At 37.2% G+C, this 72,089-nt stretch overlaps 2 protein-coding genes, 1 long non-coding RNA gene and 2 pseudogenes across 3 annotated transcripts; 1 reads left to right on the top strand and 4 right to left on the bottom strand.

Annotated features, from left to right (window-relative positions):
* Nucleotides 1-2,400: 2,400 nt before the first annotated feature.
* Nucleotides 2,401-4,542, bottom strand: LOC126631517 (uncharacterized; annotated as a pseudogene).
* A 199-nt stretch (nucleotides 4,543-4,741) lies between these two features.
* LOC126631516 (replication protein A 70 kDa DNA-binding subunit E-like) lies at nucleotides 4,742-13,811 on the bottom strand (annotated as a pseudogene).
* A 15,006-nt stretch (nucleotides 13,812-28,817) lies between these two features.
* Nucleotides 28,818-30,666, bottom strand: LOC126631010 (uncharacterized). The gene is made up of 2 exons (XR_007626204.1): nucleotides 30,620-30,666; nucleotides 28,818-29,454 (listed from the first exon to the last, which is right to left on the bottom strand). It is a non-coding gene; the product is annotated as an uncharacterized LOC126631010 (long non-coding RNA).
* Nucleotides 30,667-50,617: 19,951 nt separating this feature from the next.
* Nucleotides 50,618-52,088, top strand: LOC126631515 (uncharacterized). The gene is made up of 3 exons (XM_050301634.1): nucleotides 50,618-50,809; nucleotides 51,437-51,565; nucleotides 51,734-52,088. Exons 1-3 carry the CDS (start codon nucleotides 50,618-50,620, stop codon nucleotides 51,983-51,985), a joined length of 573 nt encoding a protein of 190 aa, XP_050157591.1. The 3' UTR covers nucleotides 51,986-52,088.
* A 12,211-nt stretch (nucleotides 52,089-64,299) lies between these two features.
* Nucleotides 64,300-65,074, bottom strand: LOC126631514 (LYR motif-containing protein At3g19508-like). Its single transcript, XM_050301633.1, has 3 exons — nucleotides 65,069-65,074; nucleotides 64,676-64,816; nucleotides 64,300-64,379 (listed from the first exon to the last, which is right to left on the bottom strand). The coding sequence occupies exons 1-3, from the start codon at nucleotides 65,072-65,074 to the stop codon at nucleotides 64,326-64,328; spliced, it is 201 nt and encodes a 66-aa protein (XP_050157590.1). The 3' UTR covers nucleotides 64,300-64,325.
* Between the last annotated feature and the right edge of the window lie 7,015 nt (nucleotides 65,075-72,089).

Here is a 72,089-nt window from a genome sequence, read left to right as displayed (position 1 = left end):
TTAAGGGTCTGAGTCCAGAGGGCCTGCTTAACTTATATATCTTATTAATATCTTTACATTTTTCCAAACACACAGAGAAGAAAGAAAAAAAGGCGGCTGTTAAAGACTCTTCGAAGACTCACCTAAAGAATGTAAAGGCTGTTGCAAACTCTCTGGCTCAAATCCAACTAGAGGAGAAGAGTACTAGCCCAGCTTTTTTCAAGGAGAACAAAATTCCCAAACGCATAGTCGAGCCACACATAGTTTCTGAATTGCCGTCTAGTTGTCCAATTTGCACTAAGTTTGGCCACGCTCCTAAACAATGTCCATGGAGGGGACGTCTCCCCTTCGGCATAACTCAAGTTGGCAAGGGCTATGAAATATACGGGCGGCGTGTTAATATCCTTTTGTGATGAGATTGGTCATCACAGGATCTCAGAATGCCCGGGGTGGAACCAAAAAAAGGAGGAAATTGATTCATGGGAAGAGTTCTTCTTCCCTGAAGATAAGGACAGTTAGGGTCCTCCCAGTCCCACCCTTTTGACCAATGATATATCATCCTTCTGATTTCTGAGCAATGATATATCATCTTGGGTGCATACATACATGCAACAGCCATTAAATTATCATTCGTTTCAGCGCGCTATATTACATGTTCTTATGAATTCATATCTGACTTTGGAATACTTAAGCTAGATAGCTCAATCGTCCCCATTCGTGGCTGGCAAATATACATAGTGATATTGTCTTCTGTGTTCAATATGGATTTGCTTTACTTGTACTCCTGCTTTTGGGATATCTTTTTATGCTGTACCTATTAATTTAGGTCGACCCCTTTGCTTTGATTTGCATGTGTTGGTGTTTTTAATTGACAATCGTTACAAGTGATTCTGAATGAAACTAATCATCAACAAAAAACGGTGTTTGTAAATCATCGGTCTCTTTATGCTCTCCTTTATTTCATTTTTGACAACTGCATCATCAAGTGTTGCCATAACATTCGGGCTATTGGCAGAGCTATCTGTTTGTCGATCCAGAACTTCAGTATCAGTCTTCAGTTCCAACTTACCCCTCCTAAGACCAGAACCAATCCAAATCAACAAAAAATTTGCAGCAAAAAATGTCAATCCATCTCCATCTACATTAGCAAATTATAATTTATACATTGCAGATTTTGTGTCTGGGGCATCATCCTTCACATTGGTGAGCTCTGACTCATTGTGTGACCACAACCCTGCACTAGTTATCTAAATCAAAACAACATTTAGTATTTAAGAGATGTCTGTTAGGCCACAATAAGAAACAAACTCAATCTCCTGTTGGATTTCATGGTTTCAAGCTTAGTGAATCTGTAAGTATTCTTGTGTTGTTAGATTTGGTTTGCCTCCATATTTATGAATCTCTAAGCCACTTTGTTATTGAGCTTTGATTAAGTTCAGTTGCCTCCTTTGACATTTGAACCTCTTTTGATTATTGATTCATTTACCATTGCCTTTGTTTCATCGTTCGAAGTGTATATAGTCAAACATCGAATAGCATCTGAACTTGTGGTTGATTCAGTTCATTTGAATCATAGTGTTTGTGCCTTCTTTGTGAAGGAGTCAGGACCTCTGATCGGTTGGTAGTAACACCCATGTGACCACCATGAGAATAAGGCCTCATTAGATTTACTGATGAGGAGTTACAGATGTTGTTTGTATCGTTATTGATTCATTGAATTTATGTGTTCATTGTTTTGCAGCTCTTGAATCCAACATCTTTGATTGCGCATTTAATCATTTCATATCAGATATTGTTGCTTACTGAGCTTTGTAGCTCACCCTTTTTTTCCTTCCCCTTCGGATCAGCTTGGCGTAGAAGTTGACATGTTTTGGATGTTTTTGAAGAGCTGTAGAAGATTTTGGTTCTTTTAGGAAGAATTAAATGTTTCTGTAGCTATTTTGATAGCTTTGTGTACTTTAGAAGTTTTTTTGTACTTTTAGGGTGTGTTTGTTTACCTTCACTAGGTTTCATTGGACGAGACTTGATTAGCAATTAGGCACTAGCTTTATTGTGATTACCCTTCACTCGCCTCGACTAAGCGAGACCCCCCGAATACCAGCGGACTAGTAAGACCGTCATCTGTATCGTCGTCCCGCTCTGCTCCATAACCTTGCCGTACCATTCCACGACCAACGCCGCATCCTCATAAGTCTCTCAGGGCTTCCTCTTCCACTTCCTCTTCTTCATTTTCTTCGATTTTGTTTTGAAGATTCGTGAAATTATTAGTGGGTTTTGAACAATTTCTGGTTTTGATCAATTTCTACGTTTAATCGATTATGGGTTTTGATTTACTTGTGGGATTTCTGCATTTTGATTTATTTATGGGATTTCTGGGTTTTAATTTGATCCACAAATTAGTCATATTGTTTTAGGAGAATACTAGTAATATGCCCGCGCGATGCTGCGAGACTTGAATGCACCAGCCTTAACTACATGAATAAGACACATTTAATCTAAAAAACATTCAATATAATCATGACCGAACAAACATGATAGATCTAGGAAATTATAAAAAGCATTGTAACTCCAGGAAATGATAAAAATCCATCAAGTCAAGAGACAATATAATAGTTGTGGAAAGGTGAGTATGCAAACAAGAATCTAAGATATACTTGACTTGCAATTCCATTAAACAAAACAATCTCATAGATTGGACTAACACCAAACAAAACAATCTCACACACAAAAATAGATCAAATTTTGATTGAAACATCAAACAAAACAATCTCATAGATTGGACTAACTAAATAAAAAATATATCAATATGATTTTCAACCTAACCATAAAAAAGAGCTTTATAATAGCCCAATCAACGTTATTTGAACTCAACAAAAAAATAAACTGATTGCATGTTATAAATTCCATAGGTAATTTGATTTTGCAGTCTTAGACACCCAACACCTCTCTCCATCAGATAGCCCTAAACGAAGTGCCTCATAGCATCGAATCGGCCTGCAACACCCCCCGGCGAAATATAAATAAATAAAAAAACTGAACCACGGGAAATGAACAAACGAAAACCATAAATGACGACCAAAAGAGCCATCTTTTCAAACACAAAAATGATAAACAAAAAAAACTGAAACAGCATAAGCTGATGCATACCAAAAACTTGTCTCTTGTGGTATGAAGCCATATATGAAACCAGCTGGGAATTTGTAGGCACATGAACATAATCCGTTGACTCCAAATCATTGTCAGAGTAACTTGTATGCAGTGAGTTCAATCTGTCGGCAGCCTCAAAGTTCACCGAACTGTCTGAACTTCTGTTATGCGGTGAATCATTAGAACTGCATGTCATTAACGCATGCCATCTACTGGCAACTGTCGCTATACCTTGAGCTCTACTGGAAATTTTAGTAGCTGCGTGCAAGGAAAGAATAATGCCGACAACCTGAACAATTGTGGAGACCTGAAAATTTGGAGAAGAGGAAGGAAATTTAATGCATTAAATTTTAGTCTGCAATCAATGATGATTAGAGAGTTTTCAGAGAGGTCCAGTGTTAAAAGGGGAATCCATTATGGTTTTGAATCTAAGCCTGTAAGAGTGAGAAGTTAATCAACGGAGAAGTAGATACACAAAAAGCATTGAACTTACTGCAAAATCGCCAATATACATTATCCAATTAACCTAACCGTATTAAAAACCTAGCAAATCTGCATTAAATTAAGCATATTTTGCAGTAAAGCATCCATCTTTTCACAGTAAAGCAATAAAAAGATCATGAGCAAGTAAATCTGGACCGCTACGATCAAAATTCCAGCAATCAATAACCATAATTATAAAGGAAAACTAATGAAAAGAGCTTGAAAACTTTGAGTTTTAATGATAAGGACAAAATAAAGGGTAAAGTGAATAGTACCAAGATTGATTTTTTAGTGTAAAAATATGATTTTTTGTTAAAGTGAACAGTACCAGAAGCTTTTCGTTAAAGTTCCCTAATTATAAATGTTGCCAAACTTATAGTTGCTACAGCGTTTGACAATGATCATGTAAATGCAGAGGCTTGGCTGAAGGAGAGGCATCGAAGAAATACAGAAATCCTTCCATGGCAAACTTAGTTGTACAACCATGGCGTGTGTGTTGTATGCTAGATGCCCCCTCTCTTTTAACAAAACACAATAGCTTACGCAAATTCAAAGAGACTTCAACATGTTTCATTTAAAATAAGTTTACATTCTGTAGCAATATGGCGAAATAGTCTATAAGTAATCATACTGGCAACCAAACAAAACAGTTCAAAAACTTCAATGGAAATATAAATTGTAGAAAAAAAAAAACTTGAATTTCCAAACCCACAGAATAAAAAATTCAACGAGATTAAATGTAAGAAGAAATACCAAGAACTAAGAGCTGCAGACAATCAAAATGCTCATGATCTTGGTCGTGCTGATGAAATCCAAATATGTACTTTCATGTCCTCCTCCTTGGTCAATTCCCTGAGGAGCTTCGATATTGCCAACAATGTCTCCCCTTCGTGGTCATGGCCATGGTCGTGCCAACTGCAATCCATGAACCATCCATTTCTGCAGTAAAATGTCCTCAACTTAGAACCAGTATAATTTAGCCAACCATATTCAAGTACCACAAAATATAATTTTATTGTAGTAAGCTTTTTGATTCACTCCAAATGAAGATATAATATGTTCACATATATATATATATTCACAACCATAAGAAAGAAGAAAACAACTCTTGGTACAGAGCAAAAATGAAGCACTAACGGATTCCCACACAACAAACTCTGTGAGCAAACAAATCCAACGATTTGTACCACCAACCTCTACTCAAATCAAATCTAATGATAGTTGCTTTGCATGCAAAACTTGCATTCTGTTAAGAAATCACAAAATTTTGAAATAATGAAATACATTTAATCATCATCTTGTAAATATGAAATATAAATGAATAAAGAAGAAAGCAAGAGATAGCCAAGTAAGAAGAAGTGCTAAAATTTATTATTAAAAAGATGTGATTTTTCTTAATAGGTAGGTGATAAGAGACTAACTTTGTGTAAGGCGGGATCAAGTAGAAGGAGCTCATCAATTGTTTTGGATTCAAAATTAGGGCTAACAGCACGGTCTGCATACATTTTAGCTGAGATGCGCAAGATTTGAACATGTGATCTCAGATGCTCAAACCTGTGTCATGTATGTTTAGGTAGAAAGACAAATCGAAGAAATATAAACAACAAAGTTAGTAAAGGAAGGTTGTCGATTTACTTTTGTTTGTATTCGGTGAACTGCGGAATCTCTGGATTGAAAATACAAACAGTTGATCCAGTGCTTCCAAGAATAGGGTTTCCTATATATAAAAAATAAGAATGAACAATTGAAGGTTTAAGCAGCTAAATAAAGGACGTTGAGGTACAACCTCGGTATTGTTTGACTTTGAGGCTTGTTACAGCAATGAAGATAGGTGGTGGAAGGGATTTTATTCCACTGTCCTCAAAAGTTGTTGCAGCTTCTCCCCATAACGTGATCTTAATCGTTTTGCCCCTATAAGTTAAAAAAAATGTTATGTTTTATGTCATAAATATGATGCCTTATGTGTAAAGCGTAATTTGAACTTAACGCATAGGAATGACCTTATATCTTGCAAGTTAAGATTCCTCTTTTTTGCAATTCTTGAGTTTTGGACAGTCACCTCTTCAATCGGCTGGCCAGCCGTTAAACAACCAAACACATCTGCGAATGCAATTTAGTGGTGAAAATTATTGCACACCAAAGGCAATGAATAAATTATAATGATGATTTTAGATGTTGGTGCAGCACATAAAACCAAATTTGTTACCTGTAAGCTCAACATCGTTGTTGATTCTCTTATGAAGTTGATCAAGGTCAATCAAATTGAACCACTGCTTTGGGATCTCTTGGTTTGTTTTGTCAATTGGAATGATTGTGGTTCTTCTATTTAATTCAAGCGCGGCAGGATGAGGGACAACTTTGCTCGATGTCCTATTGTGAACCACACGAAATTTAGTGATCTCATAAGCATTACCGACTCTCAGAAGGTACAAAAAAATTGAATGTCTCAAGCATTCATAGTCACGTGAACTGCATTTGAACAATGGTGCATTTGAACACATAGAGAAGAAACTCGTTTCAAAATTATACTACCTAGCAATAGAGGAGCAAAACAATAAATAAAACAGCCTTCTAACCCTTGAATCAGTACCAAATTGAGCTAAGAGGATGCACAAAATGGCGATCTTATTCTTACCCATGAAAGTACTCCCACTACTTTTCTTACTTTTCAATTCAGTTTTGTTCGCAATTCTAAGTTCATTAGCTAGAGTGCCCCCTGCTCCCCCAGCTCATTACTCTCCATTCTATATTTGTCCGGTAAGGTCCATGCATTATAATCAGATAACACATAATTGAAATTTGTTAAAAACTATGGCATGGACATCATTCAGCACAAGCCAATTTTTTTTTTTTTCCAATTATCTCAATATTTTCCAGAAAAATATTCAAACATATACTTGCATATCCAACACAAATTTAGGAATACAATCAAAGAACGTGAACACCAAACTTTGTATGTGGTTTGACTACTTGCCTGCACCTATATCAACACCCAAAGTTCACTCTAAAGCACAACACTAAATCAAACTAAAGTTTTACCGTGCTAAAGTTACAAACAGGGGAGCTTGGAAATTAATATTGTTGTGGCATGTGAATTCCCAAGTGGTATTAAACTATCAACGATCATAAGATAGCTAATGATGAAAAAGAAACTGAAGAACAAAAAACAATGATGCATTTGAACACATAGAGAAGAAACTTGTTTCAAAATTATACTACCTAGCAACAGTGGAGCAAAACAATAATCATGTGGAAGTGATGTATAATTCGGCAGTGAATTGCGTAGAGCAATTAGTTCTTGAACTTTAGAGAATGTTTGACCACAAAATTCGTTGTACCAAGAACACAGCATGCATACTTGGATACATAAAAAAACATAAGCATCTTACGATAATGAAAAAGATGAAAATTTCTCACTTGTTTGTCGACAAACACACAATCGAGACTCGTGGCTAAGGATCATCTTTGATGGTTTTTATGATCCACATCCTGCAAACCCTAATTTGAAGCTTGTTTGCTGGCTGGTATGGCCTTAGAGAATGAAGCGGCATCATCTCCATCAATCTAGATAGAAAAACAATTGAGAAGCAAATTAAATTGAAAACTTAATAAGCTGAGTTATCAAAGTAACGGCGGAGTCATGTTTAGAAAAATAAACAAAAGGACAAAATAACATTGCAAACTTATACCTTCATGTAAATGTTTTAAAACATCTTTATAAACTACATTTTTTGTATAACCGTAAGGCATGTCGAAATCATGAGTAATAACAATTTTTAGACCTTTTTTTGAGATGACTCCAGACACCGCAACCTATAGTTGCCCATGAGAAAAAACAGGCTGCGATATATACAAACTGACAATTTTCAAGGATTGTCCTTGGCTTTTGTTGATTGTCATCGCATAACAAATTTTTAGAGGGAATTGTCGCCTTCGCAAGATAAAGGGAAATTTGTGCTGAGATGATTCAGTAATTATCCTAGGGATAAAAACTCTTTCATCGATGTTGCTTCTTGTAATGATTTTTGCTTGTATAATTTTATCGTTTAATTGCATCACAACCAACCGTGTTCCATTACATAACCCAACACTTTGGTTTAAATTCCTGATCACATCACTGGGGGGCCAACTTTCAAAACCAACTTGTGATGCGGCAAACCAGGCAAATCAAGTTGGTTTAGAAATTCTGTTGGATAAAGCACATCTAAATTTTCTAAATTTTCTGTTGAAGAAGACACTGAATCAAAACTGAGATAGGTACGACTTTCACTGGGCACCATTCCCAACAGAAAATCATTTATTTCAGCAACTGTATCATTACGTGGTGCCACAATAGTTCTCTCTTTCAAATATGGCACATCTTGAAAATTTGTCATGAAATCAGTATACACAACTGAAACCATGGCTTTGATGGGATCTTCATCAAAACGAATAAGGAATTGTTCGGGTATTTGAACCCAACAGCTTTCTTCATCAGTTGAAGATAAAGACCCGGCAACAGTACCATTGCCAATGTCTAATATCCACCTTGCAAAATCAGCGAGTTCTTGTTTTTCCCTTTCGTCTAAACCTGTCTTCGAAAGTCTCATATTTTTCTTTAAAAAGAATACAGTTAAATAGGGCCAAAGATATGAACTTTTCAATGAAGCTTCAACAATGTCAGCGACGCTTCCGTTTGGAACAACAGGAAGAATTTGCCTAAAATCACCTCTAAAAAGAATCGGCTTACCCCTAAATGGCAAATGGTCAAAACCTGGTTTTGACCCTTTAAGAACATCACAAAGAGATCTATCAAGAGTTTGAAAACATCGTTTATGATTCATGGGGGCTTCGTCCCAAAGAATAAGAACAGCTTTAATGATTAGTTTTGCAAGATGAGTCCCTTTTTTTATTTCACAAACCGAACAATCTGTGACGTTGATAGGAATTTTAAATCTAGAGTGAGCTGTTCTTCCACCAGGAAGCAAGAGGGAAGCAATTCCAGATGAAGCCACTGCTAAAACAATCTGATTTTGGGATCTTATTTTAGCAATAATGGTTGTCCACAAAAAAGTTTTGCTTATGCCACCATGACCATGCACAAAAAATAGGCCAAATCTATTATTGTGAATGGTTTCCATGACACTGTTATAAACATATTGCTGTTCTTGATTTAACTGGTTGATTAAGAGTGAGTGCTCATGTTTCAGCTTGTCGACATCGTAATCTAACTCTTCTCTCAAACTCCTATTTGCAAGTCTATCCATCATCAAATTGTTTGGTTATGGTAGGTGATGCTTTGACAAAGAACTATTTGCAGCAACAAACAGTTTTTCTAACTCGTACAAAAGTAAATTTCTAACTTCATCTTGGTATTTAGAGACATCTTGCAAGCCAAAAGCATTCATCATGTTTTTCATAATGTCATCACACATCGTCTTCCAATGCGTTTCAAACAAAGCTGATGGATCAGCAACATCACAAAAGAGAATCAACGTGACAAAAAATTGCCTAAGTTGAGAGGATGATGCAGTGAGAAAACTTCTAACATAGCGTTATTCCATTCCCTATCATCACCTAATAAACCAAGAGAGGTGCATGCAACTTGAAATGTGGGTTGAAGAACGCCATTGACGGTTCTCAGATGGTCAAATCCAAAGCTGCCTTTTTGGTAATTTAGCAACAATCTCAAGTAATATAATTCACCGGTAGTAGGGCGAACATATACAACCCTACCTAAAGATCTACCATTTTTTCTACGGGACCATTGTTTCTCATCATTTTTCCATACATACTTTGTAGGAAATTCAACGTAAGATAACTCACGTGCATCAGGGTCTTGAACTTTGGTTTGAAACCATTGTGTTAACATTGTGCTTTCAAGATTAGGGTGGTTAACAACATGGTTGAGATCATCGGTCTCTCTGAAAACAACATTTTGGTCAGATGGAAGGTGCACAGACAACCTCTCAACCGATGGTTCTTTAAAATGAATGTGAAACTGTAACAATCTCCAAACTGCTTCGTAAGGGCATAAATATCTACAGTTTAGATAAGCCACAATCTCATCAAACTCCTCATCCTAAAAAACAGCTCTAACCTGATCAACACCTTTAGTTATGTACTTAAAAAGATATTTAATGAGCATTGATCGACAACATGATTCAACATTTATATGTGTTTGATACTTCAATAATAGCTCACGGTTGTAAGGGACAACAAATGCATTATCAAGCTTGATTCCATTTTTTGAACAAAAAGATTTTCTATATCTCGATGCTTATACTTAACGAAACCCTTGTCAGAAAAAGTGGTTTCACTTGTCAAAGATTTAGGAAATTTTTTTGAACACTTGTTTTCTTTCATGCAAGGCGAAAATTTATTCGCAGCACCACATGGACCGTGTATCATGTACTGTGAAACTGCATCATACCCAGCCTTGTCACATCTTTGATCAGGAATCTCGGCCGAAATTATAGAATCAACATCATAAGGAGAATGACACTTATAATGTTTTTTGAACCAGAGTAAGATATGACAATGAGGATTGACCTCTTTTTTAGAACTCCACTGTGTAAAGCACTGTTAATCAAAATAGAATGCAGATACGTCAAAATTATAGACTCTTTAGATTTGCAGTGAAAAGACAAAAAGAAATAAAGGGAAAAATTTGGGCAAGAATAATATACTGACCAGAATCGACCTCGCTAAAAGGTTTTCCTAATTTGAGGTATTTAATCATATGGTTAAGTTTTGCCTTAAAAATTCTCAAAATTAGATCTGGTTTGTCTTCAGCTTTACAACCAGGTTTATCATGTAGATCTTCAATAATTTCAGACCATTTAGCATTACAGGTGAAAGTGATAAATAAATCAGGATTTCCAAACTGGTGACATATAGCCATGGCATCCTGATAATTATTTATCATATATCTAACACTGCCTGTAAACGAAGTTGGCAGAATAACCCTCTTGCCAATAGTAGAACCAGCTGCATTTCCTGCTTTAAGCGCTTCATGAATTCCTTTAAGACCTTCTGTTCTCAAAGAATCTTGATTTGCTCTAATGAAATCTAACCTGTCTTCTTCAAGTGTCGCATATGCATTAACCAAGTATTGTTGAAACAATCTCCCGCCTTTTAACAATGGCCTAGTCTATCTTGAATTTGATAACAAAAAAAATGCTCTCATGGATAACCCGCTGCCATCCTTTGGTTTTTTCCCCCTAAAATTGGGATTTCAAGGGAGACCTTTCCTATAACCATCTTCACCGTACGGGAAAAGAAGAGGATATTGAAGTGCCATGTACTTAGGATGTAACTTTGTGATTCTCTGTAGGCTATCAGTTTTATGCTCCACAACAATATCTCTTTCGGTGTGAAATTGGTCGATGTCCCCAACTATCAACCCACTTATCCCGTCACTTGCTGGCAAATTGTACTACAATCACGGTTGGTCTATGTACCATACAAACGCAGCCTTAAATTACTTGTGGACCCTTCATTAATCCTATCCCTGACAAGCCTAAAAAGCTTCACAACTTCATTACACTCATCCAGCATTTTGATAAGGCCACCAACAATTTGTTGATCAAGTTTTTCAGACGGTTCTGATCCGTTGAAACAATTGATACGATTATTGACTTCATTTTGAGTGTCATAAATGTACAGCTGCGCAAATTTAGGATCGCTATCTTCTGGAGGCAACAGAGAACCCATTAAATGATGTACTTGACCGTTAATCTTAAAAACATATGGACCACGACCCTTGTTGATAGACGAATCAACTTTGGCCCCCATTGAAGTTAATGCCATTATTGAATTATATGATCTAATATTTGTTTTAAACTTCAAAAAGGCTTGAGAATTCATGGGGTTTAATAAATGTTCCAAATAAGTATGAGTGGGTTTAGCGTGTGCGAAGTGTACTTTGTGGCTCATGCACCACGTAGTAAATTGCGAGGTTGAAATAGAGGAAGTATGCTTAGCATGCTTCTTTGTCTGCTCTGTAGGCCAAAACAGAGCATTGCAGTATTGACATTCGCAATCTCTTAATCCAAAATCAACATATTCTGGGTCAATTCCTATAGAAAACAAAGATTAATAGGAGCATAAATGAAATCAACGAATAGAAGCTGATCAATGAAGACATGTTAAATTTTCAAAGCAGCAAGAGAATGCAAAGAAAGTCACATTGGAAGATTGCATGCTTTCTTTTTTTCTTTATGATAAGCGGCTTGCCCAATGATGAGCGAATTCACAACAGAATGAACACTTTGAGTATCTCTGGCTAATAGATAGTGCAGAGTAGCACGATCAGTAAGACAAACAAGTATAGAAATCAGATGAAAACTCGTCCCATCTTCCAAAAGTGAGGCAGAAACATCATTGGTGGGAATATTTTGTTCAAAAATTGATGCAAATGTGTGGGAAGGGTTGCTTCCATTGTTTAAAAATAGCAAAGAGCTTGAAGCATTGTTGTATTCATCGTTATAAATGGTGGGAACATCTTGCAACACCAAACTATTCAGATCAACGACTGCAACAGATGTAGGCAAATCGGCATGCTGAGTTCCAGTGGCATTGCTAGCTACCCTTATTCTTCCAGACATAAATCTACATAGACGGGAAAAACCACACGGCAGTGGTTTATTCTCTAATTAAAGCAATGTCACGATGAAGTAACTATGTTAACCACATGAAATGAGCTGCGAACCACAACCCATTAAAGCATGAAGTTTTCAAAACCCTGACCATGTTGTAAACATAACAGTAACAACATAACCCTAGTCTTTTTACAAAAAAAAAAATGAAGAATAGAGAAAGTTGATCTGCAGCTGTTTCCTTAGATAAAGATGTTTCATAGTGCAATATGGAAAAGGAACAAATAAAACGAATTCCAACAGCAAAAAAAGTGTGCTAAAGGTAAATAGCAAAAGATGAAATAACAACGGTACCATGATGCAAAAAAGACATGCATCGACAATAAAGCGTGCAAACCGAGAAAATAGTGGATTAAAAAAAAAGGCAATGGTTCTTTAAAGGTCCAAAAATCTAACCGTTGTAGATGCGGAAGTGCAACCGCTGCAAATGGTAATGAAGAACAATGTAGGACCCCAATGATCAAAACAAAACCTAGAGAAGGAGGAAGACAATATATAAACACATATATTTTTTTTGAGAAGAAACAATTTTATTAAAGAATAGAGTAATACACAGAAGTGGATAAGAAGTCCACCAACTATATTAGAAAGGAAAATCCCAATAGGATTTGGCTACAGCAGCCATTTCTAGACCTAGCTCACTTAACTGCTGCTAACAAATCCCACAGTATTTGAGATAGAGAGCAATTATTAAACTCTTTAGTGACCGAAGCCCAAAAAGCTGCCCAATATTTTACTCTCCCCCAAAGTACTTCTGCCCCCACTCCAGTATAGTCTTCAAAAATCCTTTTGTTGCGTTCCAGCCATATATTCCAAAAAATTGCCGATACCAGGCAACCCACAAAGCTTTGGATTTTTTCCCTTTTCTAAGTGCCTTAAAATTTGTACCTAGTAGCTCGAAACGCCATTTAGGAATGACCAAACTTACTTTAACCTCATGAAATAGTTTCCACCATAGTTGGATCGAGTAGGAACAATGAAGAAAGATATGATTTACACTCTCCTCCTTAGCTTTGACAAACTACACCAATGTGGGGATAAACACATAAGAGGGTTTCTCCTTTGAATTCTGTTGCAAGTGTTGAGATTCCCATTGGCCACAAGCCATATAAGTATTTTAACCTTCGAAGGATCTTTTGATTTCCAAATCTGAGAGTAGGGTGGATAATAGTGCACAATCCCATTGTTGCTCAGTAATGAACGATAGGATTTGCATGTGCACAAACCTGAAGCTTCCAGATTCCACCTTCTGTTATCCATTTTTGATGGAGACAAGCGAACCTCTTCCACTTTCTGTAATAATGTGGCCACCTCTTCTATCTTCATCTCATTCAGATTTTTCCTAAAGTCACAGTTCCAACTTAAGGAATTTGACGAAACCTCCACGAAGCTCGAGATGTTATGACTGTGCTTTCTCGATAGTAGGAATAATCTGGGGAATTGCTCATTCAGTGGTCCCCCTGCTAACCACCCATCCTCCAAAAACTTCACCCTTTCTCTGTTGCCCACCTCAAACTTGCAACAAATAAGAAACTGATGAGAACCACCGAAATGTCTTTCCATGGGCTACGACTTGAAACCCTTCTTGGAGGAAGTGCATTCCATCCATTAACTTGTAGCCCATACTTGCTTCTTATCACCTTGTGCCATAAAGACTAAGACTCCATTGGGAATCTCCACAACCACTTAGCCAATAATGCTTCATTCTGATTCCTCAAATTCCCCACCCCTAGACCTCCTTCCTCCTTGTTTTTAGTAACTAACTCCCATCTGACCAAATGGGTTTTCTTACCTTCCTTCACGCCTTCCCAGAGAAACCCTTTCATTAGTTTTTCTAGAAGTCCTCTTACCCTGCAAGGAATTTTGAACAAGGACATATAGTAAATCGGCAAGCTTCCCAAGACTGATTGAATTAGAGTTAATTTACCTCATCTGGATAGGAAAGCCTTCTTCCAACTTTGAAGTCTTATTTCCATTGTTTCTACCACTGGATCCCAAAAATTTATTGCTCTTAGCCTGTCCCCAAGGGGAAGTCCCAGATACTTTATAGGCCAACAGCCTACCTCGCAACCCCAAGAATCTGCCATCCTGTTTAATTTCTCACTCTCTGAATTTATTCCTGCCAAAAAGCACTTAGCTTTGTTGATTTTCAATCCTGAGACTGAACAGAATAAGTTGAGCACTTGTAATAGGCTGTTCCAAACTTCCTCGTCTTCCGTCAAGAAGAATATGGTGTCGTCGGCAAATTGAAGATGAGAGATCTCCACCTTTTCTTGCTCGATACACAAACCGTTGATGAGATCATTTTCTTGAGCCTTCTCCATTAACCTACTCAAAACATCGACTACTAAGGTGAAGAGAAAGGGTGACAGTGGGTCGCCTTGTCTCATTCCTCTTGAAGCTTGAAATTTTCCCCTTGGCCTCCCATTGATCAAAACGGAGAAATTTGCAGAGCATAAACATCCCTGCATCCATTTCCTCCATCTATTGCCAAAACCTTTTCTTTGAAGTACTTTTTCTAGAAATCTCCATTCAACATGATCATACGCTTTTTCAAAGTTGATCTTGAGCACCAATCCCTTCTTTTTTTCTACCTCACCTCTTCTACCACTTCATTTGCAATGAGGACAACATCCAAAATTTGTCGGCCCTTAACAAATGCCCCATGATGCAGAAAGACAGTGGTAACCAAAACCTCCTTCAATCTTGAAGCTAGTGTTTTTGCTATAATTTTATACAATCCAGTTACTAAACTTATGGGCCTATAGTCCGTCACCTTCAAAAAATCTGACTTCTTCGGGATTAGGCAAATGAAAGTTTCGTTCGTCACGACATTTATTATCCCTTTCTTAAAGAACTCCTCCATGATCTTCATTATATCCTCCTTCAAAATATCCCAGCAATGTTGGAACATTTGCATAGAGACATCCGCTCCTGGCGATTTATCCTTTCCATAATCGAAAACTGCTCTTTGAACTTTTGCTTCCTCAAATGGCCTCTCAAGCCAACTTGCCTCACGGGCGCTTATTGGGGCCCAATTTATACCTTATAAACCCCAGCATGCCTCGTCATTACTGCTAAATAAGGATTTGAAAAAATTGACGATATGCTCTTCAATCTCTTTTGCTTCCTCTATTATTCCCCCTCCAACCGGCTTCAACCTTCCAATATAGTTTCTCTTTCTTCTCCCATTTGCAACTCGATGGAAGAATTTTGTATTACCATCCCCTTCCTTTGCCCATTCCACTTTGCTTCTCTGCCTCCATTTCACTTCTTCTTTAAAAGCCAAGTCTCCCACAAGGGTTTGGAGTTCTTCCCTTTTACTTCTAGATTTAAAATCCAAGCCTTCCGTCCCCTCTCTCCTATCCAACTCCTTTATGTTTGCTTCCGCTTCTTTCAAGACTTTTTCGATTTCGCCGAAGCTCTCCTTACTCCAGCTTTGCACCTTTTTTTTTCATGGCTTTTAACTTGATCATAAATTTATAACCCTCCCACCCCTTCACTTGCTCTGATTGCCACCATTCCTTGAACTTGTTCCTGAATTCTGGATCTTGGAGCCACATGTTTTCAAATCTGAAAGGGCATGGCCCCCATTTCACTTTGTTGGTGTCTAGCTGGATTGGATAATGATTGGAAATGACCCTAGCCAAGGCCATTTGTCTAACCTCAGGAAAAATATCTTCGCAACCTTTAGAGCATAAAAATCTGTCTAATCTCCGACACACAGGTTCTTCTCTGAGATTTGACCAGGTAAATTGTGCATTGAGCAGATCCAAATCCTTGAGTTCTGTCTCTCGAATGAAATCATTAAAATTCCTCATGCTTTTAGTCAGCCTCCCCCTGTGGATGCAAATTTTCTCCTCCTCGATCTTGGACGATTTTGCACTTACAAAATAACTAACACCTTAGGTTAAGGCCAAAAGCCTCACGCGCTCACGATGAATTGGGGGGGACTTTGGCCGAATAACCTCCGATGCCAAAGTTAGAATTTGAGAGAGAAATAGTGTTTAGAGTATTTGGGATTTTTTGTAAGAGAATTGGAATGACTTTTTGGTGAGAATATGTGTCTATTTATAGGACTAGGTTGGTTCACTTTAGAGAGGAATGTGGCCGGCCACTTAGTAGAGGTTTTTAGGTTTTGTTTTTGTTTAATTAGGCAATTAATTGGCTAATTAAACATAAAAGGAAATGTTTTGGTGGTTATGGAATTTATTGGCTAATAAAAAGGAAGAAATGGTGAAAAAGGTAGAAAAAGGTGATGGATTAGGTTTTGAAATGGGGATAGCCGGCCCTCTAGTGACTTTTAGGTTTGAATGGGTGTTTCAATTTGGTAATTAAGGGATTGATTAGGTAATTAATTCCTTAATTAGTCAATTTTTAGGAAATTTGAAAGGAATATATTATTTAGCTAATTGATTAGCTAAATAATGGAATATAAAACATATTAAATAAATTAGGTTTTGGGAATTACCTTATAGAAAGGATTTGATGAAATAGGCCTTAAATTGTTACCTATTTTGGGCACTTTTGACTTGGTTGAAAGATGATTGCCCACTACTCGCGCGTAGGAATCCCGGTATGCCTTAAGGGTATTTTTGTCATCTTTTGTCCAAAAAACCACGTGGCACCTAGTGAATATTTTTAGCTCCACACCCCCCGTTTGATTTCTCATTTATAAATCTAACCACGTTAAAATCTCCTCCTACACACCATCTTGATCCACACATACCATAAAGTCCCGCCAATTCTTCCCAAAACTCCCTTCGCTCTCTATTTTTACATGGGCCATAGACTCTGGATAGCCACCACTCCATCCCATTGGGAGCCTTAATTTTTATTGATGCAAAGAAAACACCGACCAAAGATTCGGTTACTGAAATGTGTTTTGTATTCCAGATTACAGCTATGCCCCCTGAGTTTCCTTGAGCAGGGGCAAAAATCCACTCTTTATATATATTTCCCCACACGGTAGCCACAAGACTTCTATCAATCAAAGTTTTCTTAGTTTCTTGTAGTATGATGATGTCGGGCTGTAACCATTGGAATTGCTTTTTCAATATTAGCCTCTTCCGTCTACTTCCCAATCCTCTAAGGCCATCTCCAACCGATGGCTGGCCAGAGGGCTCGTTTTAGCCCTCTGGCCCTCCAAGATTCTCCAAGATATTAATATTTTAATGAACAGTGCAGGGCCATATTTGCCTTTGTCTCCAACCGAGGGCCAGAGGGCCAGAGGGCTCGTTTTAGCCATTTCACAAAAAAACCGTCTCCAATCGAGGGCTAAAGGGCCATAGGGCCAAACATAATGTTGTTTCATGTTACTTAATTTAATTTAATGTTGTATAATGGCTTAGGGAGTTATAGGAAAAAAAATATGAAACAAATTTTGTGAAATAGAAGTTATAGAAAAAAATGGAATTTAAAAAAAATATGAAACAAATTTTGTGAAATAGAAGTTATAGGAAAAAAATGGAATTTAAAAAAAATATGAAACAAATTTTGTGAAATAGAAGGTAGAGGAAAAAAATGGAATTTAAAAAAAAATATGAAACAAATTTTGTGAAATAGAAGTTATAGGAAAAAAATGGAATTTAAAAAAAATGTGAAACAAATTTTGTGAAATAGAAGTTATAGGAAAAAAATGGAATTTAAAAAAAATATGAAACAAATTTTGTGAAATAGAAGTTATAGGAAAAAAATGGAATTTAAAAAAAAAATATGAAATAAATTTTGTGAAATAGAAGTTATAGGAAAAAATAGAAGTTATATGAAATTTTTTGTAAATAAATAATAATAATAATAATGTAAAAAAAATAAAAAATCAAATCAAATGCAACGGCTAGTAGCCGTTTCATTTGATTTTTTTTAAAAAAAAATCATGTCGGTTATAATCGACAGGAATACATGCCATTATTAGTATATTAAATGATAGCATGTATTAACCGACAGGAATAACAAAACTATAAAAAAAAATAGCCAGTCCAGGGCTGGCTGGCCGGCCGAAAGCAGCCAGCCCTTTGGCCCTTTGAAATTCCGTGGGACCCTTCCAGATTCTCGAGCCCTCTGGCCTAGCCCTCGGTTGGAGACGGTTTTAGGGCTATTTTCGACCATCTGGCCCTCTGGACCCTTCAGTTGAAGATGGCCTAACGTTCCAACTAATTATCTTCATTAAAACTAATAGTGCCCCTGTGAAGTTTGCTTTCTCCCTTGAGACCACCCTTTCTCTTGCCTCTTCTGACTTTCCCATTCTTCATTTATTGGAATAGAGACCTTTTCAACAGGAACAAGGGAACCTTCATTTTAGACAAAAATTTGGAATTTAGATGTTGTGCCTCACGATTGGCTGATACGCCTGCCAATTTTTTCCTTCTACTGTACTTTAATATTTTCTTGTTTTTTCCTATTTCCTCAGTGTTGAACAATAAAAATACATGACGTATCAAAAATAAGGTCCATACAAATTGGGTCAAACTACAAGGCAAAACAAGATGTAATCCAGCCCAACAAAAATGAGGATGGGCTTTACATACATCCATAAATAAAATAAAATAAAATATGCATTTCTCTACAAAAGAGGGAAGAAACATACAAAATCAGCGGCTCCCCCATTTTCTGCAACAAAAAGAAAAGTGGAGTCAGTTTAAGAGAAAGTGGCGAAAAGAAAGGCCTCTATCCTCCCCCACGTAAGAACTTTGGAAACCTCCTAAGATGCCTATAAATAGGCATCAACCACAGCAAAAAAAGGAGGACGAAAAAAAGAGGGAGACGCTGCAGAAATTGAAGCACATGGGGGACAGAAAAAAAGGAAGGGGAGACGCTGCAGAAAAGAGGGAGATCGACAAAAAAAAGGACGATAGAGGAGCACAAAGGAACAAAAAAAGGAAGAAGAGCAGGACACGGAGAAGACAGCAGAGAAGTACGGACGACAAAGAAGAACAAGGCAAGAAAGCAAGGGAGAAACATAAGGAAAATGTCGTACCCAATGCACAAGGCTCCCGCTTTACGCAGGGTCTGGGAGAGGTGAATGTCGGCTAGCCTTACCCCCATTTATGGAGAGGCTGCTCCCAAGTCTCGAACCCGAGACCTACCGCTCATGGGCGAAGGCACTTGCCATCGCACCAAGTGCGACCTTTGTAGGAGAGAAACAGCCAAGAGCATGAAGGTATAAATTTATTTTAAATTTGTTCTTTGTTGTTTTGTTTCCTCTCGACTTTTGCAGGAGAGAAAGAAGAAATTTGCTTTCTTCTTCATCTTTCACCAAAGTAAAAAATGGAGACTAAGCCCACCGGCGCACCATGGCAACAACAACCAATAGACGAGAGAAGTTCTGAAGACAGAACCGTCCTTGCCGTTACCGTTAACTCCATGAATTTCTTCGGGGTGGTCTAAACCACCCCGTGAAGTTCCAGTCAAGTCTACATGATCCGATCCTCACCGCTGTTGTCAATTCCATGAATTTCTTGTGGGTTGTCTAAACCACCCCTGAAGTTCCAACCAGGTCTAAGTGATCACTGCACTGCAGCAACCAAGGGACAACCTCAATATTCCGTGCACTAAGCCTCTGCAGCGCTCTCAATCCTGCGTAAGTCTTGCATCAGTAATAAGAAGGGAAGACTTCCAGTTCAGTCGAAGGGCCGTGGTCGTCTTCAAAAGCCCTTGTGTTCTCTTCTCTACGTCAAAATATGCAGATAGGTACCAAAGCATGGAATTGTCGTGTACCGTTCTCCCGCCTGGAGGAAAATGATATGTTTGGCAAGACTTGAACAAGAGGCCCATGTTCTTAAAATCCTATTTCAATTAGGATTAAAATCCTACAAAATCCGAAGGCAACAACAAGGGAAGAAAGTAAAAGCTCCTCCAAAACTTAGCCCCAGTTTGGGGTTGAGGTGATTTTAAAAAAAGCTCCTATGAAAAAAAGCTGGGAGTGTTTTTGGTGTTTGGTAAACTTAAAAAAAAATAGCTTATTTTGGAAGCTGCTGTGAGAATAAGTTGAAATCAAAGGAAAAAGCTGAAGCTGCAATTTGTAGCTTTGGAAAACTGGCTTTTTTTCAAAGCACACAGAACTACAGTGCTCCTTTAATGAAAAGATCCACTATCAGACTGCTTTTTTTTTTCAAAAGCACTTTTACAAAAAAGTTTACCAAATACTTTGCTGATTTATTTCACAGCCGCTTATTCTCACAGCACAGCCGCTTATTCTCACAACAGCTTTTTTTCAAAGCACAGCAATACCAAACCAGCCCTTAGAATGCCATTCACATGGGCATTATGAACTTGGGCCCCATTAATTGAATATGGTGCATGAAACAAGTAAGGGTGGGTTCAAAAAACCGAAAACAAAAAAAAACCGAAAACCAAACCGAACCGAAACCGAAAAAACCGAACCGAACAAAAAAACCGAACCGAATTGAAAAAACCGAACCGAACCGAATTCTTTTGGTTCGGTTCGGTTTTAGTGATCTAGAAACCGAACCAAACCGAACCGAACCGAATTAATTAAATTAATTTTTTTATTTAATTATTTGTTTTGGATATTATTTTCTAAACCCAATTTGTAAGTTAAAATGTGCTAAACCCAATGTGTTGCCAAACTTTAAGCTCAAAATATTAAAAAAAAGTCCTATAAAAACTCTAAACCCTAACCTATTATTTATCCCCCATATAAGGTTCCGGAGCCAAATCTCATCCTGAAGTACCTACATCCATCTCCATATCACTGTATACTTCTGTCTCAGCTTTCTTTTCCAAATCTACTCTCATATAACATGTAACAGAATCCATAAACATTTATTTCGGGTAGATTACTTAGGGAATTTGTGATGGAAAAGAATCCAACACACACTAAATAAATCCACCCACGCATTTCTTTTACTAATCAAGTTGTCAACATGCAGTTACAAGCAAACAACCCTGATCTTTGAACAACATCATACAATTTAACTTTTCTAAGTCATTTGTATGATTTTTGTGTTGTGAGGTTGTTAGTTTGGACTTTGGAAGACTTGATTGATAATTTTAGTTCAACTTTAAATGTTTATTTTCATTGTCTTTGATTATAGTTAGAATGCTTATGTTATGATTGTGTTGGATACGTTAAAATTTAAAATTTCAATGTTTTTCATTTTTTGAAAGAAAAAAAAACAAAAAACCGAAACCGAACCCAAAAAAACCGAACCGAAAAAAACCAAAAAAAAAATGAATCGAACCAAACCGAACCAAAATTTCGGTTTGGTTTCGGTTTTGGCAAAAAACCGAACCGAATTAAACCGAACCCACCCCTAGAAACAAGCATGGCAAAATGGAAAAGGTTTCAAGACAAAGGAAAAGAAAGAAAGGGTGCTCATCATTCGGGATTTTTAATCCCATAGAAAGCTATCTAAGAAACACTCGAGGCTCTTGCTGACTCCCGCCTTTGTCGAGGAATGTCTCTATCACAGACATAAGCAACAAGTAGAAGCAAGGCTATGGCTTCTATATCAGTCTCACTTATAGCAGAAAACCAGACAAACCTAATATTTTCGTGGGCAAAATTAACATGGGAGTTGCTTCGTATATAAAAGCCTTTTTTGCTAAGAAATACAAGTCTACAAGGGAAAGAAACCACCGACTCTGATGGCTGCAGCAAATGAGAGGAGGGTGACCCCTTACCCACTGTCGTTCATTTATTTCTTCTCATGCAAATATGGGAAGTGAAAATAATGAAGATGAACAAAGCAATCTCCACTATGATTTCAAGGACCATATCTGCTAGGTTGTTGTATGTCTTTCGTAAATATCCCATTAAAATCGGGATAACAAAAGAACAAAGAAAGCTACAACAGGGAATACAAAATAAAGGAAGTTGTCTTCTAAATTGCTAGAAGATTACACACAAAGAAAAGATGAGATAGAGACAAAATGATGGAAGCTACACTCAAAAGTAAAGGAAATAAATAAGTTTTCGTCAAGGAAAGCTTTGTACAGTACTCGAGACGACGATATTGTAGCAGCTTTGATGTTCTGGCTTCGTAGGTTTAATAGTTGTTCTTCCTTCTTACTCCACCGAAAGCCTTGCTATTAAGAAAAGGTGAGTTGATTCCAAAGTAGTGGATGATTGCAGTAAAGGACAAAAAGATGGGCAAGTGTGATGCAAGGAAGTCAAAATCCCCTGATCATTTCACGTGGTTAAATGAGCAAACCCCTATGAAAGAATGGAAGTGGATACAGGATAAAAAAATAAATATCCTGGGTGGTGATTCCAAATTATGGCAATACCTCATCTTGGTCACAAATAAAGCCTCTGTACAATGAAGGAAATGAGGCAATCACATAATAGTTCAATTGATGAAAGACCCAACAATTAAAAGGGTGTCTATCTGTTCAAAAACAAAAAAAGACAAAGCTACTTCTACAAGGGCTTATCAGTACTCCCAAGCAACAAATACAAGATTGCCAGTCAAAGGGTCTGAAGCAACGCTTTCAAATACAAAGCAAGTTGAACTCATAAAACAAAATTGCCAGTCAAAGGGGGTTTATACTGATTAACAATTAATTGGTATAATTTTCCAAGTGAAGTCAATGGACATGATATCCAAAGTAAATTCGTCCATTGTATTAGTTGGCATATAATTGATACAAAATTTCTACAAAGCCAAATCCAAATTAAAATGGCACAAAGCTGCTTCAAATAGCACAAAGTCGTTCCAAATTAACGAACTACGCCGGTTTGATTCCGTTAAGGATACGTAGGCAGTCTAATATCAAGTTTTAGACGCAACCGTGAAACCGAAATGAATCCCTGGTTTATATAAACTAAATTCACTTCTGCTATCAAATACCAAAATGGCACAAAGCCGAATAAAAGTTTTCAAAGGGCACGAAGCCGTATCAAAGTCTCAAATGGCACAAAGCCGAAGAAAAGTCTCAAATGGCATGAAGCCATATCAAATTTTCAAATGCTCATCGCCTGCATGAGCTGAAACTGCATAAGGCACTATGCTCTTCGCCCGCATGAGCTAAAACTGCACAAGGTATCAAATCCAAATAAGTACCAAATCCATGAACTACGAGTGACTTGATCCCTCAGGAGGGTACGTAGGCAATCTAGGATTCGACCTAGATGCAGTCACAAAATCAAACAAGCACCAAAATCCTCAAGTTACATTTTATTCGAAATGGAATCAAAGGGTATTTCTTTCCCAAAAGGAAGGTTGTAATTAATAGGCGTGTAGCCTAGAATGGGTCGAACTCGAATTAATAAAACCCTCTTCGGAAAATCTAACGAGGGTGAAATTGTGTCGAGTGAATTATTTGTTTATATATTATGTACAATTTTTGCTCAACACTCAGAAACAGACTTATCCTCGTGATTAGATGCCTCCTCCAATGTTGTCAATGCTTCCAAGTTTGAATCATTGAATAGGTTGTGGAGGTCCTCACGGGATAATTCAAAATCATCATATATTTCTTTTTCCTCATGAGAGTAAGCATCCGCCTCCCAATTAGCAACAGAAGATTGAGCGGAGAAATCTTCGTCGTCACTGTCTAACAATTGAGCCGAATTCATGCCTAGAGCCTCCATCCTTCTCCACCATTGATCTGTTGAATTCTTCTCGCTCGATCCGCCCGTTGATCGAACAAGGTCATCATTGGCCTCGCACTCCAGATCTTCCTCTAATTCACTAACTGAATCAGTGAATGTGAGGTTAGAAGACAAGGCTTCCGTCAGATTAGGCCATTCTAGATGATTCTGATAAGAGCCAAAATCATGTGGTAGAAGAAGCTTTAGCAGCATTCCGCCCCTATCGGGTTGTCCAAATCTCCCAAAGCAACTCGAACTTATGCTCAAGGAAGGTTTGATTGGAACGGCTGCTGCATAAAACTCCAACGGATTCGAAAACGTTCGAGACTTGTACAGAAATTCCGTTTCGGATTGAAGATGAGAACTCAACCCGTGAGTAGTTAGGGTGAGTGGGCCACGACCTGACCCATCCCAGTGTAGGTCAAAGCCCACCGATTTACCATTTATAATTGTAAATAAATGTTTGGCAGCCATAGGCCCGCTCACCGCAATGTTATCTCCAATATTTGGGCTTTGTGGATCAAGGCCCGCCACTCCATCAAGTTTAATTGGAGTAAAGTTGTTTTTATTAGGCCTGCTCTCGTCAAAAGCATATACAATATTTCTAGTACAAATCTCCACTTTTGTTCCATTAAAATACTCCCTGCTTGATGAAGTCTGTGCCCTCTCTGTACTAGAGCAACTGCCATCTTCTTTCCCATCTAATTCCAGCCTTTTGCTTTTACCCGAAGAAAGCATGTTACTGGAGCTTCCTTTCCATTTCGAAATCATTAAAAAATCCTTTATCGCCGTTGCGTCTGCATTTCCAGCTACTACTGAGTGACTTGCCGTCACTGTCAAGTCCTGTACTTGAGATGGCGTCCCATGCTCTCTTTCAGAGAAAGTAAGGTCAGAGAGTGGGTTTGCAAGCTCCTCGTAACTCTCGTCCACAATCACAGACCTGTCGTGATCAAGCTTTCTGTCACATCCGATAGTGACTGGGTAGTCAAAGATGCCGATTCGGAAGCTAGCACAAGTCCCCGTCGCGTGGACTTCCTTTCCGAGCTCAGCCGTCGTCGGATGAGGTATTCCAGAAATCCTTTGTAATTGCTGATCCTCTTTCAGAGACCCAACTAAAAATTCCGGTCTACCCCGATCTTCAGCTGAAAGCATAGGTCTCCGTCAGCCACTTCTACTACCTCAGGGATGAAACCAGTGATATTGGTTTTTAGTTTTATCTTTGCTTCAAGCAGATAACCGAAACTAGCGGTTGTTTGGTCAATATCCGCCAGACCTCCGCAAGCCTCGCCTATATCCTGAAAGAATTTTTTGGTCCAAAGATGCGGTGGTAAACCTTCCAATGCAACCCAACCTCCATAACTGACCGCCAGTCTTTCAATTCAAACTCTCCCACTACCCCGCCAGTTTCACCTCGGGATACTCCTTCATAGCTATTGCTCCAAGTAGTGCAATTTTTTTTGCTTCCTCCTCGTTCTGGCAAACAAACAGTGCTTTGTTGCATGGAAATGGCGAGAGTCTGATGTCCGTTCCCAGAAGATTTCGAAGTGAGGCCTCCACCTCCCTCCAGGATTGATGCACCACCTTTCTCTCACAGACTACAACACTTCCCCAACTGTAAGATTCTTTAGAGCAAGTCCTCTGATTCCAAGTGAATTCTTTCCAAAATTCCTCTCTAGCACTCCGTGTGGAATCCACAGTTGTCGTCGGCTTGCCTCCAATGACTGCATCCCTGTATGAACCCTGAAAGCCGCCCAAAAGATTTCTCCTAGGCTCAGTTCCAACCCGATTCACCTTCCTCATTGTAGCCCCCGTCTTCTTTCCCCCTCGCAGGATCTCAGACATCAGCTCCTCCAGATTTATCCATCTGATGCCTTTAAAACCTTTAGGAACGAAGATATTTCTGACCAAACCATCCTTTTTAGTTTTGGAAAGAACAAGGACCTCCCCGTTTCTGTTCTGAAATCCTTCAACCCAAAATTGATAGTTGCGACCCTTGTATTTTCTGAAGAAGTTCCGTCCGCCTGTGGCAATAGCTGCCTTTAACTGATCAGTGATCCACGCTGCACAACCCAAGTCAAAAGATATCTGATATCCTCTGGTTCTCTTTTTGTCTGTTACCCGAATCCTCTCGCCAAATGACTTCTCTTCAATCTCCAAAATGAAAACCTTGTGCTCAACTTTAAAATCCCTGGACAAGTGTCTGTAGCTTATCTTGCCTTCTTTTTCCAAGTGTAATTTCTCGATCTTTAACCAGAGGCATTCCCAATTTGGTTTTGATTTTTAAACCCAGCTGTCACGGCAATGGAGAGAATCATAACAATCCAATTAATTTCTGGAATATTATAAACACATATATAATTGGAGGGAAATAAAAAGTCACAACTCTACACCATTAGTTCTGCAGGACATGCATGCGTAAATTTGAAAGAAAGAAACAAATTATTTAGGCTCGATTCACTATAGACCAGTAAACGGGGCGAGATGATAAGTGCACAGTTAACAATCTAACCCCTTTATTTAAAACAACAAATCATTTTTACCAATAAAAAATGGAGTTGGGCTTTGCGCACATAATCAACAACAAACATAGAAAGTAGTTCTAATCCATTATGTAGGACATGCACCAAAGGTTTTTCGAGTAGAAAAAAAGATGTATTGCCTGAAACAGAGATGACCAGGGTTTGAAACATTCAAATTTTTTTCCTTCGTTAACTAATGAAATGCGTCGAGATAAACGAATCATGTAGAATCAAACCCGATCTAGCAATAAGAAAGCATACAACACAAAAAATTAACAACAATCCAAAATAGTTTTGGTTCTTCCAATAAAAGGCTTAAGAGTATTAAACAAATCATCAAAGATTGCAACAATTAGAAAGTCGGAAATTGAAAGTCTGCATTTGCTATGCCTGATCCCATAGACGTTGGAAAAAATGTTCATTAAATATATTCAGGAAAAGATAGAAACCAATGATGCAATTCCATCGCTTGGGATAGCATACATCAGGCTGGAATCTAAGCCTGAAACTAATATTTATCCATCGCACATCATCTATAAGATTGTCAAGTTCCATTTGAATTTTCATCATTATAAAAATAAATATTTATCATGCTTATTATATTATTCATTTCTTAACTAAAAAAAGATTAATTTTCCAAAATAACAAAAATACGAAGTAATCATATAAAGTTATATGATTAGTAACAATAATGCCATTAAGGAGGTGTTGCACCAAAAATATTTTAAACACACATAAATTTCACGGAACGATTATATGCTCCCACAACGAATGAGTTAGAGTGAGATCAAGACAAAACATTATCGTTGTATATATGTGTTAGAAATTCTTTAAATTTTTAGCTTGCCATTTTTTTTTTCGTCAAAGGTAGATATGTCCCATAAGCTCAATCATAGGCAGACAAAATCTAATTAGTTACACGATGCAGTTTTTATATACTTATACGAAGACAAATGGACCGAGCATGTGTAAACAAATTGTTACTAAAAGAATTAAGTAAACCTAACCAACAACCACTATGTAAACTGTATTAGTGACATATGACTTTGTTTCGGTTTAATAGAAGCACCAGAGTACTTTTTTATATGCAATATGAGAAAGAATTCATTACGGTACAAAAACTCTTGGATTAAAGAAAAGCCAAAAAGAGTCAGAGGCACACAATCGATGGTCTTCATCATCATGGGGTAAATCTCTAGCTAAAGAACTTGGTGTATCTGCTTGGGAGATACTAAAGTCAGCAGAAGATACAGCTCCAGAATGGTGAACAAATACTGTCAGAGAAGATACTACATCTATCTAGGGAAAAGCGAAGAATCTATTACATTTGCCCAAGAGGCAAATAAGGGAACTGAAGATGATACACCATCTTGGGGGAAAACTCCAGCTAAAGAAACATCCACATCCACTTGGGGGAGAGATAAGACAGCAGAAGATATTGCTCCTGCTTGGCGGAAATACAGACAAAACATGGAGAGAGTTTTCTCAGTTTATAATCTAAAGAGACATAACACCACATGAGGACTCTGACAACACTTGAAAGTGCATCCCAAGCGCGAAGGCTGTTAGCCATCTCTATCTCACCGGCAATTCTTGCGAGGCACAATGTTGCTGCTGCAATCATGCCTCACTCTTTCTCTGCTACTCTACTTAGCTTCCTAACCTCTGTTTGCCAGCATTGTGCTCGCCGCACAGAAACAGCGAGGAGACAATTGTTACGGTTTTCCAAAGGCATGGATACAACCACGAAACCATTAGCATTAATCTCACCACCTACCCAAACTTCACCCATTCTTGAACCCACCCTTTGCGAACTGCACTCAACCCTTTTATTTTAAATTTTTGGATTTCTTGCACGATATCCATGTCTTCCATATTCTAATAGTGATATACCAATAAAAAATAACAATGTAAAAGCCATACGCACCTCTTCTTCCCCGATCAAAAAATCAAACTAAAAACCATGTTAACCACCACAATTTTTTAGAATTCAGTTATGGCCGAAAACAAATAACTTGCACAACATAATCATCCATGCAAATATAATTTTTAGGGAGTGAGGAACCAACCAAAATTTTCAGAGTTAAAAAAGAGAAGAGAATCTTACAAAAACCGACCAAAGGTGCAATTCAAAAACAAATTTGCTGAATTTTAGCAATCTTGCACATACATTGGCTTTGTTCAGCATTAGACCAAATAAGCAAAGTAATTATTCATTCATGAGAACAGGAAACGCATAAAACTATAAGCAGAGAAACATAATCCCAGGACGATGAGGTTATTGGTAGCAAAAAAATATTCTTAGGGGTGTGATATCCACACATCCCTTTTTACTTATCCCACACCTTTTTGGTTTTTGACCGTCGGATCGGATGAATTGAAGAAGATCAGCGAACAGAAATTAACAAGAGTGTGTGAGAAGTAAAAAATGATGTGTGGATAGCACACCCCTATTCTTAAATGAGACAAAGTTGTATCAAAAAGGTGCAAAAAAGAGTATTAACAACACTTCATATTTAAAATGGTAAAACGTTCACGAAAATACATTAAATTGCGAGACAAAAGTGTACCAAAAAGTTGAAAAAAAGAGTAACAACAACACTTTATGCTTACAATGGTTAAGGGGTTAATTGTTTACATTATTGCCCTTATCGCCAAACAAAAAAGTTTACACTACCCTTATCTTATCCATGACCCATGGCGTCTCTAGACATTTAAAACCCAAAAGGTTGTTGCAGCAGAGGCAAGCAAGAACAACAAAACTCCAACCTCTTTGCAACGACCAAACTTGAACATCCCACGAAAAAACCCCAAAAATCGTTGCAAAACATTATCATCCAATGGAACTTTTTCTTTATGTGGATTACTACGATTTGCAGGTCGATACATAGTATGGACCACCAACTTGTTTCGGTTCGGACCTTTACCATAAACACGCAAACCCATCTTTATTTTTTCTATTTTCACTGCTCTCTTTGTACCAGGTCCCAGGGGAGTATCGAAATATCTCACTAATGTCCCTCGATTTTTTTCATCGCTTCGTGCCTTAACCAGTTCCCTTAAGTTTTTGACCAAAACTCCTAGAATCTGTTGTTCTCTTCGATCAATCTCATTCATCATTTTATTTACTCTGAATCAGACATTAAATACAGCGTTAATATTGATGTTTTCTTTGAAATATATTTTAGTTTCTAGGTTTAAGAATAACACTGTCATATCTTTAAAACTCAAATTAATAAAGTAAATGCATAAGAGCTTGCAAAAGTTAGAAAATTATTAAAGAAAACACAATCAAAAAGCATTTTGACAGTGTTGTAAATCAAATTTTGAAGTGATAGCCGATAAAGAAGCTACGTAACCTAATTATTCATGAGTTAATGCATCTTGCGACTTGAATGTAAATACCCACGAATTTTTCTGAACATCTAAGATGTATTCATGCGTTGTTAAAAGGCAACTCATTTTCTAAAACATGGGTTTTTTTATTAAAAAAAAAATCTGATTTGTTGAGAAAGTGCAGTTACGAACATCATATGTTAAAGCAATTCGGGAATGATGAGATAGTTAACTATCGGAAAAACCCAATTAAAACACCAACCAACCAATAACAGAATCACAGAGATAAAATGTCTAACAACGTTTGATAAAAAAAGCTACAATGTTGGCCTAAACCAGAATAAGAGAGTTAGCAAGGGACCTTCAACCCTAACAGAATCACACAAACAAAATTCAAAGAAAAAAAAAAACAAACCAACCGTCCAACCATTGGACAATAAGATCCCAAACCGACCACACAAACAGAACAAAAACAACATGGAGACATGAACACAAAACCTGGAATTAGATCCCAATCACAAAATGCCAAAACAAAATTCGTAATCTAACTATCCCTATACTAACAGCCCATCCAAGGAAATACAATTGTAATGGGGTTTAGAACAAATAAACCAATCATCCAATTTGAATGTTGTTTGGAACAAATACACCGACTACTCAGTTTTCTCAAGCTTTACATAAATAGACAAATACAGATACGTTCACTAAATAGAAAGAAGCCCAATTCCATTCTAAGCTCAAACCACCAAATAAATGCTTAGTTACTCAACCTTCGTATAAATGGACAGATAATAGATACGCACATAAAAAAGAAAGAAACTCAGTTCCAATATAAGCTAAAATGAACAAAAATTAATCATATATTTAAAATCCAAGCATGAAAGCTTCATGAATATAAATGAAAAAAAGGTAGATAACTAATTAGGATTTGAAAAAAATGATGGCACATAATTATATACATCAAAACATCAAGGAACCAACTTCTTCCTCCAACGGTCCAAATTTCTGAAATATGCAAAAACTAAATCCGTTAGCAACCCTAAGACTTTCAAATTTAAAGACAAAATCTAATGAAATTTTAGCTAAATGATCAAAGACACTAAAAAAACAAAACAAAAAAAATTTTGGAATATTTTGAATCCGAAAATTGTCAATCCCATAAAAAAGTTGCATCTTTTTCACTGTATTTTTCTAGACTTTAATCACAGAGAATCAGCGAAAGCGAGGGAAATTATGTTGATGTTTTATGTAATGGCCAAATAGTGAATACGGTTCCTCAGATTTTGTCAAGTTCTTCAAATTAGCACATATCCAAATTCGAATTGAATAAACCACACGTCCAAATCAATTCATTAAACCATGCATTAAAACTTCTAGAAACTCAAGTTATCGCTACTTGGTTATGAAGACAGATATATGTCACCAGGAAACAAAAAAAAAGGCAAGAATTTGCCAAAATTTGTAAATCAAACACAGATGTATCAACTTATTCTCCTCTGTTAGTCTGTTATCACCTCACATGTCACACTTTTTGAGATTGGATCAATTTGATCACAACCAAACCGCTAGTATTAAATTTAACTAACTAAAGATCAAATGATTTAAACATTGTGTATTACAAATTCAAATCAATGGTGGTAATAAATAAGATAATTTCAGCTACCATTTGCGATTAAAAATGAACAATGCTTACTACCAAGGAATATCTAACAATTTGGGTCTACTTTTGAATTTCGTCCTCATTAACCTGCTTACTTACTTGGTTTTAGATGTCTTTACTTATGAATCTATTTTTTTTTTAGAATGAAGTTAGAAGATGTTCTAGCACCAGAGACTATTAGAAGTTGGAAAGATATGTCGATGCAGTCGTTTGAGAACAGTTTGGGAAACTTTGGGTAGAAAATATGCTCACAAGGAAAACCGACAATGGGTGAGTATCACTCTCAAAGCTGGTTTATGTTTAAATTAGTGAATTACCATAATCTTTGCTGGTCGATTTTCACTTTTGGCCTACTTTAGTGTGTAAATGCTAAATGTATTACTCATTTTGCTTGATCCTGGGCAACACTTACACCCTTACTCCATTGTCACCTTTCTGATTTTTGAAGAACGAAGACTTAACTTTGTCCTAAACTTTTCCTAAATCAATGTAATTGTGTCTTAAAGATTTAGACCTGACGACATAGCAGTGTTTGTGGCAATTTTATTTCTCTTTCGCCTTAATTACAAAAGCAGTACAATTTTTGGGGAAAAGAAGTTTTCATGATGATGAAAGACATACACTCACCATCTTTTAGATTCAGGGATTGTACATTTTAAATTGAATTGGATAAAGTTGAATATAGTATCTGAAAGACTTAGTCTTCAGAAGTTCCAATCATATCCTATTTATTCTTAGTGTCGTTGTGAAAATCTCCTAATGCATAGTTTAAGGAGGTGTAGGAATCTGTTTTGTTCTGCGTGGAACACTCAGGTAACAGTGTAACAACGGGCGAGATTGGATGTTCAAAGAAAAAGACCAATTAATAGGATCATCTGCTAAAGTCTAAAGCTAAGAGAAGTGCAAGAAAACTACAGGTATGTGAGAAATTTTACTTTGCTAATCGGACCTCTGGTTTACAAATACATGATAAAATAATTGAAAAGCCGTAGTTTATCACATGGTTTTTTTATCCTAGCCATAATTAGACTAATGTGATTTATACCTAGAGACTAATGTGCTTTTTCACATGCTTTTTTCTCTCAAAATTTATAGAAATATGAAAATGAGAAAATGATAAATTTTTCTCAACCAATATGCTAAAATGTTCACCACCAGTATATAATAAAAAAAACAGAATGCTAACTTCATCACATAGCAAACTTTAAACACATCACCTTCCAAAATCAAATTAAGAATTCATATGGCACTCATTGAGAAACTGAGACAAACTGAAGTTGTATATTGTAAAATGCAACCGCTTTTAGAGTTCCTAAGTCATATCAGTTAGCAAGAAACCCATTCTAACTCAAGTTGTATAGTGTAATAATGCAACTACAAAAAGACCAAACTTCTGCTGCTAAAAAGCTTTTACAAAATCATAAAACCCTTAACAGTTTGAACCCTACCAGAAAGTTTATGAGTTGAAGAATAGCTGCACTTAAGTGCAGCAAGATCATAACCTTTTACAGCTTCTCCTCTGTGTCAGAACCACCTGCAGTCCAAATTAAGAAAGATTCAATGGCAGATCAAGAACAAATCAGTAATAATTTAAACTACAATCCCTAATTATTGTTGCAGAGAGAATTCATATCAAGATTAACTACATTATTTAATTCGAATGGAATCCAAAAGCAGCATAAATATGAAGGGTAAAAAAATTAATAGCAAAAGTCACATTTCAGCAGCAATTAATAGCAGAAATCAGAGTTGAGTAGCAGGGACCAAAACAATTTCAATAAAAAGATCAGAAACTGCAATAACTAACATATTTACATACATGTGAAAATCTATTTACAACCACATTTACAATGACTAACATATTTACAATAACTTACATATATATAGGTGTCCAAGTGTATATATATCATGGTAACTGTGTTTTGGTGCAGAGTTCATAGATCTCTATGGGTTTGAGTTAAAGAGTTCAATGAACTCGCTCTAAACTCTGATACATTACAGGGTTGTTATCTATCGTCAACTGATTATCAAGCTAAGTACGCACAAATTCTTCGTATCCACAAAAGCACAAATTCTTATACTTCCAAAAACATCCACAACCCAATATAAAACTATACAAAAACTTTAAAAATACATGAACCATAAACACAAAATTAATTCCCTGACCAAAAACCTCTCAAAAACCAAGCTTGCAAGCATAAACAGAAAGTCTCCAATCTTTCCGGGCTAAATTAATAACATAATCAATTCAACCCCATTTCCACAATTAAAAATTTAAAACCATCAAATTTGTACATTGAAAGTCATGATATCAACTACAGTGCACAGAGAAAAATGCAATTGCACATAAGCTCTTAAGCATATTGAAAGTCATGATATCAAAGCAGTGATGAAACTTCTTCACATGATATCATTTTGAACCTTTCCAAAGAATATGAATTATGAATTATGAGAGCATAAGGCAGGGATTATGATTAAAACCACCTAAACCCTATTTTCTATTGGTGCTACTGTTTTTCAAATGGATCCTCAATTTATGAAATCACGGAAAAGAACCACCTCAAAAAGTTATGACAAAAAAAGTTCAACTGTGTACAGGTACCAAAGAAAATGCTTTTTTTCTAAGATTTACTGATTTATGCTCGAGAACATGTGAACAATCAGCAAGAGCCACAACTGATTTAGGCATCACCCAAACACTGAATCAGATAACACATCAATAGATGATCCAACACCTCACCACTTCCCTAATTAAAGGTGGAAACATAGGGTACGAAAACATGATTTTCAATTAAAAGAATTAAAGAACACGTTAAGGGCTTGAATTGCAGGTGCACTCTTTCGGTTAGTAGCACATAATATAGTCATACTGCTTATAGTTATACTACAACAACCATCACCTAAAAGGCCACACCTTTATGCTTCATCCAAAATAGCTACCATAAACAATTTGCAGTCCAGAGCTCTAATAATTCAAAGCTCATAAAAAAACTTAAAGTAACTAATTAACCTTAAAATAAAGCAATTTGTTGCAGAAAAAAAAGAGGAGAACTCTGAGTAAATACAAATACCCCTAAAGATTCTAAAGCAACAAAACCCTAGTTCTCAAATTACAGAACACTAAATTAGATACTAACTTCTTACTTCTGTTATCTTTCGGAATGCATAGTGAATTCATTTTTATTAATAATCAATTGTGAGTCTGAATGGTAGTTTCTGATGGACTGGTAACTGAATGCAAGGGTTTAGGATGAGAGAACTTAGGTAACAGCATAATCTAATGACATTAAATTTCAAATTTTCCTTTCAATAGTCAATAGTTTAGAGCCCAGCCTCTGCCTTAACAGTTTGTCAATTTGTAACTAAATTGAATCTCATCATACTCTCATTTACTTTTTCAGGATGCTCAAAATGCTATCAATTACTTAACTGGTAAGGACGATGTTTTTCCTATTTAAACTTTGTTTTTCGACAACTTCTCAAAAAGGAAATCATTACCAAGATTCAGTTTAATTAGTTTTCTCATCATATCCAAATTTTATGCAGTTTATATAATATCCATAAATAATTCATAGCAAAAGGGCAGAAATGATGACAATCTATGCTAACAGTAGAGAATCGAATTAAAAATTGAACTTAGCTCAAAAACACTTACCCTTCAAGGTTCGGAGCCTCAGAAAAATTTATGAAGTTCACGCAAATATTTTTAGGTCTCAATGCACCTATCCTGCAAACCAACGAAAATGCAAATGTATTAATACAAATGCCAATACCGATTTCTAAGATTTTAGTATTCTCTTTACCCTTGCAACCGAAAACCAAAAATCCTAGAAAAATGAGCAAGAAGCTTAAGCAGAAAAAAAATCATATTTTCAACCACCAAAACCCAATACCATTTAACCTGACATTTTGGTGTTCTCCTTACCCTTGCAACTGAAAACAAAAAAATCCCAGGAAAATGAGCAAGAAGCTTAAGCAGAAAAAAAAAAACATATTTTCAACATCAAAACCCATACCCATTTAATCATACACGAACGAAAAATCTAAATACAGAGTCATAGATCAAAGAACTGAAAACCCCCCAAAAAAAACCCACTAAAAAAGAAGAAGAAAACCGACCTTAAAACAAAGAACAATGCACAGAGCAGAGAGATGCATCCCCAAAATGAGAGAAAACGAAAAAAGGAACCCCCAAAACCTAACCAACAGTGCAACAAAATTCAGAAATAATTCACATCAAAAAGGCTGAAATGATAACAATCTATGCTAACAGTAAAGAATGGAATAAAAAATGGAACTTAGCTTTCGAAATCCAGCTATTCATCTGGCATGCAAAAAGGAACGAACGATCCAGAGTGAATCATGGACTGAGGGGACCTTACTCGGCTCTGTTCACCATCCCAACCCTTCCCTCTATGTTTCTCTCCCTGTTATCCAGACAACCACTCTCTCTTTCTCTCACTGTCTCCTTCCACTCTGCCATGCCAGGATCGGCATGTCTTTGCCTATGCCGAAGAAAGAACGAAGTGACGGGGGATGGAACCTAACCCCAATCTGAAACTCTATTGATAAAAAGATGATTGTACCCCTCTAACTCATCATCCTAACCGTGAGATCTGAAGATGAGATGGGCAGTGTCGTCATTTTACATAATAAAAAATTTCTGAAACCCAGCGACAATTTTGCAAATCAGGTGCAATCCTGTTAAACCGTAAATATTTTGAAATCTGTTCAGAGACAAAATTAACCTCCTAACTTTTAAAAACTACCTTCCAACCCAAGCCCAAATCCTATGGTTTTGTTGTAAATAAAGCAAAATCGAGGGGGGAGGAATTGACCTCAAAAGACAAAATCACCCTCTGAACTTTTGAGAATTACCCCCCAACCCAGCCACATTCGGCCGGCATTGTTGTAAATAAAGCAAAATAAAAATAAATAAACAGTGCCTACCCTCCCCCTACTTTAGAATAGATAATCGTCTTCCTCTGAGAAAATCATTCCGTGCATGTCCTTCGAGAGGCCCGATTGTTATTCCCAACATCCATCTCGTCAGTTATACCTATCAATTCGATTAAGTTTGCTGCTTAATCTGTATGTTTTTTCTATAGCATGAAAGGAGAGAACTCATTTTCGATTTCTGCTTAATCTGTATGCCTATCATCGATTTCTTGCAGCTTCAATCACCTGGAGTTTTGGCTATTGGAAGTAGCATGAAAGGAGAGAACTCATATTCGTATCACTTGGACTTCAGATGTATGCTGTATTTTTTAACATATAGCATTGTTTAAACCTTCAAATTCATTTGACGGAGAATGCTATACCATGTTCTTGATTCATAATCGATCTACATATTATATACCACTTTTTGACTGTCACATTCCAGACTGGCTCTGTCGTAGCACGATATTGTCCGCTTTGGGCCACGCCCTCACGGTTTTGTTTCTGGGAACTCACATGAGAACTTCCCAATGAATCATCCATCCTGGGACCGCTCTCGCCCGAACTCACTTAACTTAGGAGTTCCGACAAACTCCGAAGCTGGTGAGCTCACAAAAATGCCTCGTGCTATTTGGAGGTGGGCATGTACATACATATAAGGCACATCACCCCTCTCCGTTGGTCGATGTGGGATGTTACATTGACAGTTCATCTAATTATGATCACATTGTTTACTCGGTGTTTTAGTTGTGGATCGTTATACATTTTACACACTTGCGTTCTTTGAGAGGCTAAATATATGTATGATAATGCTTCATTGAGCTGGTATATTTCTTCTCATTGAAGAAATTTCATGTCTTTTAAATTTTACAGAAGTTTTGTAGTGCAAGTAACTTTTTTTCAAAAATCAAAATTCATTGCGGCCCTTGATTGTCAATTTTCAGTCTTTTCACTTCCTATAACCCAAGCTTGTTGATGTCAACCGCATATTACCGAACAGATCTATACCAGCGGCACCTGGAAGAGTTATTGAAGTTTTAGACTTATCTTCTGAATCTGAAGCTATTGAAGTTGCTTGCATTACTTTTTTTTTCAGTTGACAGGTTGCTTTCTTTACTTTTTTCGGTTGGCAACACCCGGATATCCGAAGGAATTAGTAAACAAGTGGAGTCAAAAGGAGATCCGAAGGAAGACCATTGGAACTGGAAGGGCTGAGGTATCTGCGCAATGTGCCAAGCAGATTCAAGAGCTTTTTCAGAGAAGGTATTAATCAAATCATTTTTTGGGAGATTTTTATGGTCTTGCTGTGTTTGTTTGTTCTTCATTTGTTTTCATTGGTTTGAGTTTCATTTGTTTTCTTTGTTCTTCATATTAGTTGCCTTTCATAATTACGTAATGTTTTGGTAATGTGCAATGTCTTTGAATTTATAATGAGTCAGCTAATATTTATTATTCCAATTTTTCTCTCTATTGTAAATTGTAATGCCTATTGTGCCCTTCAGATCTCTACAAGGTTGTAATTCAATATATTTTTTTTCTATGGAAAGCTGCTCATTGAACTTATATATGCATATTTACACTATATCATGTTTTTCTCCTCGATGTCTACCAAATTAATGGCTAAGTGGACTTCTTCAATGAAGGCAGTAATAGACTCTTCATTCTTTTCCTCCATGTCTTCCAAATCAATCTTATAGGTTCCCAACATCCAGCAATATTCATTAGGCTTCTTCGTCCAATTATATACCCCTTGAAGGCTACATCATAAAATTAGATATCCAATTATTTTACAGGATATTGATATAATTGAACACTGATTATTTCTTGAACTGAATACGGGTGCTATCACTATTTCGTAAACTTACACTGACTATTTCTTCAACAAAAAACGGGCACTATCACTATTTCTTAAACTAACACGAGTAATATTACTATTTCTTAAACTTAACATTGATTATTTCTTAAATTAACACGGTTACTATCACTATTTCATAAACTGAACACTAATACAGTTACTAATAACACTATTTCTTACACTTAACAATGTCTATTTCTTAAATTGATCATAAGGGTACAATCACTATTTCGTGAACTGAACACTGACTATTTCTTAAATTGAACACGGTTACTAACACTATTTCTTAAACTTAACACTGACAATTTCTTAAACTGACACAGGTATTATCACTATTTCTTAAACTTAACACTGACTATTTCTTAAACTGACACGTGTACTATCACTATTTCGTAAACTAAACACTGACTATTTCTTAAACTGAATACGGGCATTATCACTATTTCTTAAACTTAACACTAGTAATATCATTATTTCTTAAACTGACACGGGTACTAACACTATTTCTTAACTTAACATAGGTACTATTACTATTTCTTAAACTAAACACTGACTATTTCTAGAACTGAACATGGGTATTATCACTATTTATTAAAGACTTCTTACCTTTTTTTTTGTGTTTTTTGCTAAAAAAATTATAATGAGAATCTCAACAACAATTTAACTGAAGTTAAAACACATCGTTGATTATGATAAATGTAAACTTTCTCACATTATGGAAAATGACAATTATAAATGTATCGGCAACAAAATTAACTAATTAATTATTTTCTCAACAATGTGAGTTTGAATGTGTATAGAAATAAAAAACCAAAGCCATTGCGCACCGTAATGAATTGGTTGCATGAATGTAAAATGTGAAAGTTAAATCAAATAATAAATTGTAAGTAGTAGATTTGTCACATCCCGACCCGGTGCTGATGAGGACGTCGGGCCTCTAAGGGGGGTGGATTGTAACATCCCACATCACCCAGGGGAGTGATCCTTAAATGTATATTCACATCCCTACCTAGCACGAGGCCTTTTGGGAGCTCACTGGCTTCGGGTTCCGTAGAAACTCCGAAGTTAAGCGAGAAGGAGGCCAGAGCACTCCCATGGTGGAACGGGCCCGGGAAGTGATCCGCCCTAGGCCGGGATGTGACAAGATTACTTTAATGAATAAGACAATTTCTCTTAAACTCACTAAGTAGTTGGTTAAAATACTTCATTTCTTCTTTAGCGTAATTTGTTGTAAATTATAAGGGTAAATTACACAAAATACCTCAACAATTGGTGTCACAGCATTTTCATACCTAATCTTTTTAAAATGACAATGCCATACCTCATTTTACGAATTTGTGCCAATGTTATACATTTGTCAGTTTTTCTGTTAAGTGCTGACATGGCTAGAGACAGGACCTATTTTTTATTAAAAAATTAATTAAATATTAAAAAATTAAAAAAACCCAAAAAACCAAAAAAAAAAAAAAAACCCATCAACTCGTGTCCCCCCTCTCCAGATCCTCTTCTCTCCCAACCCTCCCTCTCTCCTCTCTCTCTCTCCCTGCAACCTGCATCCCTAAAATCCCAAAAACCCTTCCCACCCGACCCATAATGCTCCACCCTAACCTGCCCCTCTCTTTCCCCATCTTCATCTTCTTCCCTACTTAATCTTCAACAAAAAAAAAAATTGAAAACCCATCAAGCCCCCCCCCCCCCCCAAACAAACCCAAGAAAGAAGAAGAAGGAGGAAGAAGAAGAAGAAGAAAAAGAAGAAGGAAAAAAAAACAACCCAACCCAACCCAGTTCGTCCCCCACCCACCCCCAAAAAAAAAACCCAACCCCTTGCAACCTAGAGAGAAGAAGAGATAAAAAAAAAAAAAACACAAACCAAACCCAGTTCGTCCCCCCCCCCACCCCACCCCACCCTAAACCCAACCCCAACCCCCTGCCAACCCCAAATCCATCACTCCCATCCATTCTCCACATCCTCTTCCGCACCCATCCTCCACCTTCTCCGCCCACCCATCTTCCCATCACGAACCCGGCGATGGCGGCGTAGACAAGATCTGGGTTTTATTTTTTGGGTTGCAAGTAGTGGGTGCAAATGATTTAGGAAAGAGGGGAGAGGGAAGAAAGGGGTAGGTTGCAGGAAAGGGGGGTTAGATGGGTTTTTTTTTTCTCTCTGGTGCAGGTTGGGCTTAGGTGGGGGAGAAGAGGGGGTGGGGTGGGGAGGTGGGAAGACAAACTGAGGGTGGGTGCAAGGGGAAGACAAATTGGATTTTTTTTTCATTCCTTTTTCTAGGTTGTAGGTGGGGGGAAGAAGATTGGGGAGGGACGAACCGAGGGTTGTTTTCTTTTTTTCTTTTTTTTTTAAATTTATTTATTTATTTTTACTTTTCTTTATTATTTTAATATTTAAAATATTAAATATTTTTTTTTAGTTTTTAATAATTTTTTTAATAATTTTTTAATAAAAAGTGGGTCCCGAATCAAGCCACGTCAGCATTTAACTGAAAAATTCATGGCCAAGTAACGGAAGGTATGATATTAGCACAAATTCGTAAGATGAGGTATGATATTGTCAATTTTAAAAGACACTTCAAGAAAAATGGGCTAAGAACACAATTCATTTGTGCCCTTTTCATTATCATTGAGCACAATTACATATATGTGCTTTTTAAATATGAATAAGCACCAAAACCATCTCAAATGTGCCCTCTAAACAAATGGCACATTGGTTGGTGTCCTGCATTTGTGCCCATTAAAATGTTTGCACCAAAATTTGTGTCACTGTTTATAAATATCAGTAATCATAATTTTTTATTAATTTACGTACACACATAAATATTTTTTGTGCCCTTTGATTTAGTATATTTAAATTATTTAATTTTATACACATAAGTATCTTGTTTTACTTCAACAATCTGAAGACAGAATCTGATTTTAATACATTTTGTATATGAATAGTTGACACACCCCGTCCTTAAGGAGGGCATGCTGGCCATCACGTGAGTGTGACGTAAACATTTATACAGTTCGGAAGCTTTAAAGATACAATTACTAAGATGAAACACCCGATGGTGAGTCCTACTTTTGTGAATTCTGTCAGAACACCGTTAGATTCCTCGTGGCCACCAAAGCTCTGCTATCTAGAACCTGGAGGGGCGCAAAACAAAGTTGAGTGGGTCAGTAAAACAAAGTTTTTCGAAAACATTTCAATTAACAACATTTCTAACCCCTCTCTGTAAAACCTGTATACTTTCCCAGAAAATAGTATATATATATATATATAACCATAATTAATCTCAAAACTCAATTCACAAATCTTTAACACTTTTCAAGAAAAATATGTCATGCTATGAATCAAAACATAATAAGGATGCAACATTATAACAGGTGAAATAAGGAATCAACCGGAGACCCTGCAGTTGGTCCTGTACGGTTAATTCTATAGCTCAATATCCAATCCAACCGGAGTCACCACTATGACCTGTATGGCACTACCTTGCACATAAATCGGAACTACCTAAAGTAGTCTGTACGATAAGAATGGTGTAAGAATACGCTCTAGTGCTTCTCTCATCAATCATCTGTGCACATAATCTAAGATCACCTACTAGTCAGAACCACCTCTAGTGGTCTGTACGACTAGCATGTCGGAACCCTTTCATGGTCTGTACGACATGCACCTACTTGGATCCAAGGTGAGCGTGCGGTGCGGTGAATAATATAAGCACTAACACCAGGGATGCAGGTTATGAGCTCTCAACACAATTCACATCATCAATGATTCACAGGAATAACATAAAACTCACCTGATACTCACCTGTGCGTCCACAACACCAATTCACATATATATATGCATCAATTATCAATTCATATATCTCATAATATGCATGCATGACATTTTAAAACGTACTTTCATTTAAACTCAATTTTTGGGAAAAATATCAATAGTATATAGGTACAAACAGAAATACTGCCCACTCACCTGGAGTTCGCCCAACAACTCCCTAGCACAACACATCAAGGCGTCATGACGATCGGCGCCTAGAACAATAATCAAATCCAACCTCAGAAATCATATCGATAGAATATATTACTTATGTAAAACACGTCACTACGTAGTTCGATCCGGAAGATCTGTAACTTAGATTTCCAATCCATAACTTCCAGAGGTTCACAATATACCTCTAGGACAACATCCTAAAATTTCATTACCATCCAACGGTCGGATCTCCATCAATTTCCAAAACCAAGTGACAGTTAACATTCTATTTTATGAACTTACAACTCCAATTCCAAAATATCCGTAAATCGGATTCCCGATCCGTAAGTTCCTATAATCCTCAAATATTACATATTACAACGTATCAAAGTTTGGTGACGATCCGACGGTTGGATCGTCGATTCACCTTTTGACCTAACCACGAATCGTAACAAACTTAGGTTCAATTACTCAATTTACGTCCATCAATTATCAAAACTGAACCTAGAACCTTAAGCACATGCTAAGAATGACATTGGCCACGCGCCGCCGCACGGACCGTCGCGGGTGGTGGTTGGTTGCCCCAGCTCGCCGGAAAATCCAACTATTTCCAAAACTTCTCAAAAAATACAGAATTGAAGATCTCAATGAGTAGAGTAAACTTTATACCTGAGGCCAAGGCCAATTTGGCCTAGAAAGGCTCCAATTTTCTCAAACCCGTGTGAAACCCTAGAATTGGGTGAGTTCCAATTCGTCCTCAAATCAACTCCGATGCTCCAACTAATGCTTGGGCTTTGTTCTAGGCCTCAAGAGGAAGCTATGGGTGGTGGCAATTGAAAGAAATTGCTTCGGGATTGGGTGATTCGAAGCCAAAGCCGCCGCACCCCTCATTGCGGTTTTCTCCATTTTCAAAGCCAAATCTCTCCAATTTTGAGATGGAATGGATAGAGGAAGGCTCCTAGAGTGTTTTCCATGAAGTTTCTTGAAGCAATTCGCCGGAAAAACGGGTGAAAATCGTCGGAAATAGGCATGGATGCCGACCGGGTCAAAAACGGGCCAAGGGGATCCGGCCGATCCCCCGCGCCACACTCTCCCTCCTTTCCTCCTTTCCTCTGTTCTGATTGGCCATCCTCTCCTTCTCTCTTCTCCTGATTCGTCAGCTCTCTCTCCTTTCTCTCCCAGAGCTCCTGCTCTCTCTTCCTCTGGTTGGGCAGTTTCTGCCCAATTTCTTCTTCCTCACACGCACACACACACACAAAACATTCCTTCATTTTTATTTTATTTTTTTTTCCTTTACATCTGAGCCATCCATTTAATTCTTCAATAAATCTGGGCCGTCCATTTTCATAAAAGAAATTCTAGATTTTACTAAAATTATAATTCCTTAAAATCCCAAATTTCAAACGTTAATAACTTCTTCGATATAACTCCAAATCACGAACCGTCAGCGCCCACACGTCCGTAGTGACGAATACTACGAGGATATGTCAAGAAAATAAATCTTAGATGGCACGACACAACGATTAACCTCGAATAATGCGCGTGCCTAAAAGGGCATTTTTGTAAAATCCTTTATTAAAACTTTAAAAACTCTTAAAATTAGGGACGTGCTGTCACAATCTACCCACCTTAAAAAATTTCGTCCTCGAAATTTACACAATCTTTACAATCCATCAATATCCATAAAACAACCTGGAACATATCCCTCTCATTCGATCTTTTGTCTCCCAAGTAGTTTCTTCTGCTGAATGATTCCTCCATAAAACTTTTACCAAGTACACTGTTTTATTCCTTAGAACCTTGTCCTTCCAATCCAAGAGAGTCACTAGTTCCTCATCATAAATCAAATCCGGATTAACCTCTAAGGGTTGAACCGGAATCATACATGACGAATCTGCTACTTTGTAACGAAGCATTAAAACATGAACTACACTATACACCTTATCCAATCCCGAAGGTACTTAAACTTGAAAGTATTTCACCGATTCGTTCAATAGTCAAAGACGGCCTGATGTACTTAGGATTTAACTTGTCTTCCATTTCGACCCGAACCACACCTTTCCAAGGTGATAATTTCAAAAACATCCTATCTCCTGCATTACACGTCCGGTCAGTGGCATGTTTGTCTGCTAAGCTCTTCAGCCGATCCTGGCTCAGTTCCAGGTTAGACTTAATTACTTAAATATTCCGAGTACGACCTACCAAATAGGCCTAACTTGAAAATTAGCAAGTACGTTTTCTTTTCGATCTTCCATTCCCAACTTTACTCCAGTAGATCTCAAATCCACAAGAAGATGAACATGGCAATCGTACCAAGCATTAATTCTTGCTAGGGTCTTCTTACTAAAAGCATTAGCCACAACATTTGCACGATCACCCTGGTTGTGCAATCATAATCACTAAACAACTCAATCCACCTTCGTTGCCTAAGATTAAGATACCTCTGAATAAACAAATATTGGATACTCTTTTGATTCGTAAAAATCTTGCACTTTTCTCCCATAAAGACAATGTCTCCAAATCTTCAAAGCAAAGATGATAGTTGCTAATTCTAAATCATGAGTAGGGTAATTCATCTCATGAGGTTTCAATTGTCGTGAAGTGTAGCAATCACTCTATCATGTTGCATCAACACACATCCTAACCCATTCAAGGATGCATCACTGTAGACCTCATAATTACCTTTATCATCTGGGAGTGCTAAAACAGGTGTATGAGTGAGATAATGCTTCAGTTGCTGAAACTTTGTTCACAATTTTCATCCACTCAAACCTAACCTCTCTTCTAGTCGATCTCGTCAATGACAAAGCAATGATTGAAAAATCCTTTACAAACGTCTATAGTAGCCTGCTAGACCAAGAAAACTCAGTACCTCAGTGACGGTTCGAGGTTGTTCCCAATTCTCCCCAGTTGTCACTCATTAAGGATCTACTTGAATACCTTGTGCAAATATCACATGTCCCAAAAATGCCACTTGATTCGTCCAAAATTGACATTTGCTAAACTTAGCATATAACCGATGTTCCCTCAATCATTTTAACACCGACTCAAAATGACTAGTATGCTTTACTTTCACTTAAAAGTATACCAGACGTCAACTCTTTCCTTGAAAACACATAGGCACCTCTAAGCTGATCAAACAATCATCAATGCGCGGCAATGGATAACGGTTCTTACTCGTTACCCAATTTAATTACCTAATATCCATACATATTCTTAAGGTCCCGTCTTTCTTCCTTATAAACAAAGCTGGGGTTTTCCAAAGTAACGTACTAGGTTGACTGAAATCTTTATCAACCAATTCTTGTGACTGAATTTTCAATTCCTTTAACTCTGTAGGAACCAATTTATAGCATAAAGTTTGTACTTGGAGACAATTCAATAGTCAACACCACATCTCTGTCTGGTGGCAATCCATGTAAATCATTCCGGAAACACATTAGGAAAATGTCTACCACCTGTACGTCATCCACAATACTAGGAGTATGATCCTGCAACACCACATGAGCTAGGTATCCTTGGCAACCTTTTGATAACAATCTCTTTGCTCTCACAACAGAAATAACGGCATGCCTCACTCCACTTTGCTCAATCACAAAAGTAACCTCTGATAATCCAAGACAATGGAAAGTAACTGATTTCCCGTAGCAATCCATATTGGCACGATTATAATGTAACCAATATGTGCCTAAAATCACATCAAAGTCCACGATGTCTAACGGGATACGATTCACTGGCATAACTACTTCTTCCACCATCACTTGACACCCTAAATAGTCATAACCGACATAGAATGACCTACATGTTTACTTACTTAACGAATCCAACAAATAAGTTATGGATATTACGGTCTGCAGCCCACAATAACGATAACTCATTGTCGTCTCGATAAGTAAGCAACAATTCTTAAGGGTGCAATATTATCATTTTACTCCTCACAGGGAAAATACATATATACGCCTCGATCGTGCTCATTCACTACTTCCTTTGGCAACATCATCCATAATAAGAATTATATCAGCCGGAGTCAGCTAGAATGACCTGTACGGCTGAGTCTACAACTCGACCATCCATGTTAGCACATAAGTCGGAGTCACCTATAGTGACCTGTACGACTTACTCATCAATTTTCCAAGTAATATGTCAAGGAAGCCTGCTGGGTAACAACTGATCTTAGGGACAATTCATACCTTTATGTCTCATCTAACCACATGAACATATTCACAACTTCCCACACTCTCCAAAGTGCCTAATATTGTACCTACGGTACAAAGATACATCTCCTCTACCAGAGTCACCTTGTCTCTGAGATCTGGGATCACTAGTAAACCTATCACTTCGCATCTGACCAGTGGCACTAAAACCTCAGCTGGGAAAATTAGCTCTAGTTTCACTTCTTTTGAAGCTCTGAGTCTTCCGAGGTCTTTAATATGACGGATCTTTAACTTTATCGTCTTTCTTCTGATTCTCATTCTTTTCTTATTCCTCTTTACTCTCGCTGGTCATGTTCTCAGAGTCCTCGATGCTCGACAACATCTCGTAAACTCCTGGTAAAAAAAAGTACAATGAATAGTGGTCGCCAAAGAACGCTACTTCTTCTTATTATCTAGCCAAAAACGACATAACACCTTGACCGGATTAGCAACAACATCCGAATGGAAACAAGGCAAGTCTGTAAACTCTCTATAATAATATGTCGGAGGAATGAACTTTTCCTTAAACAATTCTTTAAACGACTTCCAAAAAGTTGTTCTTCCGATGACATCGGATAACATTCCTATCTCGATCATATTGCATATTCAACACTCAGAAACTAGGTAGTTATCTTGACCCACCTGTCGGGAGGAAGATTCCCTTGACTTTGCATAATCCGAAACGTCTTTTCCCAAATGATTAAGCCATCGATCTGCTCCCTTAGGTTCTTCATTTCCCTAAAGTGATTCAAATTTAACTTATAACCAGTCTCAAAGGGTTCCTTTAGATAATAGACTGAATCACAATGGCAATAATTTCCCCCTAAACTACTATATCAGGGAAATTAGGCTCATCCGAACAACGTGGCTCGTTACGAGACGGTATAGTTCTGAGAGAAAACACTAGGAAATTCTCAAGATGTCCATAATTGCAACTTAGGCTCTGATACCAACTGACACACCCCGTCCCGAAGGAGGGCATGATGGTCGTCACGTGAGTGTGACGTAACCATTTACACAGTTCGGAAGCTTTACAGATACAATTACTAAGATGAAACACCCGAGGGTGAGTCCTACTTTTGTGAATTCTGTTAGAACACCGTTGGATTCCTCGTGGCCACCAAAGCTCTGCTATCTAGAACCTGGAGGGGCGCAAAACAAAGTTGAGTGGGTCAGTAAAACAAAGTTTTTCGAAAACATTTCAATTAACAACATTTCTAACCCCTCTCTGTAAAACCTGTATACTTTCCCAGAAAATAGTATATATATATAACCATAATTAATCTCAAAACTCAATTCACAAATCTTTAACACTTTTCAAGAAAAATATGCCATGCTATGCATCAAAACATAATAAGGATGCAACATTATAACAGGTGAAATAAGGAATCAACCGGAGACCTTGCAGTTGGTCCTGTATGGTTAATTCTATAGCTTAATATCCAATCCAACCGGAGTCACCACTGTGACCTGTACGGCACTACTCTGCACATAAATCGGAACAGCCTAAAGTAGTCTGTATGATAAGAATGGTGTAAGAATACGCTCTAGTGCTTCTCTCATCAATCATCTGTGCACATAATCTAAGGTCACCTACTAGTCAGAACCACCTCTAATGGTCTGTACGACTAGCATGTTGGAACCCTTTCATGGTATGTACGACATTTACCTACTTGGATCCAAGGTGAGCGTGTGGTGCGGTGAATAATATAAGCACTAACACTAAGGGTGCAGGTTATGAGCTCTCAACACAATTCACATCATCAATGATTCACAGGAATAACATAAAACTCACCTGATACTCACCTGTGTGTCCACAACACCAATTCACATATATATATATATATATATATATATATATATGCATCAATTATCAATTCATATATCTCATAATATGCATGCATGGCATTTTAAAACGTACTTTCATTTAAACTCAATTTCTGGGGAAAATATCAATAGTATATAGGTATAAACAGAAATACTGCCCACTCACCTGGAGTTCGCCCAACAACTCCCTAGCACAACGCGTCAAGGCGTCATGACGATCGGCGCCTAGAACAATAATCAAATCCAACCTCAGAAATCATATCGATAGAATATATAACTTATATAAAACACGTCACTACGTAGTTCGATCCAGAAGATCTGTAACTCAGATTTCCAATCCATAACTTCCAGAGGTTCACAATATACTTCTAGGACAACATCCTAAAATTTCATTACCATCCAACGGTCGGATCTCCGTCAATTTCCAAAACCAAGTGACGGTTAACATTCTATTTTATGAACTTACAACTCCAATTCCGAAAGATCCGTAAATCGGATTCCTGATCCATAAGTTCTATAATCCTCAAATATTATGTATTACAACGTATCAAAGTTTGGTGACGATCCGACGGTTGGATCGTCGATTCACCTTTTGGCCTAACCACGAATCGTAACAAACTTAGGTTCAATTACTCAATTTACGTCCATCAATTATAAAAACTGAACCTAGAACCTTAAACACATGCTAAGAATGACATTGGCGGGCCATTGGCCACGCGCCGCCGCACGGACCGCCGCGGGTGGCGGTTGGCTGCCTCAGCTTGTCGGAAAATCCAACTATTTCCAAAAATTCTCAAAAAATACAGAATTGAAGATCTCAATGAGTAGAGTAAACTTTATACCTGAGGCCAAGGCCAATTTGGCCTGGAAAGGCTCCAATTTTCTCAAACCCGTGCGAAACCCTAGAATTGGGTGAGTTCCAATTCATCCTCAAATCAACTCTGATGCTCCAACTAATGCTTGGGCTTTGTTCTAGGCCTCTAGAGGAAGCTATGGGTGGTGGCAATTGAAAGAAATTGCTTCAGGATTGGGTGATTCGAAGCCAAAGCCGCCGCACCCCTCATTGCGGTTTTCTCCATTTTCAAGGCCAAATCTCTCCAATTTTGAGATGGAATGGATAGAGGAAGGCTCCTAGAGTGTTTCCCATGAGGTTTCTTGAAGCAATTCGCCAGAAAAACGGGTGAAAATCGTCGGAAATAGGCATGGATGCCGACCGGGTCAAAAATGGGCCAAGGGGATCCGGCTGATCCCCCGCGCCACACTCTCCCTCCTTTCCTCATTTCCTCTATTCCGATTGGCCATCCTCTCCTTCTCTCTTCTCCTGATTCGTCAGCTCTCTCTCATTTCTCTCGTGGAGCTCCTGCTCTCTCTTCCTTTGGTTGGGCAGTTTCTGCCCAATATCTTTTTCTTCTTCTTCCTCACACGCACACACACACACAAAACCTTCCTTCACTTTTATTTATTTATTTTTATTTTCCTTTACATCCGATCCATCCATATAATTCTTCAATAAATCTGGGCCGTCCATTTTTATAAAAGAAATTCTAGATTTTACTAAAATTATAATTCCTTAAAATCCCAAATTTCAAACGTTAATAACTTCTTCGATATAACTCCAAATCACGAACCGTCAGCGCCCACACGTCCATAGTGACGAATACTACGAGGATATGTCAAGAAAATAAATCCTAGATGGCATGACACAATGATTAACCTCGAATAATGCGCGTGCGTAAAAGGGCATTTTTGTAAAATCCTTTATTAAAACTTTAAAAACTCTTAAAATTAGGGACGTGTTGTCACAATAGTAATGACCACTTGAACTTGATATATTTTGTATATCAAGAAAGGAGTTACCACCAGTTACATCTTCAATGCAACTGTCCGATTCAAATCAATTTGAATCTTCTTAGGTTTCCCTCCAAGTCTTAATTCCAAAAACTGCATTATTACATTAGTTAGGCTAAGTTCAATATATATAACTCACTTAACTTATAATATTACACTTGTCAAATGTTTGATGAAACTCACATTAAGTTTCTTACAAGAAGAAGTACAAGGAATGAGTACGTGCTGCAATTAGCCAAAAACATGCAGCTGCTAAAAAAAATGATTGGCGGTTTTAAAAGCAATGCAGGTAGTTAATTTACAAACAAAAAAAAAACAAATTATACATATGCAATTAATCTGTAATATAAGTAGAGTATTATAAAAAATAAAAATAAAACCCGATGGTACAAGTAGATAAACATAATTAATCTTCGATAAAACTTCAAAATTGGACTATAACTAACAATGGCTTATAAAATTGGATTTATATTAAGTTTCCCTTCTCCAAATTGAACTTCTCCCTCTATTTTATGGTGCAAGTTTGGATTTCCCACCACCAAATTCAAAAATTTGGGTTTCCACCGTTGTAATACACAATTGTGCTCACTACCTCTTATAATAATAATAAAAAATAGTTGTTATAATAATAATTGTGCCCACTAACTCTTATAATAATAATTAAAAATGTACCCTATATCTATTTCGGCCCCCTCTATCTCTCTCAGTCCCTTCTATCTCTCCCAGTCCGTCTCACCCTTACTCTCCAAAAAATCAAACACAGCTCCTCCGTCGAGTCCGTCAATTTCAACACCGCTCATCTGTCCAGTTCAAAGGCATTCCTCCGGCGACACACACAGAGATACAGGAGGCCCACAGGTAAGGTTTCTTAAATTCAAATTTTCAATGGGTTTTTGTTCTTTACGGTTTGGGGTCAAATTGGATGTTCGTTGTCGAATATGATTTATGGTTTGAAGACAATGGGTTTAGGAGGACAGTGGGTTTGGGATTAGGAATCTAGTATGGGTGCAAGTCATTGGGATTGGAAGGGTTTCAACTTGGGTGTGCTCCGATTTTGCAGGACCTGGAGGTCGTTGGGAGGGTGGGTGGGTGCAACGGCTGCAGCTTTTTTGCTTGGTATGAAATTGATAAATAGAACTAAGGTTTACTATGTTTATGTTTATGAAATTGACAAATAAGATTGATTATGTAGTTTGAGTTTTCTCCTGTCGTTGATGTTACGAATAAATTAGAATTTCGCTCTTATAAAATGTCAGAAAATGATTCTGTTGTAGTTTGATTTCCATAGAGCAATTTACAATTTTGGAACCGTATTGGTTAGTTTGTTACTTATCTTAATAATTTTAGGATAATGTGATACTCCATTCATAATTTAAATGGACTCTCAGTTTCCTCTATACTGGATAACAAGAAACCAATGGTTCTCTTATCTAATAATCCCCCGTAACTTGAATTACCAAACCTTGCTCTTTTTCTTACTTGCAGTACGGATTGGTTAAGGACACACTAAGAACTGGGGGATCTAGACACCCCAAAGAAGTTTCACCTAATGAGTTGTATAGTCAATTGGCTATCTACATTGTAGCTGCTCATGCTTTGAAACCAAATTACAATGTAAGGTTCCCATAGTTTTCTTTCACAACCAATTTGATTTAATATTTATTTGGAGAAAAGGATAGCCCTTCAGTGAGAGAGACGTAAAATTTAGTAGGTTTTATTTTTCCTTTAAAGTTTAAGGATATTCACTTTGATTGTGTATTTGCTTTGCAATTTGCAATGTAGATGCCTAATCTGATGCTTGATGATGATGCATTTTTGGCATCTGTGGAAACTCAACCACACTCCCCATTTGGTGTACTCGCTCCAAATGAATCATTTGCAACCTACCAACACCATGAGACATGTAGTGGAAATATGCAATCAAGTGGCTTAACTTCTTTGTCAGCCACAACTCGAAAGAAGAATATGGGAGTTAACAGGATACGGTTGGGCAGAGGGAGGCGTGAAAACTTGAACTTCAACAGATTCGGTTAAGCTTTTTCTCCTCATGACAATGTGGCCAGATTTGGCCGCTACATAGCCATGTTGGCTTGTGATGGTGGATTGATCCCAATTGATTCACCTGATTGGCGCAAAATAGATTCTTCGAAACTTGATCGAGTGTGGTTGTTGGTCCAGGTATTGATGCAATAGATACTTCAAATTTGTAAAATTTGACTTGTTGGATGGTTACAATTTTCTGTGACAACTTAATTATTGTTTATGTAGGCCACTATAGAATGGACAAATTCAAGAGCTGTTGGCAAGGAGGAGAAAGTCAGGGGTATTGTGGAAACGAAAATACATGATCGTTTCAGGACATAGAAGGCTAAACTCTGTAAGTTGTATTATGTTCCCTTTGAGAATTCCGAGCAGAGGAAGCATTGCGATGATGCTAGGGTAATCCAAACACAATGGCAAGCCTTGGTAGCTCATTGGGATAAAATGGAAAATAAGGTTTGTAAAACTTTTCAACATTATAGTTACTATACTTCATTAAATCTTATTTGAAACGAAACTTAAGGTTCGATAAAATGATTATTTTCCTTTGTGGTGTTCTTTATTTGTTGTGAACTAGCGAAGATGTGCAACTAATGCCAAGAATCAAAGAATGTTAAAGACGAGTCACACAACTGGGTCAACAACTTTTATTTAAATACAGAATGATTATGTGAGTGGATTCTTTTACCATTATAATTTGATGTTGCCATGAATGCTTGTTTTCATTCCTGTTATAAGTACATGGTTATAACTTGACTTAGTTGTAACCATGTACTTATAGGTTAGTTTGGGGATGGTAATAAGATCTTTCTTAATTTTGTATCATAGGTTAGTTTCTGTGATTTGTTTTCATTCATGCCATGAATACTTGTTTTCTTAATTTTGTGTCAACAATGCTGATATTTTCAACACTCCCCCTTGGATGCCCACATATCAACATCAATTGCCTCATTAAAACCTTGCTTGGAAAAACCCAGTGGGAAAAAACCATAGCGAATGAAAAAGAGTACAACTTTACCTGGATTGTTGATATAGGGTTAAGTATGCTTATATTGCCTCGTTAAAACCTTGATAGGAAAAACCCAGTGGGAAAAATCCTAATCGAAGGAAAAAGAGTACAACAGGCATGTATCATGGATGCTCCCCCTGATATGTATCTCCCCATGATACCGCATTTTCCAAACTTAGTTGTTTGGTAAGTCGACGTAATCTGATACTTTGCACTAACTTCTGAAACGTGCATTTTGGTAGAGACTTGGTGAACAAGTCTGACAGATTTTCATTAGAACGGATTTGTCTGACTTCAATAACTTTAGCCTTCTGAAGCTCATGTGCACTGAAAAACTTGGGAGATATGTGTTTAATCTTATCGCCCTTGATGAATCCTTTTTTCATTTGGGCAACACAGGCTGCATTATCTTCATGAATGACAGTTGGATTATCTATCTTCGAAGTTAGACCACATGAATTCTGAATATGATGGATCATTGATCTTAACCAAGAACATTCACGACTTGCTTCATGTAAAGCAAGTATTTCTGAATGATTTGAAGATGTAGCAACTAAGGTTTGCTTTGTTGAGCGCCATGAGATAGTTGTATCTCCATTCTTGAACACATATCCAGTTTGTGAGCGGGCTTTATGCGGATCAGAGAGGAAACCAGCATCTGCATATCCGACAAGGACTTGGTCATTTGTGGAATTCATTGAGTAGAAGAGACCCATATCTGTTGTCCCACGAAGGTATCGCATTAAATCTTTGATACCCTTCCAATGACGGATTGTTGGAGCAGAGCTATACCTGGCTAACAAGTTGACTGAAAAAGCTATATCTGGTCTAGTACATTGTGCTAAATACAACAAAGCACCTATTGCACTCAGATATGGTACTTCTGGACCAAGGACCATTTCATCATCTTCTTTTGGACGGAATAGATCTTTCTTAATATCCAGAGAATGAACGACCATTGGCGTGCTGAGTGGATAAGTATTGTCCATACCAAATAGCTTCAGGATTTTTTCAATGTAAGCTGATTGGTGGACCAAAATTCCACTAGCACAATGCTTGATCTGCAGGCCGAGACAAAATTTTGTTTTTCCAAGATCTTTCATTTCAAATTCGCTTTTCAGATATTCAGCAGTTTTATGAAGCTCTTCAGGTGTTCCAACTAGGTTCATATCATCAACATATACTGCCACTATAGCAAATTCAGAGTTGGATTTCTTAATAAACACATAAGGGCAAATGACATTGTTGATATATCCTTCTTTGATCAAATACTCACTAAGACGATTATACCACATTTGTCCAGATTGTTTCAGCCCATACAATGATCGCCTTAATTTGATCGAGAGCATACCTTGTGGCTTGTTACTTGTTTCAGGCAACTTAAGTCCTTCTGGGACTTTCATGTATATGTCAATATCTAATTCTCCATATAGATTCGCAGTGATGACATCCATAAGTCGCATGTCAAGCTTTTTTGAAACCACTAAACTTATTTAGTAACGGAACGTAATTGCGTCCATTACAGGAGAGTATGTCTCCTCATAATCAATTCCAGGTCTTTGTGAAAAACCTTGTGCAACGAGTTGTGCTTTGTATCTAGCAATCTCATTTTTCTCATTGCGTTTCCTTGCGAATACCCATTTGTAACCCACAGGGTTTATATCAGGCGGGGTTTGGACTATTGGTCTAAAAACACTTCGCCTTTCCAAGGAATTTAATTCTGCCTGGATTGCATCTTTCCACTTAGGCCAATCTTGTCTCTGTTTGCACTCATCAACAGAGTGGGGCTTAAGATCATCACTTAATATGATTTCAGTGGCTACTGCGAATACGAACATATCATCAATGATTATTTCATTCTGATCCCACAATTCATTAGTACATGTATAAGTTCCAAATGCTAGAACTCATGCCCATTTCATTCAAAGCATGTTATTGATTTGCATAACACATATTCAAGATGAAGTTGTGTAGTTACCACCACCTTAGCCAAGAAGCCATGAATCCCCTATGTCATTATGTTTTGTAGGTTTTAACCCCGTTGAGCCTTGTTTTGCCTTTTCTTTGTTAACCCACATTAACCTCACCTAGCCTAGTTTAGGACCATCCATACCCTTGTTCTTAAAGCATAGTAAAGCATGATTCGAATTGAATTCCTGTTGATTTATGTTAGCAGAAAACAAGTGTGGGGGAAGTGTTTTTCATGAGGAATTGTGTGCCATAGGCACGGCAAAGAAAAGAAAAGAAAAGAAAAAAAATTTCGTGGAAAAAGAAAAAAATTGAAGAAAAAAAAGTATGAAAAGTTTGAAAAAAAAAAGAGTTGAAAAGTTGAGAAAAAGAGTTCCAAAGTATTGTTTGTTGAAGTGAGGGTCCAAAACAATGAATTCGGCCCTAAGGAGTTGTTTAAGTCTACCCCTTGTGTGTTAAAGTTAACTTCTGCACTCTAAGTGAATTTGAAGTCTCAATTTCATTACTTTGCTTACTATCGCTTGAAGAACGTTTGTTTTCCCTATCCTTTCTTTGTTAACCAATACCCCAAGCCCCGTTACAACCCTTAACTTCTATCTTGAGTGTTATGTATTTCAATTTGTGGAGTTTGAATTTGGTATGAGCATATGGTGTCACTGGTTATCGCATCTAAGTAGTAGCATTCCATTCATGAGATCATATCTAAACATGCTTCTTAACTCTAGAAATTGCGTTCTTTGTGATACATATATGTGAGCATTCGTTTTCATATCTACATCAATCTTCTCACATATGACTAGTGTAGGGTGTGTAGTTAGAAAATCTGAGTGAAAATAGAGTGTATATCTTGTAAGGAATTGAGGGAATTCTCTAAGGCATGTTACTACATTCAAAGCATTGTTTTAATTGATTACTTGTGAACTAATAAGTAGTGGCTTTAATTAAGTATGTGCTTGTGTAAAGATGACTCAAATCTGTGGGGATAACAATCTTTAACATGTCATGTGCATTGGAAATCCCTGAGGCAAACGTTGGAAGGTTTAGGTTTTGTTTTGGTTAATTTGTTTCGTTTCGTTTCCTTTCTTTTGTTTGTTTTGCTCGAGGACTAGCAAAAGCTAAGTGTGGGGGAATTTGATAGGAGCATATTTATGCGCCTTAGTTAGCTAGTTCTTATGCATTTCCATGGTGTTTTCTTAGTTAACGTAGTTTTTTAAGCTAGTTTTATGTGTTTTCAGGTTTTAGAGACAAAGTATGCAAGGAAGTGCAAAATGGAGCATAATTGAGCTAAAATGGCGTTTTTACTTATGGAGCACAAGGAATGGACGAGTTGAAGGTCAAAGGAGCTTAAGAAATGAAGAAATGAAAGTGAAGAACAAAGAATTCAGAATTAGAAACCAAAGTTTCTGAAGTTGGAAGTTTCTATTCTTGGAGGTTTCCATTTTCGAGAGTTTCTATTCTTGGCTTTGGGCTTTTAGATGACCTAAACCCTAATTCCTTGTGGACCATAACCCTAGCTGCACCTAGGCCTCTAGAATATCTGATTTCCTTGCCTTGTAAGGCATTCTAGAAGGCCCATCTCTAAACCCTAACCCTAGCCGCACCTTAGGCCTTATTCCCACTAAAAATCTGATTGTTTTAACCTAATTTCTGGTGGATTTGGGCTTCTAGAAACCCTAATCTGATTACCCTAGGGTTTTGGATGCCTATATATACTCATTATAACCCCTAGATCAGATACCACCTCCTCCATAAGTCAGAAATTCGTCCAAACACATTGATCCCCCTTTGCCGCAGCATTCCTTCACCAATCTGCCATATTTCCACACTTTGCCGCAACCCCCATGTCCCCAAAACACTACCATATCATTCCTTACCTCCTCATCCATCCAAATAACCACTAGAACCTGTCTCTAGTCCTTGTGCCGCAGCCAAGAGGAGGAGAGAAAGCTTGGGACGTTCATGCCATTCAATTGAGGATTGCTGGAACGTTTTAGGTGTTGTCTTTCCTTTGATTTCCATGTTTAATTTTGATATTCTTTGTGTTGTGAGTATGAGGAACTAAACCCCCTTGGTTAGGGGGGAATTCGAAACCATGTACATGCTTGCAATATGATTTGATTACATTCAGTTGTTATTTCATAAGTTGTGGATTCAATTCGTTCATCTACTTGATTGATAACTTATTTGTGTATGTTGATTGAGAGTGCATGCTTAGTTTTCATGCATGAATATGATGCTAGATTATGAGGGAGTTTCACCTAATAGTTACAATCTTATAATCACAAGTAGTGAAGGTCGCTTGAAAACGATCGCGTTGAATGAATTCTTGGCATAAGTTTCATGCAATTCATAGTAACGAATGCTTCGTCAATGCTTATGTTTTTCATAGAACTTAATGATTCTTGCTTGTATCTCTATTATGCAATTCATGTAGGGAACTTGTAGGGAATGTTTTGGGTTGTCGTATGCAATCATCCAACTTAATAACTCGTGGAAAAACTGAGGGTTAATTAGTGCAATTCACGGTTAATTTGGGGCGTTGAGTATTCATAATTTATTGGAAGAACAAATGAAAATCGTTTTGTTTGCAAGTGTGACATGTGTGGAGAAGAACCTCCTAACTAGCCTTTTATCCATCCTTTTCATCCAAAAACGTTTTACAATCTGTTTTGTTTCAAAGTTTCTGTTTTGTTTTCAATTTTCGTCCAAAACAAATCCCCCTTTATTTTGAAGTCTTAGATTCGTTAGAATATGTTTTGATTTGTGTTCCTAAGTGTTTTGATTCAATTTTTCACCCAAATTCGTCCAAGTTCTTGTTAGGTTCTCAAAATTGCCCAGAAAGTGGTTTTAGCAGTTTTGAGTAATTAGGTTGCTGTTTTGAGTTTTATGTTTGTTCAAGTGTTTTAAACTTTAGTTTTGCATTCTTTGAGTCTAGTTTAGTGTTTTAAACTTTGTTTTTATGTTTTTAAGTCCGTTTTCAAGTGTTTAGCAATCCCTCCTAATCCCCGGTCTAGAACGATCCCTACTTACATCTTTACTACAATTTGACAAAAAGAGGGTTTAATTTGTGTGCTTATCTATTTCGCATCAAATTTTTGGCGCCGTTGCCGGGGACATGTGTCTCATCAAGGAAATTCTCTTCTTTTGGAAGTCCAAAATCATGAATTGTGGATTTGTCATTCATTTTCTCTTCCTGAAGGATTTCATTTGGATTCAATTGTGCCTTTGTCTTTCTCTTTCGAATGGCTGAATCTTTTGAACCTGGTGGTTTACCACGCTTCAGGCGTGCACCAGGAATCATTCGCTGCCACTTTATTTTGTCCAACAGGGACATCAATTCTGGCAGGTGCATTTGCAGCTGGTATATGTGATTTTGTCACTTTCATAGCATCATTAAATGCATCTGGCATTTGATTGGCAATGCTTTGAAGATGAACGATCCTCTTTACTTCATTTTCACATTGAATGCTTCGAGGATCAAAATGAGACAAGGTGGGAACAACCCATGTCAGCTCTTTCCGTTCTTCTGGAACGGTCTTTTCTCCCCCTAACGATGGGAAGACCGTCTCATCAAAATGACAATCAGCAAAATGAGCTGTAAACATATCACCTGTCAAGGGTTCCAAATATCTAATGATAGATGGTGAATCAAACCCCACATAAATTCCCAGTCTACGTTGAGGTCCCATTTTAGTGCGTTGCGGGGGTGCAATAGTCACATAAACAGCACAACCAAAAACTCGTAAATGTGAAATGTTTGGCCGATGTCCAAACACGAGTTGTATTGAGAAGTATTGGTGGTTAGCTATAGGTCTCAATCGAACTAATGATGCAACATGTAGGATGACATGTCCCCATGCAGAAACTGGCAATTTGGTTTTCATAAGCAGAGTGCGGGCTATTAACTGAAGCTGCTTAATCAATGCTTCTGCTAAACCATTTTGAGTATGGACATGAGGAACAGGGTGTTCAACATCAATGCCCAATGTCATGCAGTAATCATCAAAGGTTTGAGACGTAAATTCACCAGCATTATCAAGTCAAATTGACTTAATGGGATAATCTGGGAACTGTGCTCGTAATTTAGTTATCTGAGCAAGAAGTCTCACAAAAGCTACATTCCGAGTAGACAAGAGACAAACATGTGACCATCTGGTGGATGCATAAACCAAAACCATAAAATATCGAAATGGTCCACAAGATGGTTGAATAGGTCCACAAATATCCCCTTGAATTCTTTGCAGAAATGATGGGGATTCAGCATCAACCTTTAGTTGTGATGGTCTAATTATCAACTTCCCTTGAGAACAAGCCTTGCAAGGGTTATCATTTGAGATAACAATATCTCTGCTTAATAATGGATGTCCATTAGAGTTCGTAATGATCCTACGCATCATGGTGGATCCTGAATGACCTAGACAGTCATGCCAAAGCATGTAAACCGTTGAATCAATGAACTTCTGGTTCATGACAGTATGTGATTCAATTGTCCTTATGTATGTATAATATAATCCACTCGAAAAACCACGCAACTTCTCCAATATACGCTTCTGGGTATCATTAGAGGTAATGCATAAATACTCCACATTTTTTGCACTTTTCGTTTCAATGTGGTATCCATTTAAACGTATGTCTTTGAAACTCAACAAGTTACGAGTAGATCGAGTAGCATACAATGCATTTTGTATGGACAATGTTGTTCCATTTGGTAACATAATCTGGGCTTTCCCTGAGCCTTCAATTACATCTGAAGGTCCTGATATTGTTGTTACCCCTACTCTTGAAAGCATTAAGCTTGAGAAATACTTTCGATCACGAAGTATTGTATGTGTGGTTGTACTGTCTACAAGACAAATATCTCTGCCATTTCTCATGTTCTGAGAATAACCATAGTTTTTATCCATGCTTTCTGAGTAAATGGAATCACAGTTAACAAACAATTTATAACAGGAAATTTACGTGCCACTTTTATTGAATCTGAAAAATTAGTTTTAGACAACAAGTTTAGCATAATAAAAGTACATTAAACATAAACGATTTAGTCGGACCAGTATACTTCATTTCCCTTTCCATAATGAAGTCTGAAACATCTAGGTGAGTTATGTCCATTACCCTGATAAATCAAACACTGGATCAGGTATATCCATTGGTTTAGCCTGGTCGAGAAAATTGGTCTTGACACCCTTCTCCTTGAGGGAGGCTTGATACAACTTTACTAGATGTTTTGGGGTACGATAAGTTCGTGCCCAATGCCCATTGCCACCATACCTATGGCAGGCTCATTCAGAGTTCCTGAGAGCATTGTTCATATGAGCTTTGCCTTTGTGACAATTCACATTTTTAAAGCTCGGGCCTGAATTATGCCTCAGAACCTGGTTGTGAAACTTAACACCATGGTTATTGCCTTTCCTATTCCATCGACCTCGCTTGTGGCTACGTCCTCGTTTATGATTATCACCACCAGAGGATGTGGCATTCACTTCGAGGGAAACAGCATTCACTCTGGGAATGGTGCAGATCCAGTAGGTCGGGAATTATGGTTTTTCATCAGGAGCTCATTATTCTGTTCAGCTACCAGGAGCACAGATATCAGCTGGTTGTATTCCGTGTAGCCTCGCACTCTATACTGCTGCTGCAGGAGCACATTATTGGCATGAAATATGCTGTAAGTCTTTTCCAGCAACATTTCCTCAGTAATGGTATCCCCACAGAGCTTCATCTGAGAGGTAATCCTGAACAACGCAGAATTGTACACTTGCACTGATTTGAAATCTTGGATTCTCAGGTGAGACCACTCATAGCGAGCTTTTGGAAGAATCACTGTTGTCTAGTGATTGTATCTGTTTCTCAAGGCCTCCCAGAGAGCTAACGGATCTTCAACCGTTAAGTACTCACTCTTTAGTCCCTCATCAAGATGGCGGCAAATAAAGATCATGGCCTTCGCCCGATCTTGAGAGGATGAGCTGCTTTCTTCCCTTATGGTATCTCCAAGATTCCATGCTTCCAGACGGATCTTGGTATCCAGTACCCAGGTAAGGTAATTCTTCCCGGTAATGTCCAGGGCAGCATATTCAAGTTTTGCCAAGTTCGCCATTTTCTTTTCTGAAAGAAAATGACATGTGTAAGAACTTGCAATAATATGTATTCCTGGAGGAATGTAATGTTAGAACTTCTGGTTCTTACAAATTTTTCATTTTGATCTTCATGCCAAAATGATAAGCACTCGAAACTTCTGGCTCGAGATTTTCAGTGTGAATGAGAAGGGTGATTGTACCGCACCATTCTCATTGAAATAATGTAACATAGAATGGGCGATTATTCTGCACCACTCAAGTAGTAAGAAAATTGAAATATGCAGAGCAGGGTGGGCGATTATACCGCACCACCTAAAAATTGCAATGAAATTAAACAGTAGGTAAATTTAAATTTGCAGAGCAAGGTGGGCGATTATACCGCTCCACTTGAATTTTGTAGTAAAAGTAGATCTGCAGTCCAAGATAGGCGATGATACCGCACCATCTTGGATCGCAGTAAGATGCAATTTGCAGTTCAAGATGGGCGATTGTACCGCACCATCTTGGATTGCAGTAAAATTAACATAAATAAATACTGGGTTAGTAATCAATATCCAAACCAAACAAGTAATCAAAGATGTATGTAACCGCCAGTTGGAGAACTACGAGCAGGCATGGAGCAAACAGTTCGTCGCGAGGGTATACTGCGCAGTTGAGGCAGAGGAAGAAGATGAACAGGAAAAATCGTAGAGGAAATATTTTTTATTTTTCGTTCAGCGGAGAGAAATGAGAGAATGATTTCTTTTTGGTGAATGTAAATGAGACATGGTTATATTTAGAAACTCGCGCTGATAACGTGTTATAAATATGTCAAAGTTAGAGGGATAACCTTTTAGATAGGTGCGAAGCAGATGTAAAATATCACACTGAAACTATAGCTCAAGTGAATGACAAATAAAAGATGGAGGAAGAGATTTCTTTTTTTCTGTATGCTTTCTCTCTGTATCTTCTTGTAGGCATACGGAGCGCTTTATTTATAGAGCAGCTTCGATCAAACCCATTAATTGTACATTCAAAATTTACAGCATATACTTTGAAAATGTGATTCCTACAATTCCAAAGTCTATTGCCAATATTTTCATTAGTCTGCAATGTTGAAAATCCATTTGTGGGCATTCAATTATCAGCCAACGTTGTCAACAATGCTGATATTTTCAACAAGCTTTAGATAAAAACGAATAAAGCTTTAGTTAACTAACAGCCATACGATCCCATTAAAAGATAGTTTATTAGTCAAAATAGTCCCTGAAATTTGCATAACACATCACTTTGGTCCCTAAGATTTGAAATCAATAGAAGTGGTCATTGAGATTGTCCACTATCAATCATTTTAGTCATTCCGTACAAAATTACGTTAAATAAGGATCAAAATGACAAATATACCTCAATTTATAAACAATGGGCTAAAATGATTTAATAAAAACTAGGAGTATTTTGGTCATTCTTATTTAATAGAGATTTTTCAAGGAATGACCAAAATGATTGATGGTAGACAAACTCAGGGACCAATTCCATTGATTTCAAATTTTAATGACTAAAATGAGGAGTTATATGCAATTTCATGAATCATTTTGGATTAAAAAAACCTAAAAAATATGTAATGACTGAGTCTGAGCATGTGATTCCCATTTTTTTGGGTCACCTGAAGAACCTGAATATTATAGGATTTAATTTAATTTAAGTCCAATTTTCATAGTCAATATTAAGAACCATCTATTTCTCGTGATTGTTGACATAAGTTCATTCCACGTCATTTTTATTATCTTTTAAATTATTAATCTTTATTTCAATTTTGCCCTTATATTTTAAATAATCTCTATTCTTTTATTCAAGGATTTTTATTTCTCTTTTTAAATATCCATTGCTAGTTTGAATTTAGGGAGTTTTAACGAAAAGCCCGTGGTACTGTTCACTTTAACGAAAAACCACATTTTTACACTAAAAAGTCAAACCTGGTACTATTCATTTTACCCTTTATTTTGTCCTTATTGTTAAAACTCAAAGTTTTCAAGTCTTTTTCATTAGTTTTCCATTGAATTTAAGGGCGTTTTGATATAGAAGCCTCATTTTTAAATGCGATGGGTGATTTCAACCTCGCGCTCGTCATCGTCGCCATTGTTCTCTGCATCATCGTCTTTGTCTTCAATGTCTACCTGCTCATTAATTACCAGCACCCCGACAGCCGGGTCAGACCTACAAGTGAACTTCCCTTCACAATCCGCCTGCGTCCCACACTCGGGCTCCCTTGGCGACAGATTTGATGAAATTTTATAAAACTAGGGTTTGGTGGGTTGGTGCAGAGGAGAGAAGGGAGGGATAAGGGAGGAAGGAGGAGAGAAGGGAGGGTGGTGCAGTTTGTAGAAGAGAGAAGGGAGGGAAAGGGTGCGGGCTACAGAAGAGAAAAGGGAGGGAGAAGGTGCGGGGGGATGAGGGAGAGAGGAGACCGAGCTTTTTTCTTTTTCTTTTTTTGTTTTGAATTTTTTTAAGTCATTCTCAAAAAATATAATAATAATAATAATTCCACGTGAAACCTCTTAATGACACGTGGCGCCCAGTCATTGTCCACATGGGCACCACATCATCACTTAACGGGAGAATTAACAGTTTGACTAACGGATGTATGAGACTGTCCCAAAATTTACACTTTAGGTATGACTCTAGGATGAAAAAAACTTGATATACTAAATATTGAAAACCACGAAACTTCAGGATAGTAAACAGAGATTAATCCTAAATTTTAATGAAAAAAGCATAATTTTAATAAAAAGGACAAAAAATCTGACGCGGACTCACGGTACACTGTGTATGAAACTTACTACACTATTTATGAAACTTAGGACACTGTTTATGAAAACTTACTACAAGGAGTGCCTCAAGAACCATGCAGTAGCCATAGAAGGGACTGCTACGGATGGCTGTGGCGAATTCATGCCTAATGGAGAAGAGGGCACCATCAAAGCCCTCAAGGGCCTCACCTTTTCAATGGTGGATGTTCTGTTGTGTTGCATATCCTTTCAACCACTGTGGCTATGCACACGCGTTCCTTTCTCTCTTGCATTTTAAATGCAAAATCAATTTGAACTCTGAACAAATCTCTATTTCTTCCCTTTATCAATGTTGGCATTAGGTTTTCTGAAAACTTGACAAAAGTATTCCACATATATTGGCACAGATGATGACTCAGTTAATTCAAGTTTTTTCATTATTATAACTTTAGTCACATTTTGCAGCCTGGATATCTTCGTGATCTTTTAGGCATTACATCGAACACTTGGCAGGCGTGCTAAGTGGAGCATATTTTCTTCAACTTATCGGTCGTAGATTCGTCCACTGAGTACTACAATCGCAAGAAACCCCAATTGGGTTCACCAGAAACTCACACGGAAGCGTCGAAAACCAAAAAAAAATAAAATGATGTTTCAGAAAGAAACTTGAAAGTAGAACATGACAACAAGGTCACTACGTCCACACTGATAACGGCCAAAGTGGGTTGGGAACTGGGGAGTGAGATCTTTCTAGCTTACACCAATGGAAGCATTCACCACAACAAAAGACCAAAAAGAAAAATCGAACTCAGTTTGTTCATTGTACCCTTTCCTTCCATATCCATTTGGATCATACACCATTATTTACCTTGTTGAGGACCCATAGGGAGTGATTGTAGGCCCTGAGGAAAAGCTCATGGAGGGCTTGGTCGTCGCTGGCCTTGACCTCTCTGTAATTGACAAAGTCCTCACGGGCGTACTTGGCGTAGTAAGTAGGGGTTGCACCAAACTTTTGTTATGTATTTTTTTTCTATTGTCCTTATCATTAAATAAAGTTAGTAGGTGGTTTTTAGTTAAAACGCAAAGTTTTGAAGCCCTTTTCATTAGTTTTCATTTGAATTTATTCTTTTTGAATTCCAAAAAGATGGAGCAGCAGCCTATTTTTAACCTGCACATGAAATCAAACACATAGATAATGTAACTTGCACAAAAATTTGCTGACGTAGGGTCTGTACGCTGTAGTCCAGGTACGTTGGATCACATCCATTACGTGCCAATGAAAATGCATCTCTATTGAAATGCCCCAATATTATACGAGAAATGCTAAGAATTTTTTTTTTTAAATTGAGATTTTATAAGCAATTCTTATCACTTCATAATTTAACGTCAATTATTGTACAAATATTTTAGATCATTATGCGAAAAAAAAAAGTATCAGAAAATTTATCTGGAGTTGTACTTTTAAGAGAATAGCATTAATATTTCTCGATGTCGTATGGTATATAGACAAGAAAATATTATGGGATAAATTTAAATAATAAGTATAAGGCCATGTAGTCGTCGAAGAAATATCACACTTTTCACCAATCAGCTTGATGCCCCTCACTTCAACATTTGACTGATGAGTATGAATTCTGATCCTCTGCATGTTATTTTCCCTACCACGCTATTTCGTTGAGAAGAGATGATAAGGGGTGGGAGCCACCAACTCTGCTTTGGTATACATTTTGCTCGGGATCAAAAGTACATTATTGTCTTAATGCCTCATGTGGACCAAGACTATAGAGAAAATGAATTTTTTTAGGCAAAACGATAATGGTTTGATTAGCATTTTTTTTTTAAAGTACAAACTTCATATAGAGTATCTTAGATCAAATTCGAATGATCCTCAAACAAAACGGTTCCAAAACAAAAAATAAACCCAACTTGACCAATCTAATAGTTACCATATCGGCAGATCTTCGAGTGTGACTAGCATGATAACACATCTAGCACTCTAAAGCTAAAAGTACTATAATCTTGGCAACTAAAAATTCAATCACTTCAAATCCGCCTCATGAGAAACTTTGCATACAAAATTGCCAACAAAACTAGTAAAGAGCACTGTTTACATATACAAGCAACGTCAACTTCAAAGAGGAATTGCAAAATAAATAAATAGTGACCATTACAATAAGGACTTTGCACACAAACCTACCAATGAAGCTATCGATTGCATCATGATCAATCCCATCAACGTCACCATGAGACATAAAAGAAAGACACAAAGCTCAAAAAGGCAAATTTAACATGGACGAAAGCCGCATTATATCTAGACAACCCACACCATAAAAATTCAGCTCCATCTCTTGCCACACCCCACACTACCCAAACAACCATAGAGGGAAGATTTTGAGAGGAAAAATGGATTGAAAAAGGACAAAAAAAATAAGTGATAGAGAACTCAAATCTAAGCAAGCTTAGACACAAACTTAATCACCACAAAATGGACTAAAAGGATTAGTATGTCATCGATGTGTGATAAAAAAAAAATATTTACTTGGTGGCTTCGCCACAATAGTCTACTTTTTGGAGATCGAAAAGACTCACAGAGTCATTTCAACTTTCTTAACCATTATCATGTGAAACACACGCGTTAACAATCTAATCCAAAACGTACCGTGTATGAAATATAAGTTTGAAATTTGTTTTCAATCAGTGGGTCATCCCCTAGCAGGTTATAGAATGACCGTTTTCAATATAAAAATCAAAAGCGCTAGACCAAGGGCTGGTTTGGTATTGCTGTGCTTTGAAAAAAAGCTGCTGTGAGAATAAGCGGCTGTGCTGTGAGAATAAGCGGCTGTGAAATAAATCAGCAAAGTGTTTAGTAAACTTTTTTGTAAAAGTGCTTTTGGAAAAAAAAAAAACAGTCTGATAGTGGGTCTTTTCATTAAAGGAGCACTGTAGCTCCGTGTGCTTTGAAAAAAAAGCCAGTTTTCCAAAGCTACAAATAGCAGCTTCAGCTTTTTCCTTTGATTTCAGTTTATTCTCATAGCAGCTTCCAAAATAAGCCATTTTTTTTTCAGTTTACCAAACATCTAAAACCCTCACAGCTTTTTTTCATGGGTGTTTTTTTTTTAAACACCTCACTCCCAAACCACCCCCAATTCCAGTGTACAGTTTTTTTTTTGTAAGGTTATTTTAGTGGGGGCAACGATATTAAGATTATACACACATCACACAGAAGACAATCCCATCTTACTTGCATGTTGCAACGAACAGATAAGGAAAGGGTAGTTTTAAATATTTTCAATGTCTCGTTTTTCTATCTTCTGAAAAGTATTTTTGGAAGAGTAATCAACACGTCATTATTAATTAAATTGTCATTTTCAAGAGTTTTATAAAGGAAAGCATAATTTCAAGTATTTTGAATGTGTTACTATTTTTATATTTTGACTTTGTAAAGATAGATAGATAGATAGAATATAGACAAAAGTATTTTTGAACCACATTATTGTTAATTTATTTTGAGGCTAAACTCATTCTACTTCTTTTAGACCAAATCCAACCCTGGGCTAATTGCCAAATTTTAGGTTTAATTCTCCCCCAAATCCAACCCAACCCAACCTAAATGTGTGGGCTAAAAGCTAAAACCCAAACAAAAGCCAAATTCCACCTAGGATTTAGCCTAGATGCACGTGGACTCGCCAAAACCCAGCCCAGTCTCGGCCCAACCACGTGCCTCAAACGCCCCACGCGGGTTGAAGCCTTTAGCGCCCGACAGGGCCCACTGTCAGGGTAGCTGTCGGGCACCATTAGTGTGAAATCCGGAAACTGTTATAATCTACGTTTTTGTATTATTGAGATTTTATATTATTTCTAGAGAATTTATTTTAAATTGTTTGGATTTAGATTTTAATTAAACTAGTTACGAAGAGTGAAGTTTGGAAAATAATTATTTAAAATTCATTGACCTTTTGAGGTCACAAGTAACGTTTTCGAATAGGTCTCGAAGTCAAGAGCGTATAGGAGAAAGCCGTTTGTGAGTCCGAATTATAACGGTATAGTTACGGAAGTTTGAAGTTGTGAACTATAGATTGTGGGAACTATTTAATTCCCACATGTGGGTTAAAGGTTAAGTGAGCTTAATAAAAGAGTGAGGGACCAATTAGAAAGAGAAAAGTTTTCAGAAAAAGGAAGGAGGGGTCTGGTTTTGACCCGTTTTTGGGGCGTTTTCAACCCTTTAACCCCTTGACCCGCTTGTATCTCCTTTATCCGAGCTCCGTTTTGGGTGATCTTGGTGTCCATGAAAAGCTCTTGATGAGCCCTACATCTTTGTAGTGTTAAATTTTCCATTTTCTTATCTATTTTTCAAATTCGAGGCAGCAAATTTCCGTGGGTTTTCCGACGGTTTTATCATTTTTCCGGTGATTCCGGCAATCATTTCCTTCGAGTGAGGTATGAAACTTCATCTACTCTTCATAATCTTCAAGTTGGTATGCTTGGTTTGTGCTTTCGTATTCGTTTTAGAGTTGGGTGTTAGAACCCTAGAAACTCGATTTTCCCCGATGAATTTGGATGGTTTCCGGTTTGAATTTGTCATTGGTCTAGTTGTGATTAATGTTTCCCTTGTTGAGCTCTAGTTTCCACGTAAATTTGAGCTCATCTAGTTAATGTTGAAAATTTGGGTTTTCAAACCCTTCACCATGACTAGCATCGTGTGTAGCTGTGCATGGGACCGTCCACAAGTGTTGTCTAAATACCAAATACCTTCTAGTGACCATATGAACCTATGTCTAGCTCAGTTTCCCGAAATTCAATTGTTTTGTGTGGTGATCAAATTGGACCACCACTTGTTTGCACGATTCACGACAATCCGATCGTTGGATCGTCATACAATTTTATGATCATCCCAATTATCAGTTGTTGGACCTTAGGAACTTACTAGTGAAAATCTAGTGGTTGGATCTTACGGAGCAAGTGATGTAAGATCATGGACCATACCTTTGATCGACGGTTTGATTCTCATTAAATGTCGTTGTGGGAGACTAATGAGAGTTTTAGGTATGTGAATTTATTGAGAGAAATCTAAATGTGGACTTGTGCTTTGTTTTTGGCAGTGATAGAGCTTGATGCCTTGAATTTCATGCTAGAGTGCGTTAGTGTGGACCTCAGGTGAGTGACTTTAATATATGTGATATTGGTGATTACCCTATTTTCGTAATTGTTATCCTATGTGGATATTACTTAGTCTTATAAATATGTTTTCTATTGAATTGTTATTTTCAATGTTTAGCCAATGATTTAAGTTTATGAAATGAGATTTGACATGTATATATTGAAATATGGTTTGATTGGTTTGATTGACATGTTGTGATGAAATGTGAGGACTAGTGGTAGACTGTTAACCCGTGGTGATGGGGATTTGTTGTTTCGATATGGTTTCATCTTCCACTTTGTTGATTCGTTCTAAATTTAGTATTTGTGCCTTATTTCCCTTGGTTGAGCTTTTGTAAATTAAGTAAGTTGTGCTTGTCTCATTTCTTTGAGCCGTTGTATATATGGTTGTTGGCCCTCCGCGATTCCATTGAGTGATGGTCTGGAATCGTATCCACTCGAATTCCGTTGAGAGATGGTTCGGAATACTTTCTAGTCCGCGATTCCGTTGAGTGATGGTCCGGGATCATATCCACCTCGGGTTTCATTGAGTTGGATTGAGATAGCTTCCAAGATGTAGGCTTTGGCCGAACTGCGTCCCTTTAGCCTAGTTTTTAATGTACATATGAACAATGGTTTTTGGGAATCTTGGGGTTTGAATTAGAGAAGCCGTTGGATGTCTAGGTGACTCATTCGCAGTTTTCAGCGACTTGATTATGATTTCATAAAGCATGATTCTATACTTGATATTTTGTTTCTGTTGAGGGGTTCATAACCCTATGTTGTTGGATTCTGTTGAGTGGTCCGGAATCCTTGCTTTCGCTCATTCCCATAAGATTAGTCTAGAACCCTAGATTCGAGTGAATGGGAATTACCCACAATAGACCTTGTGAATTTATATACCATGTTATTACTCATAACCTAAGTAGAGAATTATACAGAGTTCTCTAATTGAATTGGTGAAATGGTATGTTATCTCATTGGTTGATTAATATAGTTAAAGGTTAAAATCATGCATCTTTGATTCATGAATTGATTAATTGACGGGATTGTGGAATGACGTTGGATATAGTTGCTATTAATACGATTAGATTAGTTAATGAATGTGACTAGAGAAATATTGTGCTTGGTTGATCCTTGATATGTTACATGACTGGATTGTAATATTATGTTGAAAACATAGTGACTTATATGATGGGTGGAATGGAAACCTTGATTGTCATATTGGATTGTTATGTAGCCTTGAATCTAGTACTTCCATACTTGTCAAGTTCTAATGATTGATTGAGGAATGTTATATCTTTCGGCTTGAATGTACTATGGTAAATGTAGATGGGTAGTGAGTGACGAACTACGAATGGCTTGATTCCTGTTGAGGGTACGTAGGCAGTCTAATGAGAAGGTTAGATGCAACCATAAAATATATGGAAATTACTACGCAATTTGGACCTTGAGTGGTGGTTTATTCATATCCAGGAGGCAAGGTACGTTAGATATACGAGTATTTGGTGACGTTGCGTGTCGATCTTGGACGTATGTTGGGATTGGGGCGTGACAATCAGGAGCCCAACGACTCTTTTGTTCATCCAATTGCTGATATATTTGGACCGTTGGTTGATCCAACGGTCCAGATTCAAATTTTGTTTTATTAAAAAATGTAATTTTAAAATACATTGAATCTAATGGCTGATATCGAATGTAATCAAATCGAATCTTAAAAAAAAGATCTAACGGTTGAAATTTAAATCCAATGGCTAAAATAATTAAAAAAAATTTATTTAACTCAAATTCACCCAAAAACTCTATCATGTGTTTTGTATGTATTTTGGTATGTATTTTGTGTGTGTCATGTGTTTCACATGTTTAGTGTGTTATACATCTCTATCATGTCCTTTGTATGTGCTTCATATGAGTTTTGTGTGTCTTGTGTGTTTCATGTATTTTGAGTTTATACATCTCTATCATGACTTTCATATTCTTCAGTAATGTTTCATGAGTGTCATGTATTGATTTAGTGATTTTTCAAAATTTATCGAACTTTAAATATTTTTAGGTTAAAATGTTCATAAAATTAATTTAGGATAGTCTACATAATTTTTTTTAAGTTAATTTAAAAAAAAATTAGCCTAAATTCATTCTTTAATAATCTAGGGCTAAAATTGTAGACTAGAAGGGTTGGAGCAGAAAAACTGTTTCTGGGCTAAAAATTTTAGGTTTTAGCCCAAGGGTTGGAGATGGTTTTAGTGTAGAAAATATTGTTTTTTTTTTTCAAAAAAGTAAAGAGAGTATAGTTTTGAAAAGTAATCAATCACGTCATTAACAAGCGAGAAAAGTCTTCCAAAAGCTACATAACGAAGCATCAATATGAGTAATTGCTAAAAAAAAAGCACAAATGAAGCAGCCCTAGAGGAGCACCAAAGTAGCAGTTGCTGCCTTCTCTAAATGGTCCCCTTGTTCTTCTCTAAAGAGACTCTTAAACTAACCAAGTTTTGTTTTCATGTGGTGGAAATATGGTAACTCATAAATAACTAACCAATTATATTATTACACGTATTAATTATGATTAAAAAATAAAATTAAATATATGCGGGTCAGTTTGGTTAACCGAAGAATTTTGGGAACCAATTGCCAAACCGATTAAGATCGGTGAGGTTTGGTTTAGCCATTGAAAATAAAAAAAAAACAAAAAAAAACAAAACCAAACCAAGCCGCGGGTGCAATTCGAGCAATTTAGTTGGTTTTTTTTTAAATGCCCAGCACTATGTTCTACGTAGAACCCAACATAATTTTTTCTCTTAATAACTAAGATCCACATAAGCAAATTCATCAATTATACTTTACAGATTTTACATTTTTCGAATGCTTAAAATATTCCTATTGCATGTTTGATGTACACAATTAATTCTATGTGGGTTTCTATGTTTGATTATTGTCAAAGGAAAATTTGAACCACATTATTATTAACCTATTGTGAAGCTTAGCCCACTCCTCCACCTCTTTAATTTAGATAATATCTTTTGTTCAAAAAACAAAAAAAAAACAACGACAATCTATCTTTTACCTTTTAGTTAGTCATAATTTTTTTCATTTCTCCCCTCAACATGCCTCGAAGATAAAGAGTTATCTATTTCAAAACAACCATATGT

The sequence above is a fragment of the Malus sylvestris genome, chromosome 8, assembly GCF_916048215.2.
Source record: "Malus sylvestris chromosome 8, drMalSylv7.2, whole genome shotgun sequence".
NCBI classification, from domain to species: domain Eukaryota; kingdom Viridiplantae; phylum Streptophyta; class Magnoliopsida; order Rosales; family Rosaceae; genus Malus; species Malus sylvestris.
The sequence above is the reverse complement of the archived record's forward strand: the minus strand, read 5'-3'. Positions and strand labels throughout refer to the sequence as shown.

Excerpts from the sequence above, each read along its gene's own strand:
- LOC126631515 (XM_050301634.1), top strand. The coding sequence starts at position 50,618 with ATGTACCCTATATCTATTTCGGCCCCCTCTATCTCTCTCAGTCCCTTC. Across the intron at positions 50,810-51,436 it reads GAGATACAGGAGGCCCACAG|TACGGATTGGTTAAGGACAC; the intron begins GTAAGGTTTCTT and ends TCTTACTTGCAG. Across the intron at positions 51,566-51,733 it reads CTTTGAAACCAAATTACAAT|ATGCCTAATCTGATGCTTGA; the intron begins GTAAGGTTCCCA and ends TTTGCAATGTAG.
- LOC126631514 (XM_050301633.1), bottom strand. Across the intron at positions 64,380-64,675 it reads CCCTATGGGTCCTCAACAAG|TACTCAGTGGACGAATCTAC; the intron begins GTAAATAATGGT and ends TTGCGATTGTAG.